General features: G+C 34.7%; 6 protein-coding genes and 1 pseudogene across 9 annotated transcripts; 5 read left to right on the top strand and 2 right to left on the bottom strand.

The window, feature by feature from the left end:
• Positions 1–6207: 6207 nt before the first annotated feature.
• Positions 6208–7164, bottom strand: LOC120135059 (ethylene-responsive transcription factor 2-like). 3 transcript variants are annotated; one of them, XM_039151421.1, is made up of 2 exons: positions 7067–7141; positions 6208–7033 (listed from the first exon to the last, which is right to left on the bottom strand). In XM_039151421.1, exons 1-2 carry the CDS (start codon positions 7116–7118, stop codon positions 6351–6353), a joined length of 735 nt encoding a protein of 244 aa, XP_039007352.1. In that variant the 5' UTR covers positions 7119–7141; the 3' UTR covers positions 6208–6350. The 3 variants fall into 3 exon arrangements, with proteins under 3 accessions (XP_039007352.1, XP_039007353.1, XP_039007351.1); XM_039151422.1 differs by having other exon boundaries at positions 6208–7030; positions 7064–7133; XM_039151420.1 differs by having other exon boundaries at positions 6208–7164.
• A 4257-nt stretch (positions 7165–11421) lies between these two features.
• On the top strand, positions 11422–13695 carry LOC120135192 (O-fucosyltransferase 30-like). Its single transcript, XM_039151508.1, has 2 exons — positions 11422–11904; positions 12302–13695. The coding sequence occupies exons 1-2, from the start codon at positions 11465–11467 to the stop codon at positions 13374–13376; spliced, it is 1515 nt and encodes a 504-aa protein (XP_039007439.1). The 5' UTR covers positions 11422–11464; the 3' UTR covers positions 13377–13695.
• Positions 13696–14459: 764 nt separating this feature from the next.
• Positions 14460–14925, top strand: LOC120135156 (annotated as a pseudogene).
• Positions 14926–17679: 2754 nt separating this feature from the next.
• On the top strand, positions 17680–21243 carry LOC120135195 (vesicle-associated protein 1-2-like). The gene is made up of 8 exons (XM_039151511.1): positions 17680–18701; positions 18822–18892; positions 19012–19093; positions 19196–19311; positions 19433–19594; positions 20139–20183; positions 20575–20652; positions 20972–21243. The coding sequence occupies exons 1-8, from the start codon at positions 18650–18652 to the stop codon at positions 21080–21082; spliced, it is 717 nt and encodes a 238-aa protein (XP_039007442.1). The 5' UTR covers positions 17680–18649; the 3' UTR covers positions 21083–21243.
• A 1690-nt stretch (positions 21244–22933) lies between these two features.
• On the top strand, positions 22934–24586 carry LOC120135193 (autophagy-related protein 8f). Of its 2 annotated transcripts, none has more exons than XM_039151510.1 (6): positions 22934–23022; positions 23306–23347; positions 23508–23563; positions 23712–23764; positions 24091–24209; positions 24306–24586. In XM_039151510.1, the coding sequence occupies exons 2-6, from the start codon at positions 23311–23313 to the stop codon at positions 24407–24409; spliced, it is 369 nt and encodes a 122-aa protein (XP_039007441.1). In that variant the 5' UTR covers positions 22934–23022; positions 23306–23310; the 3' UTR covers positions 24410–24586. The 2 variants fall into 2 exon arrangements, with proteins under 2 accessions (XP_039007441.1, XP_039007440.1); XM_039151509.1 differs by having other exon boundaries at positions 23011–23065.
• Positions 24587–25285: 699 nt separating this feature from the next.
• On the bottom strand, positions 25286–31644 carry LOC120135157 (oxysterol-binding protein-related protein 2A-like). The gene is made up of 9 exons (XM_039151487.1): positions 31193–31644; positions 29048–29410; positions 27796–27881; positions 27003–27429; positions 26534–26689; positions 25858–26025; positions 25605–25745; positions 25392–25481; positions 25286–25336 (listed from the first exon to the last, which is right to left on the bottom strand). Exons 1-9 carry the CDS (start codon positions 31601–31603, stop codon positions 25286–25288), a joined length of 1893 nt encoding a protein of 630 aa, XP_039007418.1. The 5' UTR covers positions 31604–31644.
• A 21105-nt stretch (positions 31645–52749) lies between these two features.
• LOC120135159 (protein HLB1-like) lies at positions 52750–53415 on the top strand. Its single transcript, XM_039151488.1, has 3 exons — positions 52750–52782; positions 52928–53047; positions 53185–53415. The coding sequence occupies exons 1-3, from the start codon at positions 52780–52782 to the stop codon at positions 53413–53415; spliced, it is 354 nt and encodes a 117-aa protein (XP_039007419.1). The 5' UTR covers positions 52750–52779.
• Positions 53416–65147: the final 11732 nt, after the last annotated feature.

Genomic DNA, 65147 nt, shown 5'->3' on the forward strand with positions numbered 1-65147 from the left:
GTCAACTATGGAGACTGATTGCATCAATTATGCCGAAAGTGTCACAAGTGTCAGATTTATGGGGATAGAATGCACACCCTCCTCATCCGTTGCATGTGATGACAGCTCCGTGGCCGTTTTCTATGTGGGCATGGATGTTATTGGGCAAATTTTTCCAAAAGCGTCAAATGGTCATCGCTTCATTCTGGTAGCAATAGATTACTTCACCAAGTGGGTAGAAGCAGCTTCCTATGCAAGTGTTACCCAGTCAACGATATGTAGGTTCTTGAAGAAAGAAATCATCTGCCGATATGGCTTACCAGAGAGAATTATCTCTGACAATGCGTTGAACTTAAACAACAAGATGATGAAATCTGTATGTGAGCAATTCAAAATAAAGCATCATAATTCCACGGTTTATCGCCCAAAGATGAATGGGGGTGGAGTGGAGGCGGCTAATAAGAACATTAAGAGGCTTATAGAGAAGATGACTGAAACTTATAAAGATTGGCATGAGAAGTTGCCATTTGCTCTGTTTGCCTATCGGACTTCTGTACGAACGTCTACTGGGGCAACTCCGTTTTCTCTAGTTTATGGGATGGAAGCTGTCCTCCCTATTGAAGTGGAAATTCCCTCGCTCCGGGTTTTATCAGAAGTGAAGCTAAATGAGGCAGAATGGGTACAGGCCAGATATGACCAATTGAATCTGATTGAAGAAAAGAGATTGAAGGCTATTTGTCACGGTCAGATATACCAGAAGCGGATGATACGAGCACATGATAAGAAAGTCCGCCCTCGAGAAATCCACGAAGGAGATTTGGCGCTCAGGAGGATATTGCCCATTCAAAAAGATTTCCGAGGGAAATGGATGCCCAAGTGGGAAGGACCCTATGTTGTCAAGAAAGTTTTCTCTGGGGGAGCTCTGGTCTTAACTGAGATGGATGGGTCTGAATTACCTCATCCAGTGAATTCTGACGCAGTTAAGAAGTATTTTGCTTGAAGAAAAAAAAAAAGAAAAATGAGTGAAAATGAAAAATAAAAAAAAATAAAAAAAAAATGAAAAAATGGAAAAAAAAAAGAAGGGTTCAAGATGAAAACTCGAAAAGGGCGTCTTGAAACCAAAGGAGGTCTCGAGTCGAAAACCCGCAAAGGGCGACTTGAGTTTTAAATTCAGAGTTCGTGCATGATGGATAATCTGAATTGTTTTTGGAAGTAGGCAGAGCTGACATGGGTAACGACAATGGCAGTTGGGATTAAGACCAAAGATTAATGGGAGATTTGGGGTTCAGAAAGAGCTTCGCACTCTTAGGTGTCATCACAATTTTGGAGATCCTTCAGAAGCTACACTCGAGTCATTCTGACGGCCAGTTCAAAAGCATTTGTGTTATTGATATTGAAGACACCTATCCTTTGGTTCTTTTCCGATTAAAAGTTGTCATGTAGTTGCCTAAAAATTCTTCGCATTTATATGAATAAAGAGATATTTTCCCTTCTTAATTTCCCTTTACAAGCATCTGATTTTGAAAAAGTTAAAACAATAGCTTAACTTGTGGCACATGAGATCATTTTGTATCATTAGGCAAAAGGTTTTGGAAAATGCAGGTATTCTGAAGCTGACCTTGGTTTTAACATGTATGTTTGTATGATTATGGGAAGCAGAAACCTTGGGGTTCATAGAAAATTCCAGCAATTAATAGATGACCCAAAGATGTTGTCATTTACTAAGAAGATTGGTCGGGGTACCGGCAGGTTTCAAGAAAGAAAGAAGTCAAAGTCCTGTCGAGCCAAAAGATATGGTATTGAGAGTGTGGTCAAAGGCTCTGTACCCGAAACGAAATCGAGTTCCATTGAAATCAAAGAGATGATGTTCCTTCGAAGAAGAATGCATTAAATTGCACATTTGCATACATTTTAGGCATGAATAGGATCATGACATTGCATGATGACTTAAATATTTACAGGTTTCCCAACGATTGTTGAAGATTGTTCGAGTCTCATACTCTCTGAAGAAATAGGGAGCAAACACGATTGTTGAAGATCGTTCGAGTCATACTCTCTTAAGAAATAGGGAGCAGACACGATTGATGAAGATTGTTCGAGTCTTATACTCTCTGAAGGAATGGGGAGCAGACACGATTGTTGAAAATTGTTCGAGTCTTATACTCTCTGCATAAATAGGGAGCAGACACGACTGTTGAAGATTGTTGGAGTCTTATACTCTCTGCAGAAATAGGGAGCAGACACGATTGATGAAGATTGTTCAAGTCTTATACTCTCTGAAGGAATAGGGAGCAGACACGATTGATGAAGATTCTTCAAGTTCCATACTCCCTAGAGAAAGGGAGCGAACCCAGTTGAAGATGTTCGAGTTCCATACTCCTTAAAGAAAGAAGGAGCGAACCCGTTGAAGAGATGTTCGAGTTCCATACTCCCTAGAGAAATAGGGACGAACCCATTTGTTGAAGATTGTTCGAGTTATACTCTCTGAAGAAATAGGGGGCAGACGCGATCGTGAAGATTGTTCGAGTCCTATCTCTCTGAAGAATAGGGGGCAGACAAGTTGTGAAGACGATCCAAGTCTCACTATCTGAAGGAAAAAGTGGAGCGGATTAATGTGTCAAAGTTATTATGACCAGACAAATTTGACCATCTTTTGATCTTTGCTCTACTCGTTGCACGATATTGAACAAAGAGGGGCAGCTGTAGATGCTCATTTTGTCCGGGACGTCTTATGTGTATCCTTATGATTAATTTTTGGTTATTACTAAGTTCGTAGGACGTGTAGTTAGGGTTATCATTAATGATATGTTGGATTTCATAGTGGTTACGTGTTCTATATTAGGGATGATACGAGTATATACATTGGGTACTATAAATATTATAGTATTTATATATATAAATAAGTAAGTAACTAATACTGATTAATGTTTATTTTGGTGTTTACAAATTCTAATTAAACTAAGATTACAACAGGCTGGACCAAACGAGCCAGTTCCCAACAACCCAGTTCTTCAGCCCAACTGAAGAAACCCTAACCCATTAGGGTTTCTCGTCACCAGCCTCTAGCGCCGCAGCAGGAAGGCCGTTGGATCTGGCTCCACGATCCAACGGTTCCCAGCCCTCTGTGATTCCCGAGCCGACTGCAGACTCACGTGAAGCCACCACCGCATTTCCAGACCGCGCACGACCAACCGAGCAATGGCTCAGCTACCCACAGCTGCCGCCCGTGATCTGCTCTCGCCAGTGCCCTGCAAACACACGAAACAAGAAGCAGAACAGAAGGCAAAAAAAACAGAAAGAAAAAATCAACTAGAAATAGCAGTGAAAACGAAACCAGAGAAAGGGGATTTTGGTTCAGAGGGGGGGTGATCAGTCATCATCCAAGCAAAAAAAAAACGCTCAACCCATCAGCTATCATCGAAGGAAAAAAGCACAAAACCAAAAAACACAATCACCAAACCAGTCATCACGAAGCAGAGAACCAACCATCAAAAGGACCACGAAAGAAGAAATCCAGAACCAGAGTCCAAAAACCCATTAGCATATCAGTCAACAAAAAACGAAGAAAACAAAAAAAACCTTCACTTCCTTAGTCGAAGAGCAGAACGTCGCCATCGCCCAAGCCCGAGCCACGTTGGGTCATCAAGGGTAAGATTCGCGTGACTCTTGGTTCCTGTTTCGAGTGGTGGGTATGTAGGGTTTTGTTTTCGTGTTTATTCGTGGGTCGTAGGTCTCTAAAAGGCTAGATCTAGTTGGGGTTTCTGAGTCAGGACATGGGGGTTCTCGTCGGAGTGTTTAAGTGGTGGAGGCATGGGTTCTGAGTAAACAGACGAGTGAGAAAGGGGGAACCCACGGGAGTCGTGTGGTGTGGCAGTGAGGTTAGTTTTGTTTTAGCCCTTTTGGTTTTGGGTTTGGTCGGCAAAGGGTCAGGTGACGTCTAGGCTCCTCATCGGAGCCCTTAGGCGGCGGAGGCCACGGCGGTTGGGGGCTTCGGTGAGGGTTGAAGAAGAAGAGGAAAGAGGTTGAGAGAAAACGGTGGGTGGGGGTGAGGTTTCAGCTGTTTAGAGATAGGATGAGAATGAGGATTAGGGTTAAAACTTACCTTTGTTCCATATATCCAAAACGCCAAAACGGCGTCGTTTGTGTAGTTCCAAACGGCAGCGCATTGAGTCTGGGAGTGATACGCCGCGTTTTAGGATAGTTGGGTTAATCTGGTACGAGATCCTTCAGTTTTGAAATGTTTTGTTTTGGCCCTTGAATGTAATATGTTTATTAGTAACTTGGTCTTTATTTTCCGAGCATTCTGTTTTAGTCCTAAATTTCTGTGTTTGTATTTTGGTCTGTGTATTGTAAATATGTTATGTTTTAGTCCTCAGCCTATGTTATTTCCCTTTTAGTTGTTTTCACATTTAGCTTGTAATTTCTTATTTGGTAATTCAATCCTAGTTGTTTGATTAATTTACTAATCAGTTTGTATTTTGGTTGCCTAGCTTTAGCGTTTGTCATTTTAGTCCTATATGGTGGCATTAAATTTAGAATTGGGTTTTAGCTGTAGATTTAATTTTGTCCATAAGTAATGACATTCATATTACTACTTTATGTATGGTATGTACATTTTTAGTATGTATGTTATGCAATTTTTATTTATTTTCAACCTTAAGTAAATGAGATAAATATTATATTTGCAGTTATTAAATGATTAGACATAAGAAAATATTTGTTGCATATTAACATAGTAGGTTTATTTGTTTAATATATAATTATATGTGCATTTTTAGATTAATATTTATTCGAATGAGTTGTTATTTAACTAGTTTATGTATGATATCTCATAAGCATGACTCGATCTAATCACATAATCGGAATTAAGAGTAATGCCCTTTTAATCTAAAATTATCAGAATGACTTTCCTTAACTTACAGGAAAGTTGTTTGACGATTTTAAATTAAAATGGTATCCCGTCAGTGACGCCTAATTAAATTTGGATATATCATTGTAAAATTTGGGAGCGAAAGAAAAGGAAATATTCGACTATTTAAACTTTTCGAGGAAAAGGTCATTAGAACTGAACTAAAGATTGGTCTCGATATTTTTAAATAATCGAATATTCTTTATCTTTCTAATGACTTGGTAATTTTAATTAAATCTGTTTTGTTCCTTTTCAATGTTTCAAGTTTGCATTTTTGTTGTCTAAAGGGATCATTAATCAAATTAAACTCAAACTTGTGAAATTCGTTGCAAAGACAATGATTAATCGACTAGGTACCAATTTAGGGCGTTGTGGGGGTGCTAATCCTTCCCCACACGTAACGACTCCCGAACTCAGATTTTGAACGCAGACCTCTACTTGTCGTTTTAATTAAAATTAATTTTTATTTAAAATGACAAAATGTTTTTGGGTGCCCGATCACACCCTAATCAAATATTGGTGGCGACTCCTCGAACCTTATTATTTTACCGTAACGGAATTTCCAATTTTTCGAAACGAGAGGTTTTCTAAAATTGCATCGTTTTTAAAATTCAATTGAAAAGAGAATAATTAAAAATGACGCGATTTCCAAAATCTCGCCCCCCCGCTCCGCGTAAAAATCGTTTCGACACAATCTAACTCGTCCATATATATATATACATAAAATTATTATTTTTTATACAAACTCATTTGTTTTCACACAGAAGGCTTTGCAAGATTTGAAATCAAAGTTGATTTGATTTTACTCTTCAACATTTACTTTGCATGCATGACCATTCATGGAGCACCCTAAACCCTAACGTGCATAGAGCAACCTTTACGGGCACATGCATGTATCAAGGCAGTTGTGCTGCACGGATGACAGTGGCGATATAAGCTTGCAAAAGGCACGGGAATTACGTTGAAGACGCATAATAATCCCCGTGTCTTCATCTCAAAAACATAAGGATTACACCGCGTCTTCACTGTGTTATGGCTCAAAGACGCTTAGAAATCCCAATGTTTTCGTCAGCTTGCTATGACTACATGACGTCTTCACGATTTATTGTACAAAATGCCCTACCTGAGAAATAATTTTCAAGAATACATTATTTGGGTAATTAAAAATTGAGATACATTATCTCAACTTTTACCATTTATCATTGGTTTTGCAAATTATATTTATTTAAAAATACTTTTATAATAATAATACCTTTTAATAAACTTAAATTATTTAGAAAATTAATTTAAATTATATTATATAAAAATAATCATATCTGAAAAAAAAAAATCCCTTTGTATTTACAAACCAAACAATCTCTTCAATCTTAAAGGTGTATTCCAAAACTAACATTTTTAATCAAGGAATGAACTTCATGTACATAAGCTCACTGCTGACGTTTGATCCAATGCCACATCACCATTAGCTCACCAATAGCTGTTCACCACGTGTAAAAGAGCTAACTTGACCCATGTCTAACCCGGCTTGAACCACAGCCGGAGCTGTTGCAACTGCCTTTCTCATCCTTTTCGGCGACGCTTTTCCCGACAAAGACGGCTCCGGCGATGCTCTCTTAGACGTTATTCGGATCGGATCAGGCTCACCAGAATTCACCCTCAACGGAAAATTCAACAAAGCTCTGGAGCCACGCATCCTGTAAGCCGCTTTATCATAAGCCAAAGCCGCATCCTCTGCCGTCTCGAAAGTACCTAACCAAACCCGAGCCCCGTTTTTAGCCGGGTCCCTAATCTCAGCTGCGAACTTCCCCCACGGCCTTTGCCTAACGCCCCTGTAATGCTTCCCTTTCGAAGGAACCACCGCGGGAGCCGCCGTATCAACTTTTTTCACCGTTGTGATCTCGGACGAGAATTCTTTAGGCTCCGGCTTAATCGTCGGAAAATTCGTGGAAGAATTATCGGACGGTGCCCAGCCGAAGGTGAGGGCATCTCGTAAGAGTCCGAAAACTAGCATGTCTTCGGAATCATCTTCTTTGAGAGGGAGATCACCCCAGGTTTCAGTGAAACAAGGATACAAACGGCTGAAGCTCGAGCTCCTGCAAAACACGAGGGGAACGGCCGGAAAATCGGCGGAAGCAGCGAGTCGAAGGTCTGATGACTCGTTGAGTAAGTATTGCTGAACTGAGTCCAGCATAACCAAATCGGAATTATTTGAATTTGAATACATCTCCATAGCCAAACAAAACAGTTTTAACTCTCTCTTTTTCTCTCTCTCCAAACTTTTCAAGTTTCCTCTTCAAAGATCAAAGGGAAATGGGTTTTATAGGGAAGATAGATGCATGAATCCGATCAACTTTATTTTCTTTCCCCTTTAAAGTTTGAATATTCTATTTTTTTTAAAAAACAATAACTTTAGGGAGTGTATTTCATCGAAGGCTCATTTAAGACACGTGCCTGAAGTGTTTGGATTTGTCGGGTACCTCCAAATTCGTACACGATGACGTCATCGTGTTGACAGCACCAAATAGTGGCGTGCCTTGTTGCCCACTTGTTCATTTTATTGGCAAATCGTTTTCTTTGGCCTTAATTTTAAAATATTTTCACATTTTCTTCCCTTTTTAATTACACATACATTGGCTCTGGGCACGTTCTAGAAGGAAACAATATAAATAAAGCTCTGGATAAGTTTAGCCTAAAGTCAACAGTTCATTAAAAATCTTGCTGTTTCGTCGTAATTGGAATTCTAGAACAATATTTTTAGATATAAAATTGTTCGACAGTTAATCAAGTTTATTCATCATACTTTAGTTACTTGTAATTATTATTATCTTATATATGATATCAACCCTAAGATTTGTCTTAAAATCTTTCGATTAAGATCAAGTGAATGATTAAAATCTTTTTATTTATTATCTTCCCTTCTTGTGGGAAGAGAAGACCCCAATCAAATATCAGTCAACCAACGTATCATCACCGACCATGATTTTTCAATCCAATCAGAAGAGATAAACAGTCAATGATCGATACAACTCGTCGATCACTATCAACAAATATAACTTACAAATATATTTTCATATAAAGAATATATTTACTTAAGCTTTCTCAAAGATCATCCTTTGCTACTCGACCGTGAATGCTCTTTTGAAAAGCTTCTCAACTAAAACACAATGTCAGGTCATCTGAAACAGTTGAATTTGTAATAAGAAGTTGAGGAAAAGATTGGTCAATTATACGACATTGACCGGGGAAAAGTCGTCTCTTCTGTTGCTGTACTCAATAGTTCGACGGCAGTGGAACTGGTCACATCGTGCCATGCACGTGCGAGTTTCAACCTTCCGGTTGTTAATTTATTTTTTAAGTCATACAAAAATAGAAGTTTTACATTACAGGGTATAATATTTAACATTTGAATGAAATCACTCCATGTACTATTGAAAAAACAATATTATTGTATCACCAGATAGACTTTGTAGTTGGTTTTTTAAATTAATCAAAAAGTAATATTATTATATCAACAAATAGACCCTGAAAAATAATAAAAAGTCAAATTTGAAGGTCGACTTATAAACAAAGATATTACATTTTCTCACGGTTGAAAAGTTAACAGCACGTGTGAACGATTATATAAATTAATATCTTGTGAAAATCTGCTTCTTTTGAAAGATTTAAAAAGTATTTTTTTTAACATTAAAACTTGCATGGCTTAATTTCAAAAAGGAAAAAAATATATAAAAGTTTATTTATTTATTTATTAGTCCATGCCAGCCCATAAAAGATGTTCACCCCTAAAACTAAGTGGAGGATATACATTGATTTAAGTGGGTGAGTTTATTAACGGAGATTTTTTTTATATAACTCGAATATAAGGCTTTTCTTAAGTTATATTAAGTTATTTATTACTTGAACGCTCACATATTTATTATTCATAATGCTTGAACTCTATCCCTAAAAATATAATAATAATTATTTTACCATTTATTCGTGTTTTTTTAAATTTATTTTCACATATAGAATTGTTCTTACAATGTACTGAAAAAAACAATGAAATTATAGGACGCTTTTGAGGAAGAGACCAAAATTATAAAACGTCTTCCGAATGATGATGACAACTTAGAAAATTCACGTTCTTACTATATTATATGTGAATATTAAAATATACCATATTATCTGATTATATTTTAAAAATATTAATGTTATCCACTAGTTTTTCTTAGAGAAGACAAACTGGCGGGTCGAGTGCGTATATCATATTTCTCATCCTCATACCCACTTAATATTTTTAAATTCACCACCCGCCCACCATTTATAATAGGTAAAAAAATTTAAATCCACACCCGCCCACGCGAGTACATTCTTAAATCCATTCTCACACCCACTACCCAACTGGAGATGTACTCGGCTAGACCCGCTTGACAGCAACCTTAAGTTATATATAAGCAACAAACATAAAACAAACACGTCAATTAAGAAACATAATAAAATAAACCAAGGGTTATATGAGTTAAGTGTTAACATAGATCTTAAAGTACATAAAACACCATAATAAAAGACAAAACTAAAGCCTAGAAACATAAATGATAAACACATAATATTTTTGTTATTTGACACACATAAATTACAAACCCTAAAATTATACCTAAATTTGTAATGATCTAAAATTGAATGAGTATTTAGTGGACGTACGGTGGCGGGGAGGGTAAGGTCTCAAACCCATCACCCGTCCACTACCCTCGACGGATATTACTTTCTAAATCTACACCCGTCCACTACCCACTAAAATTATATTCATCCCCACCCCAATATCCACAAAATTATACTCGTTTATCGTCCCTAAATTTTCCCAAGCATTATAAATTTTTTTAATCGAGAATATAAAAATCAACGACAACTCATAAAATATTTTTCACTGTCTCATTGAGATATTTTACTGTTTTAATTGGGGGCAAATTAATATTTATTTTCATTAATTAAATTTATTTAATGAAATTCTAACTTCTCACAATTTAACTTAGGGACACAATTATCTTAAAATGAAAATTAACGTAAAAATAAATAAAATTAAACATAGAAGAAAAAATATAGTTAACGATTTTATTCTATAAAAATAATTTATACATAAAATATAAGTAATTTTTTAATAAAAGAGGCAAAAAGGCATTGAAGGTCCTTGTACTTTTTTTTAAAAATCAATTTGACCCTCGTATTATTTTTCTCTCGATATGGTCCTCAAACTCAGAAAATAAATCCAATGTGGTTGTTTTACCAATGTTTTTTTTCGTTGACCGTTACAGTGCTAATGTGACAGTTCACGGTGTTGACTTGGCAATCCATGGTGGTTGATAACATGGAAAATGAGCTAAATTGGTAACTCAAATATAGCAGATGGATTGCCACACCAGCATTGTGAACTACCACGTCTAGGGCTGTAAATGAGCTGAGTTGAACTCGACTCAACTTGAAAACTCGTGGGCCTAAAATTTTAAAGCTGTACTCGAACTCAAAATCATGAAATGAAGCTTGTAAAAGCTCAAAAACGCTCGAAATGAAAAAGCTCGATTGAAGCCTCAAACTCAAACATAATCTTTAAATACAAGAAAATCTAATACTGCATTTTTTAAAAGCAACACATAAATGTTAATATTATTAATAATTTATTTTTTAAAAACATAAAATCTTAATATATTATATTTTCGAGATGCTCACGAGCTTTTCGAGTCGAGTATCAAGTAGCTCGTTTTAGCTAGTTAAGAACTTGAGTCGAGCTCGAGCTCGAATCGAGTATTTATCGAGCTTTGACCGAGTCAATCTTGAGTAGCTTGTGATATATCTCTTCTCATTTACAACCCTAACCACGTCAGCACCGTAACGACCAACGATAAAAAAACGTTGATCAAATGGTCACATTGGATTTACTTTTTAAGTTAAAGGGCCATGTTGAGAGAAAAAAATAATACCAGAGCCACATTGATTTTTTCAAAAGTACAAGGACTTCTGATATTTTTTCCCAATAAAAATGAACAATATGCAAGAACAAAGCATGATAAAATTTAAAGGATAAACATAAATAGTAATAAAATAAAATTATATACTCTAATTGTTAAGCTATTGATTTAGAATTTAAATTTTAAGCTGCTAACTTCTAATCTGTTTAATTTTGAAATTGGTATACTTGAGAAGAATTTAAACCAGAAAATGGTAGGTGAAGACTAATTTGTCTAATTTCAATACTAAGAAACATAAAAAATATTGAACTAAAAAATTGAAGGTCAGAATCTAATTTACATTTTCTCAAAACTAAGAGGAACATTAAAATAATTAATCCAAAAATATAAATGAGTAAATACTTAATTTATATTATTTCAGAAATTTGTTATATATATATTTTTAATTCTAGTGATCAGTTTAGAATGTTTCATAGCCGAGGATCTCAAAAAAAGGTTACTTATATTTGGAGGACCATTTTCATATTTACCCTAATATTTTTATGCACAGCAAGGCCCATAGAAGCCCAACAAGCAATTCCCGATAGAACAAAACCTGATCGGCCACCGCCAAAAAATTACCGGCAAAAAGAAAATCATGTTCTTCAACCTCAACAGAACGATCGCCAATCCCAAACAATGGAACAAAAAGAAGCGCAGATCTCCCTTATTTGTCCTTTCAATCTTTCTAATTTCTCTCCTTTTCTTCTTCTTCTTCTTCCCCAATTACACGATCTTCTCGACCTCTTCGAAAACCGCAAATATAGCCCTATCCCAAAAATACCCACATTGCGAAACTCGATTTCACGGGGAGAAGTTCTTGTGGTATGCTCCTCATAGTGGGTTTAGCAACCAGCTTTCTGAGTTAAAAAATGCGATTCTAATGGCGTCTATTTTGAACCGTACTTTAATCGTCCCTCCGATACTCGACCACCATGCCGTGGCTCTCGGTAGCTGCCCAAAGTTTAGGGTTCAGAGCCCTAAAGAGATCCGGATTTCCGTTTGGGATCATATCGTTGAGCTTCTTAGAAGTAGGAGGTAACTGGGTATTGCCCATTTTCTTTATTTATATTTGCGTTTCACTTAATTTCTCTTGTAAATTTTAGAACTTTTTTATGTTTGAATTTTGGGATTTTAGTTTATTTTTACGATTAATCCTCTTTTATTGGTTTTGTGGTGGCAAAATGTGGTTAAATTTGTAAAATTCAGAATACGGGGCTTTGATTTATTTTACTTATTTCTAATGAATGATGAACGTTTTAAGTCACTAGATTATTTCAGCTTATTACAAGAAAACAAGTATAGGTTCTTTTTTTTTCTTTTTTCTTTTTTTGCACATTTACTTCTGTAATTGTATGAAGTTTCAATCACTAGGTGAACTAAACATTGCTTTAACTCCATGTAGTTTTTAGCTAATGCTTACCTCTTGTTGCAGGTATGCTTCCATGGCCGATATCATCGATATTTCTTCATTGCTGTCATCTTCGCTCGTGCGAGCCATAGATTTCAGGGTTTTCGTGTCATTGTGGTGTGGTTTGAACATTGATTTGGTTTGCTCCAATGAGTCGAATGCGCTGCCATCTCTTGTTGATAGCTTAAAGCAATGTGGCTCTCTGCTATCTGGGATTGATGTTAATACAGATCGATGTTTATTTGCCGTCGATGAAGATTGTAGATCAACTGTTTGGACATACCAAAATGGAGTGGATGGGACGTTGGATTCATTCCAACCCGATGAACAACTCAAGAAGAAGAAGAAAATTCCGTATGTTAGAAGACGGAGAGATGTATATAAAGCCCTTGGACCTGGAAGTGAAGCCGACCCAGCCACTGTTCTTGCGTTTGGAAGCCTTTTTACTTCCCCATATAAAGGTACCGAGCTCTATATTGATATCCAAAAGGCACCGGGAGATCCAAGGATCGACTCTTTAATCAGCAAGATTGAGTTCCTTCCATTTGTCCCTGAAATTATAAACTCGGGAAAGCAGTTCGCTACTCAGACGATAAAGGCTCCTTTTCTCTGTGCACAGCTTAGGCTGCTTGACGGACAATTCAAGAACCACTGGAAAGCTACTTTTCTGGGTTTGAGACAAAAACTAGATTCGTTAAGGCAGGCGGGTTCTCAACCAATACATTTTTTTCTGATGACCGATCTCCCTCGAGGTAATTGGACCGGAAATTACTTGGGTGATTTGGCTAGGGATTCAGCGAATTTCAAGCTATATTTCCTGCAAGAAGAAGATCACTTGGTGATGAACACGGCAAAGAAACTAACACTAGCCGGACGTGGTCTTAGATTTGAATCTGTTCCTGGCAGTTTGGATGCAGCGGCTAAGGTGAAACATTGCTCTCCCGACATATTACCTGATGTACTCCTGTATATAGAGGAAACAGTTTGCAGTTGTGCTTCACTTGGTTTTGTCGGGACCGCTGGTTCAACAATAGCACAAAGTATCGAGGTTATGAGAAAATTCGGTTTATGTTCGAGTCCAGCTCGGGCTGCATTCTGACATTTATCCATTGGTAACCTACTTGATAGAATTTCACTGGTTTGCTTCATTTCCTTCTTGGAAGACATGTCTATACGTGCGCTTTTGAATTTGAAGCTTTCAGTCAGACAAACGGACGGACTAGTACACGGTGAAGCTGCTATTCGATGAGCTCCCGATCTCAGGCTAAGTTCGATTTCACTCATTGCTGCACTAGACCATTTAAGCTAAGTCAAGGTTGAGCTGTACTTGTTTGTCAAAAGAAAAGTTTTAGGTCCTCCCAGAAGCAAATATTGTTTTGATTGTTTTTCATCAAATTGACGAGATATGAACTGGGACACGGATGACATAAAAATGGATAACTTCGAAGTTTAGTCAGTTCATTTTTCATACCAAGTATTTGTGCCACTGTTCAGGGTCAAGTTATTCGCTCGGACCAACAAGTCTTAATTTGGTCTTTTGATAAACAACACTAATTGTCACTTAACTTTTATGTCGTTTTCACCTTGATTATCGAAATTGAAAAACTTCCATTAGAGTAAGGAAATTTATTACTTTGGTCACTCATCTTTTAGAGTGCTTCTACATTAGTTGCTGGAATTAAAAAATTATGATCGAAGCAGAGAAAACTCTCATCTCTGTCACTGAACCGTTGAAGCATTCAATCATTAACTACGGTCAACAGAAACGTTTCCATATAATTTTCTTTAATAAATTACTGTCAAATGCTAATTTTATCATGTGAACCAAACAATCTCAATGATTAAGAATTTTTTTTTGATGTCTCATATTCAAATACCATGTATATAAGAGTGTATGAGCATTTAGTATCGAATGGTTGAACGTCTTTAAATGGATATTACTTTATATTCATCTCTCAGCGATCTCAATGATTAAGAAATTATTATTATTTTTTGATGTCTCATATTCAAATACCACATATGTAAGAGTGTATGAGCGTTTAGTATCGAATGGTTGAACGTCTTTGAATAGATATTAGCTTATATTCATCCCTCCTTGGATATTTTTGAGAAAAAAACTAATGTTTTTTTCCTGTACTGTGTATTAATACAAAGTGTTGTGTATTAAGCTTTTATTTGTCATATGCTGCATGACCGTAAAGCTTTATCTCTCATCGAGGAAACTCCCGAGGACATCTTGAAAGCTCATAACGAATTTCGTGCTCAGGTTGGGGGTTCCTCCACTGGTCTGGAATGAAACACTAGCTAAATACGCTCAAGAATATGCCATGAAAAGGGTGAATGACTGTAAGATGGAGAATTCCATGGGACCCTACGGTGAAAACCTTGTTGGAGGCTATGAAGAGTCGACCATCGCCGATTCTTTCAGATTTTGGGCCACAGAGAAGCCCGACTACGATCCTGCTTCCGGTAAATGCAAAAGCGGCGGAGACGATTGCTTGCACTACACTCAAATTGTTGCCAGGAAGACGACCAGCGTCGGATGCGCTAGAGAAAAATGTAAAAACGGGTGGTATTATGTGATTTGCAGTTACTATCCTGTTGGAAACATTGAGGGTGAAAAAGCTTATTAGTTCTTCTTCCTCTTCCGGGCTTTAATTCCTTGGATTTAAAGGAACTGCCTGATGAGATGCATGCCATAATAGTTTTTCTCCGTAGTCCTATATTTTGACCTAGTTTTGACAGAATCATTTTCTTGAATTTTTTCACGAAGAAAGGTCCAAAAGAAAAGTTTGTCTATTCTTCGAATAAAAATGTGATTATGACACATACATGAACGGACCTAAATAATATTTATACGCAAAACACTTAAATTTTGAAATATTGTGATATATCACGAATTACACTTGACATTGGAAGGACATGGTTGAATGCTTGAATTGTATGGCAAAAAAAGGTTATGCTCAACTGGCCTTAGTTAGCTATTATTGATAACGGCTCTCATTTATTGTTATTCGGAGACTTAAACGTCGTCGTAGAAGACCTTCGATTCTTACGGTAGTGAGTAGAGGTGCACAAAAAATCCGAATATCCGATTTTACGCAAAAAATATCCGAAATTGGATTTGGGAAAAACATGCTTTTTTTTTAAACCGGATAAGATATTTAAAAATCGGATAGTATAACCGGTTTGGGAAAAATTAGACGATCGAATTTTTTACCGAATTAAAAACTGGGTTGAAAAAAACCGGATAAAAATCGGTTTTTATTCGAAAAAATCCGGTCTGGGGTTTTAAAAACTAGCCGTTAATATAACTGTTGGGGTTTTTGTGACCTTTTTTGACCTTTTTTTTCTTAAAAAAAAACCATTTTACCACCCTAAACATGTATAAATAGGTTGAGGATGTATTTGGTTGATTACAACTTTCTCAAATCTTATTACACAACACCTAAACATCTCTCAAATCTTATTTTTGTAATTTTTTGTTCATCACGGCTACAAACCGGCTTTTTTAAAAAATTGGGTTTTTTCAAACCGAAACCGGTTACACCGTCCGACCCTCCAAACCGGTTAGGATCCAAACCGGTTTTTTTTAAAATCCGATTTTTTGGCTAGGTGAAAAAAATGGATCGATTTTTATCCGATCCGGATCGATTTTTTATCCGACTTTGTGCATGTCGAGTAGTGAGATAAAAATTGTGTGATATAACATTTAATTTAATATTTTAACATTTATTGATTGAATTATGTTGTATGGATTTTTTTAATAATGAAATCAAAAGCAAACGATTAAAAATCAAATTATCATATATTAAAAATTTTGATTTGATAATATAAATTTTAAAACAATTTAAATTAGAATTTAAAATCAATAAATAATTCATAATAAAAAACGATGTTATACAAATTACATATAAATTTCATCTACTAACATATAATAAAATTGATCATTTCATAATAAATTATTGATTTCTAAATAAACTGTTGAGATGGCTCAAGCTAGCGAAGATATTACTACATCATTATAGATTAATTATAAACTTAATTAGAAATTTAAAATAAATGTGGTGATTATGAAGTGATAATAGTTATATTTTTTGAATTATATTTTATTATTATTTTTTAGTAAGAATAAAAATTGTATTCTTTTTATTGGCTTCAAAAATTTCATTTGTTTAATCACATTATTATTATATTATTCTAATAATTATATTTTAATTAATTAATTTATTAGTTATTTATTTATATTTTAAAAATTAGACACCAAACACATTTTCATTTTCACTATTTTCATTTCTAAAAATAAGTTTTCATTTCTTTTAACTAAACATATTTTTTAATTTCTAGAAAATTGAAAATGAAAACTATTTCTTGAAAATAAGAATAAAAATAAAAAAAAAAAACGGAGTTTTTTTCTAAAATCAAACGAACCCTAATATTTTGACTATTTATATTTTGGAGTGAAAAGTTCATAACATGATTTATGGAAAATCATACCGTAAGTTATTTTCTAGAAAATACAAATTAAATGAAATGAATTATATTGACATGCTTTCTGACTATCAAATACCAAAAATAAAAAAAATATTTTCCAAAAAAAAATCAATTATAGAGAAACAAAATGACCCTAATAGCGTTGATGGGAAGGAAAGTGAGGAAAGATAATAAAAGAATGGTGGGGAACGTGAGAAAAGAGGCAGTGATAGTGGCGGGGACCCGGGGGGGGGCGCAGTCGTTTTTGGCGGCGGGTGAACTCGGTGTCGGTTGGATATCTAATGGAACTTGGTCTTAAGCTTTCACCATTTTCATTTTCTTCTCTTTCCTTCTTAGTCGAGTCGAATTTTGCTTCCCTCTAGTCGTGCCCCACCATTTTTTCTTCTTCTAAGTTCTTGAGGTGATAATAATTGATGATGCAGGTTAGAAAAAGTTGATCTAAGTTGCTTATACAGTGAAGTGAAGATTACTGGCACAATCTTGTGTGTGTGTTAGGTGCCCTTATAATAAGCCTAATGCAGAGCACTGTGCCACCAAAAGATGCAACAACTGTGTCTTCCCGAATCGATCGTTGTCATGCCGTTTTTAATCGAGATAAGGTCGTCGGTTACTCGTACCTTGTAATAGCTGTCCTGGTTCTATATATCAATCAATGTCGTCTTGCAGGTACATATGAAACAAATCATGCATGTACGGATGTTGAACAAAATTTCTGTTTTAATGCAGGAATGTTCTTGATGTTCACTGGTCTGTACGTGGATTCGGAGAAGCTGTTGTATATCCAATTATTACATATGAAACAAATCATGCATGTATGTATGTGTCTAGGCATATCCAGTTATTACCATGTAGATTAAAGTCAAAGTGTATATACACACACATACATACATAAAGTCTTCAGCGATCAGCTCATCACCACTAAACCCAATATACCAAAAGTCTTCCCCCAAGTCTCTATCTACCTCAATAATTCCACTCTTCTCTATCTTCTTCTATCACAGACCAGAAAAAAGATTCCCAGAAAATGGAGGGTCTTATCCCTTTGGTTTACCGAACACTGAAGAACACCAAAAGCCGCAGGCAATACGAGTGTCTCTCGTCCAGCGTACCTCAACCTCACAACATTGCGGATCTTGACGTTCAGAGTCAGAGTCCGAGTGGTAGTCATTTCTATATGGAACCGAATAATAATTCTGTTGATGAGAGGAATATCGGCAGCTGCAGTCACCACCGACGGATGTCCATGGGAGATGTCTCTTCGTCCGCGGAAGGGATGAAAATTACCATGGATTCTCCGACACCGGCAGGGACGGAACTTACGAGGTTTAGGAGCCACAGGATGTTTTCATGTGTGACCGGTTGCTAAAAGATACGTACCATCCTTTGCTTTTGCAATCAAATGTTCATTGCAGGCACAATTAGAACATGAATTTGTTATTTGTATGTATGTATGTATGTATGTATGTATCATAAACAGATGATATCGTCATTAGAAGACAAGCCAACCCAAAGCCATAGTATGGTCCAAAACGAGGAAGCCATTGATATTTTGTATTCTCAATTAACTATCAATAAAGTTGGAGCCTTTCTTTTAAGGTCCATGGTCATTACTCAACAAGCAACTATAAACAATCTAAATATAAAACTGACACAAATTAACGATGGAGATATAAAAGCGATCAATCCAATAATTTTGGTGGGTTCAAGTGATATTAGCTAATAATAAGAAGAAGAAGAAGGAATTTTTTTTTGAAACAATGAGTTTATAAAAACCAATAATAAAGGGAGAGAATGGATTCCTTCTCGTTCGTTTTCATTTCTTTTTTCTCTGTTTTTTAGAGATTAAGCGAGTCCTCGATTAAATCCCATTGCTTCGAAATGAGCACGGGCGAACTTCTCAACGTCGACCCTGTAGAGCTCAAGTTTCCTTGTAAGTTTTTTTTTTTCATTCTGGGATTCTCTTTCCCTTTTCTCCCCGCTCTTTGATTTCTTTTTTTTTTCCTGGGATTTTAGTTTTGATTCGTTTTTGTTGGTTATGGTGTTTCAATAGTTGAGCCGAAGAAGCAGATCTCATGTTCTTTTCAATTGTCGAATAAAACTGATGATTATGTAGCTTTCAAGGTATCGTTCATCGATGTCGAATTGTAATGATCTGTTTGGTAGCTGAGAAAAATAGAAACAGGAAAGAATGAATGATTAACAACGATAAATCAATACTTCATTTGGATTTTGTTTTTCAGGTGAAAACAACAAATCCGAAAAAGTATTGTGTTCGTCCCAACACGGGGATCGTTTTGCCTAAATCAACCTGCGAGGTTATAGGTACAATGTACAAATTCAATGAATCAATTACATTTTTTTCCACATTTTTATCATTGTTTGTTTTCTGGGTAATCTTCAAAACAATCAATGATTCTTTTTTAGTTACCATGCAAGCGCAAAAGGAGGTCCCTGCTGATATGCAATGCAAGGACAAATTCCTCCTCCAAACTGTAAAAGCCCCTGATGGTGCAACTCCAAAGGATATTACCGCGGAAATGGTATGATATTATCATTCGAATACGAATTCAGACATTTACATTTGAATTCGAATAACATGATTTGCCTTTGAGGGTTAGGATGTATGGTTTTGATTGATTAAGGAAATGTTCGATTTTCTAGTTCAACAGAGAAGCTGGGAATGTGGTTGAGGAATGCAAGTTGAGAGTGGTCTATGTTTTTTCACCTCAAGATGCAGCTGCACATGATGGGTCTGAAGTAGGGTCTTCAATGAGAGGATCCGTCTCGGACAATGGCCAGGCGAACGCTACTGAGTTCGTTATGGTACCGAAACCGAGATCTTGCTGTGACTATTTTTGTTATTGCCTCTGTTGTTTGCACAATGTTTTTCTGGAACGCTAATAGTTTGCATTTGGTGAATGCAGGCTGCAAGAACATTTACAGAAGAAGTTCAAGATAATCAAAGGATATTACCGCGGAAATGGTATGATATTATCATTCGAATACGAATTCAGACATTTACATTCGAATTCGAATAACATGATTTGCCTTTGAGGGTTAGGATGTATGGTTTTGATTGATTAAGGAAATGTTCGATTTTCTAGTTCAACAGAGAAGCTGGGAATGTGGTTGAGGAATGCAAGTTGAGAGTGGTCTATGTTTTTTCACCTCAAGATGCAGCTGCACATGATGGGTCTGAAGTAGGGTCTTCAATGAGAGGATCCGTCTCGGACAATGGCCAGGCGAACGCTACTGAGTTCGTTATGGTACCGAAACCGAGATCTTGCTGTGACTATTTTTGTTATTGCCTCTGTTGTTTGCACAATGTTTTTCTGGAACCCTAATAGTTTGCATTTGGTGAATGCAGGCTGCAAGAACATTTACAGAAGAAGTTCAAGATAAATCTCCTGAGGTATATTCTGAATTCCGCATCTTCTGCGTCACCCTATACTGCTGCATATGTGTGATTTGTTATTCATTTATTTCGGCATTCGGATCCATGTTGCTTCAACTCTTTACTTTCTTGAAATGCTCGTGTCCGAAACCTATATTCGATATCAATATGAAAATATGATCCTCTAGTAGCCTCCAAATACATGGAAGAACTTCAAAAGAATTGAACTTATCTGCAATGGAAACATACCCATAATCCAGAAATCACACCCGAGTCAATGTAGCATAGTTCGTCGGATATTTGCATCGCTTTCAACGCTTCTAGATCGTAGCTGGAAGCTCTTTTATTGTATGTAATGTTAATATATTGAAGGTATAATAATCCTCAATAACACTTACTATAATTGCAGGCAAAGGCTCTTATAACAAAGCTGACTGAAGAGAAAAATAAAGCAATTCAACAGAATAACAAGCTTCGCAAAGAGCTGGTATGAATCGTAGTTATAGGTCTTTTTCTATGCTCCCACCTGCAGTTTTCTTTCATTACGGATGATCAAGTTAGTAAATTCATCGACCCTTTATTTTCCGCATACCGTCTGTCCATAATCGCTGCTAGCTATCGAAAACTTCAAGTCGACATCGATCTCTCCTGTTTTCCTTTAACATCTCAGACCCCAGCACGACCCCTACTTGTCTCTCCATACACATGTGCTTTCAATATACTTGTCTCCGACCGGTTTTTTACGTTCTCTTGATCCATTTTGAGCCTTGCAAAATTCCTCACATGTAAAACTTACAAATGTTTAGGAACTGTTGAAGCGCCAAACCGGCAAAGGTGGCGGCGGTTTGTCATTCATGCTTGTGTTCTTGATCGGCTTGGTCGGATTAATCACGGGATATATCATGAAGAGACCGTGAACGGCGACTGATCTAGTCGGCTCATCTGCCTGATTTTCCCTTCATCTGGAGAAGTGCAGTAAAACGGAAGAAAAACAGAGGGTCTTCTGCTGGTACTTGCATTAGGTAACCTTATGGAATTAGCAAAAACTTGTTAAGGCTAAGGTCCTTTGGGTTTGGTAGCTGCAAATCCATTAATTTGTTGCATTCTTTCTGTAATTATCATTTTTTTTTGGTTCATTTCAGGTTCTGGTAATACCAGAAATGATTATTTAATGAATAATGACTATATACCTTTCGAATTAGCCCTTTTCCTAAAGCATGCATTAGGCTATTCGACTTGTATATTAAAGTATTTAAAATATCAGAATTTATAAAATAATAAATTATAAATATAAAAAATAAAATAAAATTTAAAATACTCATATACTCATTTTATTTTATTTTTTTTGATTAAATATGGGTAAATATAAGGTAATATCTATTCGAAAATAACTCAATCTTTTGACATTAAATTTTCATACCCTTAATATTTTTAGTGCTCGAACCTGAGCCTCAAGGATCACGAAAACCACTTGGTTCATGCATATTCGAATATAGATTACGTATTTTTTTAAAGGGTAAATTATACTAGTTACCATTAAACTCTAGGTGGTGCATTGTTTATAGCAATGAATTGTAAATTTCTTCTATTACAGCACTGAAATTTGGTTTTAATTTTAATTATATCACAATGCCCTTAAAATTCAAACAATGTGATGACATGGATAAAACAACATAGTTTTAGTGCAACTATTGATATCTAAAATCATATTGTTTTAGGTACTGAACTTTAGGATATATTTTTTTGTTACTAAAATTTTAAAATGTTTGCTTTCTGTCATTGTAATTTTTCAATAGCTGTTGATAGTTAATCATGTCTCGTCATCGATTGTTTTCTGTGGCAAGATCAATATTTCTCATGTGATTGATTTTCTACGAAACTTACTAAAAGTTGACAAAATTAAACAAAAAAACTATCATTTTAGGGATTTTGGGGCTTTCTTAGATTTGAGTGATTTTTGGCGTTTACTTGAAAATTCAAACTATGAGAAACATTATTTTGTGAAGACTACCAACCTATCTCAAAATTAACCTCATCAAACGACCATTAGAAGATATCAGGATATCAACACGTCAAAATTTCAAAAAGATTTTCGTCGATTTTGAGTGAGTTTCATGGAAGATCAATCATAAGAGAAGAAAGATGAGTGAGATGCAAACGTTTTGATATCGATTTTGCCACAGAAGATACCAATGTCCAGTAGTGATTGGTTCTTGACGACGGTCAAAAAATTCAATAACAAAAAGTGTAATGCTTAAAAGTTTAGTAATAAAATCGATACATCTTAAAGTTTAATTTCTAAAAGGATGTTATTTTAAGCATCAATAATCGTCATCAAATTTTTTTATTTTATTTATGTTATTAAAATGATAAAAAGATGTATATAGTCATCATGTCATTAAAAATTTAATGTTATAATAAAAAAAATTAAAAATTTATTAATAAAATTTAATGATATCCGATGTAATTTACCTGTCCGGAAGAAGAGTCAGGAATATTCTTATAATTTATCCCACCCCACTCTTTGTTTGACAAAGTCCCATGATCATTGCCACATTGGAAGCCGTCCGATTAACATACTTTTCAACCTTATCCAAAAGAACATCGACACATGAAAATGATCTGTCCGTCTTACCGTAATCAACAAGCATTAACCAACAAGAACCAATAATATCAGCCCACGTGTATATCATACCATTTGCAATTACATATACGCCCTTCCAAGAGCTATTTATAAAACCATTCATCAATCATTAGTTTTAGAATAAAAAAGCAAGCTCGGCTGAAAGAGTATATTTTTTCTTGTCAACCAAGCCACGATCAAGCCTTGAAGATTTCTTTTGATCAAGAGAAAAAGGTAAAAGCTTTATCCTTTTTGGCTTTGGGTTCATCTTCACAAGGTTTGCCTTTCTGGGTTCTCCTTGTATTTGCAATCTGTTTCATGTATGTTTGATTGATCTTTTATTTTATTTTCTGGGTAATTAGAAAGGATAGTTTCAGTTGAAATTTGGGGCTTTTCTTTTTGGTTATATGATTATGTTTTCCTCAATTGTGCAAAAGGAGAAAACACTGCGATCAAGGATAAAATTTGGGCCTTTAATTTTACAATTTTTCATTTTCATTTTGGCTTTTAATTTCAGGAGGAATGGCAAAGAGTTACTTCAAGCAAGAGCATGATCTGGGTATGTACTGAAACCTTTTATTTGTTATGAACATGTATATATATCTTTAATTTCTCTGTAATTTATGGTGAACCAGTCTGAATTATGCTATTTATGGGAAATCAATTATTTATATTTTGTGGGAGCTAATGATTTTTCTCATGTTTGGTTCTGGCTTCAGAGAAGAGGAGGGCAGAGGCTGCTAGGATTAGGGAGAAATACCCGGATAGGATCCCGGTAACGCTTCGGCTTTTATTTCCGATCTTGATATCTGTCGTTACTGTTCATCTAATATGTTCTGCCTCTTTTCATCAGACTGTATATCTGTTTGTGATTAGAAGTGTTCCAAGCTTGACTTGTTTATTATCCCTCTTTTATTTTTAAGGTGATCGTGGAGAAAGCGGAGAGGAGTGATATCCCGAACATTGACAAGAAGAAGTAAGGGTTACCGATATCTTATTTGTGGCTTTAGATTATCTTGATTCATCGTCTCATCCTGTTAAAAGACGTCGTCTGGTGTTAGTTTCTTTGAATTATCCATCTCTATCATATTGCACCTCCGATCAACATCCCTAGCTGCTAGGAAGAAGCATTATAAAGAGTGAAGTGTATGATGATGATTGTTGAATCTCATGTTGATGTGGATGCTATTCCACCATTTTTTACTGTCTTGGACATACGAGACCGTTCGAATTGCTTATTTATTTCCGGGGGTGCTCTTCAGTAGAGATTATCTTCATGTAATATGATTCTGAAATTTACAGGTATCTTGTCCCAGCTGATTTGACCGTCGGACAATTCGTATATGTTATCCGTAAAAGGATCAAACTGAGTGCTGAAAAAGCTATATTCATATTTGTGGACAATGTTCTCCCTCCAACTGGTAATCCCTTGCACTTACATCCATTGCTGCTCGATTCTTTACCTTTGCTATCTGATTCAAAGGGGGCTAAACTCCTTTTTTTTTTTTGTTTCGCAGGTGCCATTATGTCTGCCATATACGAAGAGAAGAAGGATGAAGATGGATTTCTTTATGTTACTTACAGCGGGGAGAACACATTCGGGGATCGGATTTCTCAGTAGCCTTTGGTAAATTCGTTCCCGAAGTTGCTTTTAACTTTTCCTCATTTCTCCAGTCCCGTGTATTACCTCTAGCATCACCATTTCCATTGCCTCTGGGACGGTAATTTCTTTATCGCTGGTATTATTTAAAGAACTGGTGACAATACGGTGTATATAAATTTTATGATTTCCACTCAATGTGAATAAGTTGCTTTCAATCGTATATATCACTTGAATTCGATTGCTCCTGTTGCAGAAAGAAAACTATAAAATATTATGTAGAAAAAAGAAAATAAGGCCTTTTATCTTCTTTTTTTGTTCAATTGTTTCATTTGATTTATTCATAGAATGGAAATACAAATGATTATGAAATTAAATTTTGGAGTGAAGGAGCTATAGGATAAATGAGCTATCGAGACATTACATTACACAGAGGACTCCCACTCTTCAGACTCTCACCTGTGCCCCTACCATATCTACTCACTTAAAGGTTAATATTCTTAACTTGGCGATCAGGAATCAAAGCAACTTACGTGTTTATCGACTCGATTTGCTCCGTAATTCATTGTCCGGAATGTTTGCCAATTCTAGATGATCAGGAAATTTATGCATGGTCAGATCTACATGACAAAACCAAGCCATTTTAACAAACTAGAATATGGTGAATGAATTTACTAACCTTGAAGTGAAGGCAGGCATTATACGGAGGGATCAACAAGTTCTTCGAATTCACTGAATATATTCGGGCAGTCATCCCATTTTCCCTGTTCTCTTGCTTCCCAGTAACCGCCCACGTAATGGAAGGATCCATTTTCATCGTCTTTCTGGAACCATCTAGGCTTCCACCCGTTTTCTTGTAGTTTTCTCGACTGTGCAGGACCAGAGACAGCATGAATATCAAGCAATAATATAAGCAAGACGGAAAAGACAACATGCAAGGAGGCTTTTCTGGAAGGAAAAACCCATTTACAATGACAACAAATAAATGCATGTGCATAGAAACATCACCGTTGATGTAATACATGCTGACATCCCATTTTCCAAATAATGTTGCGACTTTTCTACTCGAAAGGTCTTCAACAAACCCGTGGACCTATTTAAATGAAGGTCACAGGATAAGAAATTACTACATAAAATAACTCCCAAGACACAGAAGATAGACTACAATGGATATGAAGCAATCAAGGGGGATAAAACGATTATATTGACAACTAACCTGGTGAGGGTTCCGGTCAAGAATAGATTGCTCTTTGAATTTGAGTTGGCATGAATACTGGCGATTCCCTTGAATGTGCATCAAGCCATGGTGATCGCAATATATTTTACCAAGGATAAGGTTATAAATACTAGTTGTTACCTGCAGAGAATGAGGTCCAAATAAATCATACCACACAAATAGAAAGGGGAAGCTAGTATACTAAAACGCCTAAATAGCAAATCCAGTAAACACACAGCCCAGTAGTGCACACCTTGCTCCACTGAAATACTTCACCATCATCAAACTCTACGGTCAGAACTCCAACAGGGTTGAGCTGAATTGAACGCCCCCAAAACTTTGTGCGGAGGTTACTGTCACCCCAGAATTTCCATCCTCGGCCTTCACAATGACAGGCAATAAGGGTTGGGTGATGACTAACCTGTTTGAACCTGAAAGGTAAGTCATATGTTCTATGGAACTGCAGTACAATATTTGGACTCTCACATCCAGATAAATAGATGCAACAACATAGGAAGGTAAGTACTCCTAAGGCCTACAAACTAGTATAATTCAAGTTTGCCTCCTAAGTTCTTCACTGTCTTAAGAATGTCCACACTTTTCCATAAATAGTTCAAATTATTGTTGAGGACACTACCATGGCATTAATTTCCAACATCTTGATTATCCATAATGGAGAAGGTGATGACAGTCTCTCCCCCTCTCCCCTCTCCCCTCCTTGTTTATTTATTTCTAAATATATGCGTGCGTGTTATTTGGGTATGCAAAAGTATAGCATCTAGTTGATCTTGTTCCAACTGCTGAAAATCAAAAGCACTTGAAGTAATAAAAATTAATACAAAATTTCATAGCTTGTCAGTTTCAACTTCAATATAAAGCTGCACATTTCTTAATATGAAGTTTAGTCATTGATGATCCTGACTGCTGACCTTCTCGGAGAAGAAACGAAGTCCTTTGTCAGGATAGTCTGCTTCATAAGTTTCCCCTAGCAATGGATTGAAGGGCTTACAATGTCGGCCTTCAGAGGAAGCATACCCGGAGACAGCAAATGCAGCAACATTAAGAATTCTCTGGATACTGTTACCCTGAGAATGTACAGAAAACCCAGATATTTGAAAAATGCAAGAGCATGCTATGTTTACAGAATTTTCAAAAGAATTGCTAAACGTCCACAAAAACTTTTGGGACAAGAGATTTCTGAGGGATTGAGATTTCCCAAATTTCACTCTAGATATTATTTCTTATCAGTTAAGAGTGCACCGATTTCTCAAATTTTAGATGTACTCCCATGTTGTAAATGGTCTGAAATCTTTATTTAAATTTGCAATAACCGGAGAAAATAGTGCATTTAGCAAGATAAGCACAAAATATTAAAGATGAAATGTATGTATAACTTACTTCTTTTCCATACTTGTATGCTCGGTCCAAAAGATAAGAATATTCTAGGTCCTCAAAACATTTCTGAAGGGATGATATTGGTTCATTGAAGTAAACAGGGAGACATACTCGTGTGAGATCCTTTCCCACATTGTCTTTTATCATAGACCAAAGGCTAACCCCTTTCTCTTTTTCGACTGGATCAGGAAGCATTTTCCGTCTCTCAATTTGAGGATATTTGGAATCACAATCTCCTTCATCAGCATGCATCTTTTCCACATTACCATATTGATTTTCAATTTCTTTCAGATTATCTGCATGATCGATTGCAGCTTCAGTAAAATACTCTTTGGTATCAAAGAACAAGGGTCCATCTTCATGAGAAACTTCCTCGAACTCTTGCTTCTCTACATCATCAGATGATTCTGTAGTTCTGCATTCTGAGAACCCAAACAAATGTCAGGCCATAAGAGAGCAGGACAAGAATTAGTAACCAGAAACATTGGTTAACGTTATCACAACATTTCTGAACAAACATGCATATCTAAAACACAATGAAATCAGTTTATCCGTAAAGTGATAACGTTATCAAATAAAGCGAGAATGATGATGGCAAATAAGAGGACAGGAAATTTACGTTGGAACTTTGGATGTTCAGAACATATTTCTTACTCAAGAATGCATATCTAAAACACAATGAAATCAGTTTATCTGTAAAGTGCTAACACAATATAATTTTAACAATTAAATAGGTGCCAGACATTCATGCATAAAGTAAGATGGAGACAGGGTTACAGACGGTAATGTACCACTATTTCCATGCCCCAAATTGGAATATTCATGCTTCGTCAACTGATATTCTCCATGAAATCCAGAGGTTTCAGATTCAATATTAGCTGCCTGAACATGCAAAAAACATTAAAAAAAAAAATAATGTACCATAAACAATATAGCTTAGCAAAATATTGCATAGGATAAGTCAATTACGGTGTGGTAAACCATTTAGAAGATGAGGTTACTAAAACCAAGAATAAGACAACATTTTAAAAGATGAGATAATTAAAACACATTGTTTAGCAATCCCACCGGCCACCAATATGATTATTATTATTTTATTGATCAACTAGAGTTTCTATTTTACCACAGTCAATAAGGATTTAAGGTAAGCTACCACAATCATTTTACCAAAGGAAGGTTAAACGTACAATGAAAATGTGTTATTATGATGTTACAAAATGCAATAAACCAATAATACATGTACAAAGGATATCACATGAGAAAAAAAGTGGAATAAAAAAATGCAGAACTCAATAAGTTTTAAAACATAAAAATTATATTACATTATACTGCTTAAGTTTCGATAAAACATTCTACAATGAGAAACAATTGTAAACACATAACCAGTTTTAATTAATCACCACTAATTACCCTTCATTAACAGTCATCACTTGTATAACCTAGAGAACGACTAATGCACCAACAGAATACATTTGTTTTACTAACTTGTATAACCTAGAGAACGACTAATGCACCAACAGAATACATTTGTTTTACTATTGAACAAAAGCTTTGTTATTCATTTCCACTAGACATCATAACACTCAAGGATAGTTTTCATCACATCACACATTCATTTCCACCAGCCATCAGAACAATCAAAGATAGCTTTCATCATATTACATATGAAGATTATTGATACTAACTTTAGTAGGCCTCTATACTCTCATTTGTGAACAGTATCTGTTCATCCCAGCAAATATTATTCAATTCGAATTCTAGGCTCCACCAGTTGAGCTAATTACCAACACGAGCCTGCCAGAGGCTTGACACCCTCTTAGTACAAAACACTATGGGATTAAAAAAATACACTTTTATCATTTAACTTATTAAGTTGAACTTGATACTCATCCAAGTCTAACAAAATTGATCTTCACTCTAATTTAGAAAGGAAGAAATTTAATTTAGCTCACCAAACTATTCAGATTCCAAATTATTAAAAGGTGTAAATAACTAAAGATCAAGCACTTTCATTCAAAGACATGTACTAATTACTAAGCTCACATTACCTCTAATTGCCTTAATGTGTCGAGCAAATTAGATCTTTCTTCATAAAGAACTTTAAGCTGCCCTTGTACCTCCGAGAACTCTGAGAGCATTATCTTCTCACAATCCTTCACAAGGTTATCACTGATGCCCTCCTCATGCAACCGTTTCTTGAGTCTATCAGTTGACATAGACAAATCATGGGGTACAAGGTTGAGATTATAATTTAATGGTCTCAGCGGAAGGATGCTCCTGGTTGATATCAAAGCTTGTATCCAAGCAACCCGATCTTTCTTTGAATCAGTTCTCAAATGAAGGGTCTTTGTAGCAGTAAAAATGTAAAACCGTCTATCATCAGATTTGCTCTCCCGGAATGATGAAATCTGCTACAAGAATTCAATTAACAACACCATGAGTAATGCAAGAGTTCCATTACTGTCATATAATCACATAGATCACCAAAACTTTTATGCCTCATTTCATGATCACATCAAATAAATTCACAGAAGAAATTCATGAATGATACAATTATAAAAATCATTTTCCAGAGATAAAAATGGAATAAATGCTATCAATTCAAGACGATGCACGTTGAAAAGAACAATATTAAAGCCTTGAACCACTCGTTGAGGTAGCATTATTGCTCAAATTTTTCTAAAACCGCCTGAAGAAAAACAAATATCTGTGAAGCCCTAACCTCAGCAGAAGCCAAACCGCATTTACCATCAAACACCAGATGATTGCACAAAATAACAAGACTTTTTTGGTCTCTAAGAGGAGAAATTGTTTTAGCAACAAATAAAATAAAAATCTCACATAAAACAAGAAACAAAACTAAAAAATTGATCACAGAAGCCGATGCTAATTTCTACCTCTTAAGCATTACAACTGCAAAGGGCCATTAAATGAAGCCGATGAAGCACCATTTGGATCTACTTTTGCATAGGAGAATATATATTTAAAAACAACAAGGGAAAGAAATACTGTTATATCCTTTCAGTTTTCGCGGGTTTCTAAACAGTATTCACCATAAAATTCCATACAATCTTAACGACGAAAGCCATCAACTAGCCTCAAGCACTCCACTTTGTCTTTTGTTTATTTCAATGCTTACGAACTAGAGAAGACCACGCAAAAACTAATAAAGAAAAAAAGCTGCCTCTATATTTCAAGACAAATAATACAAAACTCAAACAAAGGATGACTACAAACAAAACCCACATCTACATTTCAGAGAAACACTCCTTAATATCCTCGTTTTTACTTATACATGGCCTCTGGTAATGTGATTTTGATTAAATCTATGAGAATCATTTGAAGTCTGTAATTTCTGTCACCATCACCTTAAGGGAAGAGGCCGAAACTACATCAGCTGGCAAGAAAAGGGAATATACATGATAAAACGTGAGAATCGAAAGGAAAAGAAGGGCAAAGAGATCAGAAGCAAAAGACAGAAAGAAATGGGGAAAAAGGGGGGGGAAAGGGAGGGAAAAACATCAGACTTCAAGTAGTTCGAATCGACGTTGATGGCTTTAAAAACGTTCATCCATCTATTGAATACCAATTTAAACGATGATGTGACCGACCAGAGCTTAATTCCTAGACCTAAAGCATGCGCTATCACAGCCCACCTGCTGATGTGACCCACTATACATAAACAGCCAGTTAAAAAGAGTAAATATTATATTAAAAAATATAAATTTTCTACTTTTTCCTATTTTCCCCCAAAATTAAACATGAAAATTAAATATCAGAAAGCAGATACTCAAATAAGGCGAGAGAAAACGGAAGTTTACAGATTTAAGTTCCTTTTTACAGATCAAACAGTAAATTACGTGCTGAATAATGCAAGAAACTTACGGTTCTTGCACTTCAATTTTCCGCTTTTTCACTGCTTTAGCTCAGATATCAATGCCTATTTTTCCACTGATGACTTTGTTTTGTTTATCAGATGAAAAAGATTCAGGGTTAGTAAAATTAGTGTAAAACATACTTCGCAACTCTCCGTTCATTTTTTGAATCAAAATACATTAAGAATTATTTCTAGAAAAAATATAATGCCGCGAAATTGATCGCTCAGATCATCTGGCTGTTCGATTTTCGTTTCATTTTCTTTTTAGTTTGGATGGACCTTTTGAATTTTGATTTTAATTTTCTGATATGTATACCTTCAAATGAACAATGCCGACGGTTTTCTGGTTCCTCCGTCTACCGCTACAACTGTCGGTCCTCGAAAGCCGATTGGTCGATATATCACCGATCCAACTGACTTCATCGGGGGAGGGGATGTTTAGACTCTCCGACCGGCGAATTTTCGAGTAAGACAGCATTCCATTACGAAGCAAAAACCACCTGGATCTCCATCCTTTCCCATAATTAGTCCACTTGTAGAGAATTCCAGCGACAGTACCTTCGGACCCTCCCGTCGTCAACCTCGCCGCATTGCCAGTTTCAGATCCGGATAAAGCCTCCGCCGGCATGCTCCGAGATCGAGTCAACGAAATCTCCGGTGACTGGTCGCCGATGCCTGGACTCTCCAATGATATACAACATAGCGGATGCATCTCCTTCATCCGCATTGTTCTTTTCTCCTCCGATCTCGATCACAACTGAATCAACTGCTGCAACAAACGAAAACGGCTATAAGAAACGAATCAAAACATCAATTATTAGCATGAAAATCAAAGAAAAAGCATTTAAATTGAAGTAAATTTTGTTTTAGGGTTCAAACAAGAGACCTTTTTGGGAGTATTCGTGGTCGATAAAGCTTAGTTGAGAGTTTAAGCTTTGTTTTTCAGCTCTGAATCTAAGAGATCCATAAAGGAAAAAATATATAGAACCCATTTATATAATACTATTTTTTTATTAAGAAACTAGTTTTAAATTTTCCAAAAAGAAAATGGCATGTTTGTAATTAAGTTGAGAATAGTTTTTTATCGGGAGTAGAAAGAAAAATAAGGGTAATTCTATGAAAATTTAGATAAATATAACTTTTTAATATATATATATATATATATCTCAAATTTTTATTTATATTTTTTTTAAACACATATTACAAAAATTTAAAGTTGCCTTTGGATATTTTGGGTATTGACAATTTTGTTAAGTTATTTTATAATATGATTTTAAAAAATAAGTTTACAATTATAGTTGATTTTAGGTATAACACAGAAAAAAAACTTATAAGTTTTAATTAAATAATTGTTTTATTTTATCTTTTAGCATTTTAATTCATAATATTTCAATTTATGATAAAAAGAATCTATAAATGAAAATCAACAAATAATTAACATTTTGAAATAAAAATTTTCAAAATTGAAATAAAAACATTTAGGGGGTGTTTGGATGGAGGAATGTGGGATTTCATGGGAATGGAATCCACATTCCCCCGTTTGGTTAGCTCGGGAATCTCATTCCCGGTAATGTAAGATTACCAATAGTAGATTTTTTGGGGGTATATTACCGGGAATGACATTACCTCACTTTCCTTAGGTATTGTTGGAATACCGACGTTTTGGACTAAAATCCCTAAAAAAAAATTCTTTCAAAAATATCATTCTTCTGTCATTGAATAATAAAAATTCTACGAAAGTTAAATTACAAATTTATCCTTAAATTATTTTAGATTTACAAAAAAAATATATATATTTAAAATTTTATATGAAGTTCATGGGTTAAAATAAAATTTTACCTTTCATTAAACCTTTTTATATTTTTAATTTTGTAAAAAAAATTATATAAATTTTATAAAGAAAATATATAAATATTTTTTAACTGGTTAAAAAAACAAATATATAATAAGGACAATTTAGTCAAATATACATTCCAATAATCTTTTATTACTTTAACCAAACACGGTAATCTTACATTCCTGCTAAGTCAACCAAACACAAAATACAACATTCTTAGTAATCTTATTCCCTGGTAATTTTACATTCCCATTGGTAATCTTACATTCCCATTAATAATTTTATATTCCGTGAACCAAAATACAACTATATTAGTTTTGTAACGTTTGCACGTAGACTTAACCAAAATACAACTCCTTTGGTAGGGACTAGGGATGGGCATGAGATCCGAACTCGACAGCTTCTGACTCATAGACCCGATCGAGTTGGGTCGGGTCGATTTTTTAAAATATGATTTTCGGGTCGAGTCAGTTCAAGTTTAGGGTGAAAATACCCGACCTGGTCGACCCGACCCGCAAAAAAATATAATTTTACCTTATATATTTATGAATAATTATAATAATACCCCTCTATATATTAGTTTTTTTCAACTAAGTCATTGTTTTTATTGAATAAAAATAATATTTTTATTATTTGGGGTCGAGTTTTTAAGTTATATATCAGGTCAAGGTCGGGTCGGGTGAAATCTTATTTTGGTCGAGTCGAATCTCGGGTGGATGATTCCTTGTTCTCGGGTCGGGTCGGATGGACCAAAAATCTGACCCAACCCGACCCATGCCCGTTCCTATTGGTGACTGTGGAGTTCTATCTCTATAGAGTTTTCAATTCAAGTCATTTCATTCTCTACAACTTAAACTCGTTTTTCGTATGTTTTCGCTTGATTTTCTTAGCTTAAATTTGTTAAAGTATTAAATTGATGTTTAATTAAAATGTAAAATTAACTCAAAAATTAATATTTTCTTCTATTATGCCGTGTTGTTAATATAATAAGAGTTAATATTCGAATGATCATTTCGTGATAGATAGATAATATTAATGATCATAACGTAACATTTGAAAGTTGAGTTATAAAATTACGAGATTACTAAAACATAAGTTACTTTAGAAAATGATAACTGTTAGATACATTAATAATTTAATATGTATTTCTAAGTTTTGTAGATAGAGTGAAAAGTTACAATTTTTTAATTGATATTAACACGATAAAAAATAAATAAAAGAAATAAATTGTAGAATATTTATTTTTTGTTATAATATTAAAAAATAGGGTAAACTACGTATTTAATATCTAAACTATTAATTCTAGTTTGTTTCAGTATCTAAACTTTCATTTTTTTAAAACCATACATAACATTTATTTTTTATTTCATTTTACTGCACGTCGTTAAAAACTTAACTAGTTTAGTACCTAAACTGTTAGTTTTGACCCGTTTTAGTACCTAAACTTTTAATCTTTTCAAAACTTAACGTTAAATTTTGAACAGAGTACTAAAATGAAACAAAAACTAAAGTTTTTAAGGGCATGTACTAAAATGAAATAAAAACTAAACTTTAGATATATTTTTGAAAAAAAAAATTAAAAGTTTAAGTGCTAAAACGGATTAAAACTGATAGTTTAAATACTAAACTCATAATTTACCCAAAAAATTATTTTTAATATGTCAAATAATAATCTTAAAAATAAAACAAAAAGATATAGTTAATAGAAATGATCATACACACTTGGAGGAGACGTGATAAAATATGTTACAAAGATTGAAAAATAATATAGACAAAATATAGGGTAAAGTACAAAGGATGTTTTATTATTAAGTAATTCTACTATTAAAAGTTACACAATGATCCTCAATTATAGTGTGTTTTGTTGAGTTATTGGACTTTTAAAAGTTATAAAATGGTCATTCAACTATTCATATGTTCCAAATTTTTCGTTAAAAATTAATGATAGTTTGAGCTATACGTTAACCTGTTAACTGAGATTTTGTGATAAGATTTTATTATATCACAGTCATCAGGTTAATATTTAGCCCATATTATCACAAATATTTGTTAAAAATTGATGAGTTTAGAATATATAAATAATTAACTAATTATTTTGTAACTTTTAATAGTTAACGATTCAACAAAACAATGACTAATGATTGTTGTGTATTTTGCCTCCAAGAAAAGGAAACTAACAACTATATGTATTGAACTAAACTAATTGAACAAGTTGAAGCCCCCCAACATAAATTATAAATTAGGAAATGTATAGAAATAATTAAAATATAAAATTTACAATATTTAAACTCAAAAATAATTTGAATATATCGAAAAATAAATAAAATAGAGTAAATAAATGATTTCACAGGAGGGGGGCCTCACTAGGAATAAACGATGCTGAGAATGCATTTATCCCTTTTGACTATTCATTGGAGTGATCCAAAATTTGAGGGAGTTTTCCCAATTAATTCTTAGGGATTAAATTAAATAAATGAAGAATCAATTGGATCTTGAAAGTGACAATTCAATGCCTACAATTAATTATTTTAAAACAAACTTTTGAGTTACTCACCAACCAGGGATGTTTATAGAGCGAGTTGATTGCGAGTTGGATAGTACTCGACTCGTGGTCGTTCAAAAAATTTACTGTTCTACTCGACTCATTGCTCGTTAAGCGTTTTTTAAAAAATTTTACCCGACTCATGCTCGTTAAGAAAACTTTTTACTAGTTAAGTTCGTTACTCATTAAACTCGATGCTCATTGCTCCCCTCGTTATTTGTTAAGATCACCAAATTTTTTATCTTATTCTCTTAACTATAGGTAAAATTTACTAATACTATATAGAACTTAATACAAACATAAATTAATAAATTTAACTAAAACTTTATCAAAAGAGGGTGTAGAGTAATTTTAAAGTTTAAACTCTAAAGTAACAATTTACAAAACACTAAAAATAATAAATAAGGTTTGATTTTTGAGTGTATGAAATAATTTTTTAAGATAACTACTAAAAATTTATATAAAAATTTTAACAAGTTGCTCGCGAACTTATCGAGTTGAGTTAGATTTTGCTCTACTTACTCATTAAGGACTCGAGTTGAATCAACCCAAATCAAGTTTTTATCGAACTTTGACGAGTCGAACTTAAGCTGTTCACCAGTTGCCCAACTCATTAATTACCCCTATCACCAACTCAGTATGATCTAATTAAGGGGAAATTTCTGATTGTTTTTGTTCAAAAAATCTTTTTTTGAAAATTTAGAATTTTTATCTATAATTTTAAATTTCATTCATTTTTGATCTATCAAATTTAATATTTGTATAAAATATATTATTATTTATAAGGATTTAATTCGTATACTTTTTAAAATTTCTGAAATTTTCACTTTAATTGACATTGTTTTATGTTAATAAATTAGCTAATTAAACTAATGAAATATGTCATATTTGGTATGAAGGAAATAAATGATTGGTCTAATAATTAATTAGGTTGCAATTTGATCACTTCTATTTTCATATATTTTCTAATCATTGGGAAAGACAATGTATAACTAACGGACTTAATTCAAGTGGTAAGCAGTTTGATATTGTTTATGCAATGTTTCAGGTTTGAGTCTTTGTGTATCTAAAAATTTCCGTTGGGAGACTCACCCACCAAAATCAAATGTGCGATCCGGGTCGGTCTAGATTAATCAGGACAATACCATATAACAAGAGGACAAAAAGAAAAAAAAAACAATGTATATAATTTTCTATGATTGGGTTTGTATATTTAGGAATTTAAAAACAAATGATTGTAGCTATATAAGAAACTTCCAAGTAATCATGTATTAATTTCGTGTGACATTTTTAATTAATCTTCACATGAAAATTTATTTGGCATGTGTTCAATTGGACCATAATCTGTATCGTTTTTCACTGATATGGTCTATTAGTATATTTTGGTGTATTGTTTCGGATTAATAGTTATTTTTCAAATATTTGTCATATATAAATACAAATGTAAATGTAATTATATAAAAAAAATGATTTAAAATATTACTCTTGTATCAATCAATATGGATATGTACTGTAACAAAAATATATATGGATATGTACAAGATATTGATCGAAATATCCCAAAATTTTAACCATAATGATAATTAAATTATTCGATATTGGTTTAATACCAACATGATATTAACTATTATGTTACATATTTCAATTTTATAAAAAGATATTGATATTATTATTCATAACTTGTTGTCACATTTATGTCTAATTTCATTTATTACTATTTTTATTATGAGATGGGATCGAATTACATAGAGTAAAATTAAAAAAAATTACACCATTTTAGGATATTTGGATGAAGAAAAATCACAGTCCAATATAACAGTAGGAAATGAGAAGATATTAAGTGGAGAGTAAAAAACTATTATATTAGTAATTTCAAAATTGGAGAGTCAAAACTATATTGAAAACATGTTAAAATGGTTTATTATGGTTGAAAAGGTCTTAGGTTAAGTTTAAATTTTAAAATATTTTTTAATAGAAGTAGTTAGTATTAGTAAAAAGTGGAAATATTCAAAATCATAATAATGGTTTAGAGTTATCATCGTAAACTAAATACATAATTTATACATTTTTCTATAATATTGAAACTAGTCACTTTAAATCATATAAGGATTATACATGAAAAAGGTTAAAAACCCAACCAAAAAACTCGAACAAAAAATAGATTCGAGCAAATCTGACTGCATCGACAAATGAACTACAAAAGAGAATTAAGTTATTGAAAGATCACCAAGAACCACAAGTTAGAGTCATTCATCGTGAGAAACTATTCATGAACGCCAAAGTGCACATCCATATTTAATTCGAGGGTCATAGCAAGGAAGGTCAAGAAGATTATAAATAAACGCAATCTTGATCAGTTGTGGTATCGTCAAGTCCAACCCTGAGAAAACATAAATAAAAGAACAGTCAAACGACCGAGAAATAAAATGAAAATGTGTCACAAATACAGAAAAATGTGTAACCAAGGTAGAATTATTCTTATTAAAAAACTAAAAAAGAAACAAAGAAAAAAGAGAATCATCGGTCAGTAACCAACATCAAAATCGGTATCGGCGTTAGCTAAACAAAATCAAAGAAGAAAAAGTTATTATGATCTATAAAAAAAGACAAAAACTTAAAGGAAAAAAAAGGAGGGAGACGGGGAGAGCCGTTGGATTAACCTATATTGATACATAAATGTTTTTTAATTAATCTAAGGTGATTATAAAGTATAATCTGTTCTAAATACTCTCAACCATTTGATAAATGAATGTTCAATCACCCTTGCAGTCGTTGATGCTTAATATGGTGACTTCTACGGTCAACAACGATTCCTTTAACCAGTAAGGTAAGTTGCTTCGTGCTTGATATATCAAATTTTAAAACAATTAAATCTTGATAAAAATAATTCATTAATATAAATTATAAATCTAAGAAAATATATATGAACGATTTTCAACACATTAAGATTTTTTAAAAATAAATATAAGTGAATTCATCAAGTGACTTTAGTGGTAAAAGAGAATATTGTTTTCCTTAGAAGTATTGTGTTTGAACTGTACCGTTGCATGATGTGAATTTTATCAATTAATTAAGAAAGTTTTAAACAAATAGCATAAAGTGGCTAGATCATCACAGAGGCATATATAGAAATATGGCTATGACAACTTAAGAGGTAGCTTGGTTAACAGGACTGCTTGAAGAATTAGGAATACAAACTTCAGACTCTTTGTGATGCATGTTTGTATTAGGGCACGCTAACTCCCTAGTTGATGTGTGCCCACCCAATCTAGAGGGCATAACATTGTCCCAATCGTAAGTCGCTTCTAATAAGCAAGCAAAACAGCTCAACTTTTACACATTTTGAAACTTTGTCACAATTATTAAGGCACACCATCAATATCTAAAACCCCACTTTGAATCTTGTTTTGATGTATAAAAAAGTGCATGGACTTATCTCTTCTTTTATCTTATCCTTTTGAAAAGATGCATATAATTTAAGGGTTTGATTTAATTGAAAGGCACATTTTCCTTAACTCTTCATGTGTTCAATTATCCTTATGTTTGTTTTATAATTTACAAAAATTTATTTTTGAGGTTTGTAGCTGAATGTTTAATAATATCGTTTCTAAAATTCGAATTTATAGATTTTTCGTTAACAATAAATTTATGTTATTATTGTATCTCAGTAGTTAAAGGGATGATTGTTGTTCTTAAAGGTTCCCGAGTTCAAGTACTAGTGACTGCAGGGTATTTGAAAGTTCATTGTTAAATAATTAAGAGTCTTTAAAACAAATACTACCACTTATAATCACTCTAAAAATATCCATAAATTCAAATCTATTTATTTTATATAAAAAATTATTAAGGATTTAAACTTTTTGTGGTGGATCCACGCGCATGATAATTAGAAATAGTTTTTTTTTATATAATATTTTCTTTAATTACTGAGGTCGTTAATGAGTTTATTTGATCTTATAATTTTATAATGTTTTGATAGACTAAAATTAATAACAATATTAGTTGTCACAATTAAAGTAATGATGTTGGTTTATAAAAGACTTTGTTTATGCAAATGTAGCAGTTAATTTTATTAAAAGGAGAAAATATTTAATGTTACAATGAAGTTTATAAACTAAATAAATAATAAGAATATTTTTCTATAACTAATAACACAACATAAGTAGCCACTCAAGATTATAAAAGGATAATACAAGGAAAATATTAAAACTCATCTAAAAAAACTCGAACAAAAGGTAGATATAAATAAATCTGAATGCATCAGCAAACGAACCACAACGGATGATTAAACTACTGAAATACCATTAACAATCGCACATCAAAATCGAGCGCCGTAAGAAAATTATATAGATGCAAAACATTTATCAAAGTCTAATCCGATGGTCCAAAGCATGAACGATCGGTAGAATAATAAATAAGTGTCATCTTGATCGAAATCGTGACGACGTCAAATTCAACCTTAAAATATTAAACAGAAAAATGACCAAATAATTAATAAAGAAAACATCAAAAGACAAATGAAAATGTGCTTTAAAAATGGAGAAAAACATGATATAAAGATGTATTTATTGAAAAAAAAATATGATATAAAATATAAAAAAAATTAATGAATACAAACCATCAATAATCGATTAGAAGGGCAAGCGACAAATGGGTTTTACCATTTTAAGACTGAGACATTATTTAAGTTATATCAAACTGTTTATTACTTGAATAAATCTCGTTGATATATTTCACTATTTTGATGGTACTAACAAACAATACCATTAATTTGAACTACTAATAACATTATAAAAATAAAGACATTAAGATTTTACTTAGTAGAGTAAAATAAAATTAAAAAGATAAAGTAGCTGAAAAAAAATTCTTATATTAGTGTTTGGAGAAATTATTTATGGACTCGACTTACCACGTCATCCATGACCCTAGTAAATGACAACCACATATTTTAAAGTAACTTCCAAATAATCATTCACTTTTTATTTACATGTATGAAATAAGTGAAGGTTCACCTTGCAAAAAATAATATGTATAAATATTATTGATTAAAACTACAGATGACGTAATGAACTAATTCCGTATAATAATTTATCGTGTGTTTGGTACGCTGAAATTAAAAAAATGATTTTTTAGAAGAAAAAGATGTCGATAAATTCTTGGTGCGTATATATATTGGTTTACGTGAGCATCTCGATATATGACCTTTTGATTTGTACGTACATCTTAATGAGGGGCAAAAAGCGAGGATTTCGTCATTCCCAAGTTATATGGGAATATGGTGTTCTCTTACATATAATAATATATATATTTATTAATTACATATAATAATATATAATTCCAACATATTAAGCTTATTATGCACTATCTCTTCTTCCTTGTCTACCAAGTCATTCAAAAAGCTGAGATTACATATTTTAAATATGTTTTCACACTAAATTTAATTAAGTTAGCGATTACCTAATATAAAATTTCGGTTGATATAATATTAATATTTTAAAACCTCAGTTAGAATATTTTAAAATTTGAGATTAATTTAAGATTTAGGTAATCGTTTAAATATATTTAATATAATTAACCCTAAAACTATAATCCTAACAAATAATAGAACATGGATTTAGATTAATCAACTAATAGATTGAGTATAATCATAACTATTATTGATCTAATGCGACAATATATTAGGTTCTCTAAATTAAATATTAATAATTAAGGTAAACCAATCGAATGGAGTATACCCTAGAAATAATATAACCCTAAAAGGCAGCGTTGTACCTTTAATTGTAGGGAACGTTGCCGTTCTGTTAAGTAGGGTAAAAGTCACGACTCTCCCGATATTTGAATGGCATGAAGATATGTATTTAATGCATCGATAATCTAATTTTATTTGTTATTAAAGAATTAAATGATAATAATAATAATAGTATTATTTTTATATACACCATATATTTATTTGTAATTTTATGTAACAAATCAGAAAAATGTACGTGAATCGTGAATAGATATTTAAAGGTGGAAAAGTAGAGTCAATCGATGGATTTCTTGGGGGGGGGGGCTGCAAGCCTGCGGCTACGCCCTTCATTTCATAAACTTTTTATGGCAATTTTAAATAATACCCTAAAAGCAAATGGCCATGTTTCTCAACCATTGAGGATTGAGGATTGAGGATTGAAGGTGAATTGAAAAAGGCAAAGAAAGCAACAAGTTGCAATCAAATCCATGTTTCTCAAGTACTAAACATTGAACAGTGTTGATGAATGGCGATAGCCAGATACCCGGGGTTGGGAAACAACTCATTGGAGCACTAACAACCGGGCCCCAATCCAGGCACCCGATGTCTTCGTATAAGCATGGGGGGCATTACTTGGATGCTTCATCTCTGTAATATAATTTAGATCTCATAATTCATCGAATCAAGCAGTAAAATGTGCCTCACCAGCACAACATGTGCCTGCCCATACCGTATGATCATCGATTCCAGGCGATTTCGATCTTGTTTAACTCCAACGACTGCCCTTTTCTCACGAGCATAAGCAACCGAGAAGAAGTCTAGTCGGCACAATCTTGATCACAAAGGAGACTTCGACAGCCGATATATGTGGCCTATTCGTGGGAATTGGAGTGCACATTTTTAATGTTAAAGATAGATTAAACTTGATTGCCTTGTGTGGAAATGGTGTATTGTCACGTCAATTTACAAGCATACCTTATTTTTTCACAATTAATTATTGACGTTTTTATATATATGTATATTATAGTAAAATTCGATTCACTCTTTTTTATTTGGGTAGAAAATAACAGTTGGTAGTTTTGTGGGGGAGATAAAAGAGTACAGATTGGAATCAAAAGAGAGAGAAAACCCCTTTTTATCAACTTTGTATGGTCGTATATATATTAACTTTTAGTGTTAGTATCAAACATAGAGTGACGATGGCTATTGATAGGCTCATAAGATAAATAGATTTAATTGTCAGATAATAAATTTAGCTCTTGCAAATTATATGAGCCTGCTAGTGATCACGTCAATGATCTATTAATTGTCTAGGGATGTCAAATTTCAAAGGTTTTGAGGAATTTTTAAAAATATGGGTTTTCGAAGGATATAGAGTTATAATGGAAGTGAAATTCTAGAGGCTTCAAGAATTTAGAAGACATCAACGCTTGATAGGTGGTGGAATGATAGGAGGGTATTGCTTCTGGTAAATCCGAAGGAGGTGTGTATATATATATATATATATATATATCGAAACCTCTTGAAACTTTTATCGCAAATCCAGATTTCATTGACGTTGATGTATTTTCTTCTAAATCCAAACGACTAAAAGGTCGAGGAGAAAATAATATATCTCGATTTCATGCTTAACAAACGGTAGTAACTGCTTATTGAACCAAAAAAAAGTTTGAAGTTTTGATTTGAGTTTCACCTATTCATAGGAAAATCAAACTAAAGGAAATAAATAAGAAAGAAAGGGGACCGTTTTGTTACTAGTCACTCTACAAATGGCAACCGACAGTAGTTACGTAACGATGGAGAAGTATGCCGTTGGTGGAGAAGAATACGGTTAAGATTTTATGTTTATTTCAGAAATAAAAAACTTCAATACACTAAGTTTTGGTCCTGGTGTCAAAGATGTAACGCTCAAATATCCTACAATCGCTAGTACTCGAACCCATAACTTTAAGGACAACAATTTTTCCTTTAATCACTGAGATAACTTGATTCGTGCCAAATTTCATCCTTTTGCATATATATTTTCACCATTTTCCTCAATTATGTATCATTATAGCTAAAATTTCGAAATGTCATATGTTAATATGTCTTGGAAAACATTGGTTAATCTTATGTTTTTCTTCTTTCTTGTATGATTGACAGATATATTCAGGAGTCAACCAAGTGAAACAAAGCCCCGACACAAAGGTGAGGATTATTGCATTATTATTGGGTACGTGTTTAGTTTTGAGAGGGAAAGCATGCAAATGTGTAGTATTATACGTACCATTTTCATGGGGAGGGTTTTGTAATTTGCAATAATGTTGATGTACTAACCTACACTATTTTTTTTTGTTAAATATCAGGAATCATTCATTCGTGTGTGTAATATATATATCACTCATTCCACGTGGAATTCTGTCACTTCCTTTTATTTGAGTTGAAAAATGTTTTTAAAAATTATTTATTCGAATTTATTACAAATCAGTTCGTACATAAATCTTATCCAATTTATAATATTTAAATCCATAATATTCAGATGGAACAGTAAAAATATTTAATTTTTTATAATTTACTTACTGTCGTTAATTAGGAGTTAACTCAAGCAGTCAACTTATTTTTAAACTTGCAAAGAGTGATTCTTTAATGAAATAATGAAGCAGACATTTTGCTAACTTCACGATGAAAAGTGTGTCCTATAACCCTCTAATAAACAATAAAAAATTAAATTAGACGAATGGACCTTTTTTTTTACTTCAACCCTAAAATTCACCCGTGGAAATGAGACAAATCGTACGATAGATCGTGCCAACTATGAAACATTGATCGAACGATATATATATATAGTGAAGGATGTCAGGTTTTGTTGTTATAGTTCTCCTTTTTCTTGCTTTTAGGGTTGCTTGGTTAGACCATGGGGTAATCTCTGTGTTGATGGCAGTGATGATGTAAAATCTAAGGCAGACATGTAACTCGGATCTCCATATCCAATTTGGTTCAGTGGTCCTAATCCTCGACAAATGTTTTTGGGTATAGCGATAAAAATTATTATTTTTAAAATATATATTTTACTTTTATTTTACCCTTTCAGAGTTATTTTTACAAGAACAATCTTCGCATATTTAGACCTCTAAAAATCCTTTTCCTAATGGAGTAAAATTTCAGAAGAATATCTCTGGACTCAAAAGTTTGAGTCTTACACTTTGGGAAGTCGTAACTTTTCGACAAGATTTCTATTAGATTTACATGATTTATTAGAGTTAAATATACAACTATGTGATTGTATCTACTTAACCTATTAATCTGTGAGCAACTATAATAATCATTCGTCTAATAGCAACATTATGAGCCATTATAAAATCTTTCAACCAAGATCAAAAGAAAGATTTGAGATATCTTCTTCGTCAATCCGTCTTCTCCCTCCTTGTAGAAACAAAAAATTTTAACACTAGCCAAGGATTTGTTTTATCATCAATTGTGACATTATTTATAAAAAAAAAAGTGAACTACTTATAATCGTAAATACCAATAATAATAATAATACTATGATTCTAATTAATATAATGCCTGTTTTTTTTACCAAAGACAATGAAAGGAGCTAAAGCGTAAGATACTGTCTCAAGTTGAGTCACAATCATAGGGACAGGCTTGACCGGTCCAACGATCTCAGATTATAATGATGGGTATCCCCAAATTCAGCAGAACACCAGGTGATCTACCGCCAGAGCACCACTGGCTGGCTTTATTTCGATTATATATATATATATATATTCGTTTAACTTTATAAATAAAATTTAATTTTATTAAGTTATCATAAAAATATTAAAATTGTTTCATAAAGTATTTTCATTTATAAATTAACCCTTTACAAAAAAAAAATATTTCATCCTTATCCAATTTTAAATTTATAAATGAACAGAAAGAGTCTTTTTCAATATTAAAAAATAATTTAAAAATAAAGACATCTGACATAATACATTTTTTATTTCACAAATATCTTCAAAATTGATTTTTCATTATTATAAAACTGTAATCGCAGTGTTGATCCGTTAGCAATGTTGATTCGTGGGTTAATTGGGCTGATTTTAGTATTATTAGGGTCTGATGGTAGTAGTAGCTTTTATATTTGGGCTATTCATATGAGGTATTTTGAACAAGGATGGCTTTTGCATTCTGTATTATTGGGCTTTGCTTTTATCTTTTTCATTCATTAACGAATGGATTTGCATCGAAGGCTGCACAAACTAAGTCACTTCGGTAGTAAAAGATTTATTATTACTTTTGAGGTATTGGTTTCGAGCACCTAGTATATCAAGGAAGTGAGCGCTCAATATCAAATGGTAGAAAGTTATCTATATTTGGATTTAAAATTGAGTTTAAAAATATTAATGGGTTTAAGGTTAAAATTTATTAAGTCTTTATATTTCAAACGGTCTGGAGAACATAAACGAACATAAACAAACTAACATAAACGAAAGGATTATCAAACGTTCACGAACGTAAATGAATGAACGAACATTTTGTTCTTGTTAGTTCATTTAATTAAACGGGCATAAAATATCGTTCATGTTCGTTCGTTTAATAAACAACGAACATAAACAAGTTTTTCACCGAATGGTTCACGAACCATTCGTTGAACGTTCAGTTTGTTTACAAATTTATTGCTATAATATGTAAGTGGAAAAATAATCAAAGCGACATGAGTAAGACATGCACATTTGACGAGATTTACCTTTCCTACCTCCACGGACGAGATGAACAATAATCCATTATAGATGTAGAGAACATGAAGAATACAAGTACATGATATCACATGTATCCTAAAATCCGGTATAGATACCAAAACCCAGTGTATCCCAAAAACTCTTTCAATCCCTACAAAATTGTCTCTGTAACATAAACCCCAAAAGTTACAGAAATCCCATAAAGATTACATCTCTCCAAAATAATTTTATTTCACTAATTAGGTTAAGACATTATCTCTATTTATAAAGTCAAATAATTGGTCACCAATAATTATTAATCCATAAGAATTATTGCCTAAAACAATTACAATAAAATCTAACTAAATTATCAAATATAATTTGGGTCAAAATATAACAAATATTCCCCTTCACCTAAATTTTATCTAAAAATTGGTTTTCAAGTCTTCAATAACTTAAGTCTACAACAACTTCAATCTTCACGTAGGCCGCATATCCATTGAATTATCTTTGTCAAGTCTTCAACAACTTCAATTATTATGCAATATCCATTGAAGTATCACAGATTAATCAAGAATTACTTTATTGCATCTGAAAACTCATTGCAGCAAATTCATCTTGCATGTCTCCAAAATCGCTAACAAATTCCGAAACAACAAATTCCTTCAAAATTGCATAGCCCGAACCATAACTCCAATACCACTTGTTATAATATGTAAGCGGAAAAATAATCAAAATGATATCAACATAAAATAAGATATGCACATGAGACGATATTTAACGTGGTTCGACCTTGCCTACCACCACGGGTGAGATGAACAATAATCCACTATAGATATAGAGAACACAAAGAGTACAAATACATGATCACATGCATCCCAAAACTCGGTATAGATACAAAAACCCGATTATCCCAAAAATTCTCTCAATCCCTACAAAACTATCTTTATAACATAAACCCCAAAAGTTACGAAGATCCCATAAAGATTATTTATCTCCAAAATAATTATCTTTTACTAATTTTTTTAAAAGAGGGTACTTTGTTTTAAGAGGAAGAAAGTACACCACCTCAAGGATCTCATTAAAAAACCTCTCTAATCCTAAATGGAGGAAAAAGAGTGCACCTTGAGGTGGTAGGAACATAGAACACATAAACTCTTATAACATACACACCAAACCGCGACCCTACAATAATCCCCAAACCAATACATAAAAAAACCTCAACAACACCCATAACATGAAACAAATAACCAACACTGGAACATGGAGAAGCATACGAACTGGGACAGACGCAACGAGCAACGAATTAATGGAGATGCACTAAAAATAGTCGTTGGCAACCACCCGTACAAAGATTGATCTAAGCCTATAAAAATAGTTATTAAATCCGAAAGCTCAATCTGCTCCAAACTTTACAACACCATCACTTTCGAAACAACCCCGTTCCTAACCCACACAAACCAGTTCCTCGTCCACTGCACCATTAAGCACCTGGAGCGCACTACTAGCATTCACAAGCTGGAAATTAGGACCAATACAATTTAAAATGGATGCATCTTGGATATTTTATTTGGCAACATCCCGCCCTTCCACCTCACATTCTACTAACCCCATACAAGATATCTCCAATACACAAGCTTTAACGTTCATCTGGCAGAGCGATGCATTTGAATTAACCATATTAAAATCAGCCACGAGACATGCTGACCATAAACAAATAAAAAGTAGCCATGAAGCTCGAAAAGAAGCTTGCAGTCACCTGCCAAACTCCTAATTTCCACAAGAAGAGCAGCACGCGAGGACCAACATGTCAGAGCACCATCTCCGACAACCTCCTTATTTCCCAAAACAAAGCTAGCCCGATAGCTCAATCACCTGAACTTGAATCACCGCCTTTCGAAGTAGAGAAAAACATTGCCCTCTACCTACCCACAAAAAAACATTGTCACCGCATCATTTTCTAGCTCCGTCCTACCAGTAGAAATCTCCCTCGCAGAAAAACCTCGATCAGCCACACCCCTTCTATTAACTGGACACAACTATCGCCTCCTCCTAGCAACAGACACGATCAAACCAGCAGATCACCAAAACAAGAGACAAAAACCACCCACCAATGCACATGCCACTGGACAACCACCACCAACAAGAAAACATATAACTGAAGAATTCCCAGAAAACAAATTGGTAACTGATAAAACTAGAGCCACAGAATACAGATTAACAAAAAATCAACCTACTAAAAACCTAACACTAAAATACTAAATAACAAACTACTCCAGCTCCTCATAAAACCACGAAAAACCTTAAGACCAAAGCCATAACCCTCCACAACCCCTAACAGTCACTCACCAAACTCAAACGAATCTGGAGACACTAAATCCTAGAGCACAGCACTCGCGAAACCAATATCATTGACGAATTCGACCCTAGAGCCAACTCAACTTCTATTCATAAGAAAGTACACACACAGAACTCACATATTAACCCACTATCTGCCAAAAGCCTACCCAAAGAATAGATATTGGTAGAATATCCCTAAACAACGAAACAGATACCGAAGAAACCTTAAACATTCTCACTCATACATAATTTTGCAATCGAGCAATAGACTAGTTCGCTATGGCATTCACACAAACAGCGATGAAGCAATATAAACATTCACAAACTGACTTCCGAAACTGATAGAAACCCACATAGTATTTCCAAACTTTGAAACAAATATCATAAGCAAACCAAATCTTAAGCACGAAACAACAATCACTAGGAAACAGGAATATACTCACTTCTAGAGGAGAAATAATCATAGACTAGTTCGCTATGGCATTCACACAAACAGCGATGAAGCAATATAAACATTCACAAACTGACTTCCGAAACTGATAGAAACCCACATAGTATTTCAAACTTTGAAACAAATATCATAAGCAAACCAAATCTTAAGCACGAAACAACAATCACTAGGAAACAGGAATATACTCACTTCTAGAGGAGAAATAATCAATCTCACCAAGCTATAAGAGAACACCTGATCAGACGAGAAGCAACTTAGGGGACGAAAGCCAACGAACCTTCATCCCCACAAATACCCGAGCTTGTCCGATCAACCCATGATCTAAGAACATAACAAAAGAATCAACGTCACTGTGTTGGGCTTTTGAGATCTTGAGAGAAGCGGTCGCAGGAGAGCGTGAAGCAGCAAGGACGGAGGTTGTGGAGGCGGCACCGCCTCGCGAAAGAGGCGGCCACTGCCTCACTGGAAATCTCTCTCTCTCTCGAAAGGTTGAGTTAGTTAGGAGATCTTGTTAGAATGTATATGATTCTCTTTCACTAATTAAATTAAGACGTTATCTCTATTTATAAAATCAAATACTTGATCACCAAGAATTCTTAATTCATAAGGATTATTGCCTAAAACAATTACAATAAAATCCAATTTAATTACTAATTATAATTTAGGTCAAAATATAACACTTATCTATAAATATATATTATATTGTATTTACACTAAATTAATAAATAAAAACTTGAAGAAGGCTTCATATTTCAGCGGGGGTTATGTTCGAACCCTACATAAATAACCCGAAATCAAACAACATTACATAATTTTAAAACAACTAAGGTAACATCAACAATTCAATTCACTGCTGGTGCTGCTACCGGAGCATGGCATGAGGGTCTCATAGTAACCCAAGCTAACCGCTATGAGCCCGAATTGAGAGTTGTTCTGCAAGTGGTGCATCAGCCTATTAGCGTTTTCTTCGGATTCCATGTCAACACAAAGGAGACCGCCAAACTCGTAGCCCTTATTGGCCATGGAATTCAATAGCTGGTGTTGAGGGTGGTCCTCAAGGCCAGGATAGATGACCCGGAGACCAAATTCCTTCATTTGAATAGCGTATTCCATGGCTCTACGGCAATGCTCCTTCATCCTCAGGCTTAAATGAGGAATCCTTTCGAAGAGCTCAAAGGCGACCTTGGCGTTCATGGTCGGGCCTAGAAGCATCAAAGCACCTTGATGAAGGTCCATCATGGAGTTCACCAGGCTTGCAGGACCGCAAACAGCACCTGCAATTTTTGGGCTAAATCCAAGCCCAATTTCTCTTATTTTTGGGTCAAGGCTTCCTACAAGCCAAGGAACTTACCTAAGGCCCATCTCGGGTTAGCCCAACCTCCTAATCCGGGATCCAGGGTGTTACATCAGTGGTTAGGGGAGTGACGTTCTGTAACACCCTCAACCCGTATCCGACCCGAATACGAGTTTGAGGTGTCACATTGACTTTTCAAACTTTGACTCTTGACAAAATTCAAAGAAAATTTAAAACTTTCATTAAAATAAAACTGTGTATTTATATAAATTGACCAAAATAACCAAAATCGATTAGAGCATATTCAACTCAATCAATTAGTACAAGCCAACTATGTTCAGATTAACCAAACACATTTAAATCATTTATTTTCTGATCTGAAACTTTGTAAGGAAAATGCTGACCTGTCTTGCTCCTCTAAACTTCTCTTCTTGCTTTCCAGAACCTACGTGTGAAACACTCACACGCTAAGTCTATGACTTAGTGAGGCATTAAACACATTAAAGTAACTTTAACTACTTAATCATGCATGAACATATCATATCATGCTATCACACAAAACAATATAGCATTTCATGTAATCAAATGTACACATATACACATCATCATATCAATCATATAATACAATTCATATCACAAAAGCATATACTTTACACGTAATATCTATGTTTATTTTTATCTCTTTGTTAGCCCATGTACATCTGTGAGAACTGTAGATATGTGAGTCTATTGAGGTTGTGCACTATGTTGTCACCACAGCTCGTATGGGGTCCCACTAGGGGCTATGAGATTTGTCCCGAATGACCTATGTACTGTATTTGTCCCGAAGGACCACTCTTAAGAACCATACATATTTCAATGGATCACATATGTGTCTCATAAGACCCTGTAAATGTTCCAAAGAATACATATATGTCCTGAAGGACCACGTAGAACCCTCGACTCTTGGCATGCCAACTATACCTCTAGCTCTCTTTACACATAACATGGGCATTAGCAATCTATCATGTCACATATTCACATGAACACTTTCATATCACGTCATATAAGCTCATAGCTTATTTCACATATACATGTAGTCACATAGCTTCTTTTCATATTCTCATAAGATTACATAGCTTATATCTTATACTTTGTTTTCTCATGTTCACATATATCCTGTCATATGGATGGCTCATATATATACATCATATAGCACATACTTCTCAAATCATTACATTCAAAAGCATGTTAACACATATAATCATGCATACATACAATTTATGTCATGCATATACATATAATCATATATTCATGCATTCAACATAGGAAATAGACTTGTCACAAGTCTTGTTTCCATTTAACACCATAAACAAATTAATATGCACTTACCTGAGCCTCACTAAGTTCCAATCCACTTTTGTGATTTTTCCTTTCTTTCGATCAAATCTTAACTTGGTGATCGTTCTGGAACTTGTTCGTGTTCGATATCTACATAATCACATATTGATACATATCAATATCCAATTGATATACTATAATCTATCATTTCTTAGACTAAAAAAATGTCTATTTCAATTTCCCCTTGAAGTGCATCGATGCGTTCTTTAACATGTGCATCGATGCACTACCCATGCATCGATACACAAATTACCTTCGATGTTTTCATTTTAAGGGGATGCATCGATGCACTCCTTATGCATCGATGCACCAATTGCATTCGATGTTTCTTCTTTAAAGAGTGCATCGATGCACATTGAATATGCATCGATACACATTGCCCAAAATTTGTATTCTAGCACGAAAATCATCAACTCTTCCCTTAATTCTTCTATTTTAAGCCTCTAATATGTCATTAAACTCAACTACCATTACTTAAACCAACTTATATCCATGTAAATCATCTTTAACCTCAAAATCCTATATTCCTTATGAAATTCAAGAATCATACTCAATTTCTAACATGTTCCAAATTCCATTCAATTGCTTCTAACTTCTTAATTAGACCATTGACAAGTCAAATTCATCCTTGGAACTTCAAAAACCTTTTTATAATAAAAGTTCATTTATAAACCCTTAATAGAAATTCCTTTCTAATTCTCTCTCTTTGGTGTTTTAAACTTATATAAGTTTTCCTTAAGCTTATATAACCCCAAAGACTCAAATCCAACTTAAAACTTTCAAGAAATCAACAGCTAAATCAAACTTACCTTTGCTCTTGGCTTCCACGTGAAGAAGAAGAAGAAAGGAGAAGAGAACTCTGGAGAATTCTCTCCCTTTCCACGTGTATTTATCCTACCAATCCCATTTTTAATTCATTTCTTGGTCAATTGACCCTTTTGCCCTTTATTTCCTTTAATAATTACTAAATAACCTTCATCATATATATCCAATAATCATTGCACTATTTCATTCTTCTACTTTAGTCACCAAATTCTGAAACTTTACAATTTGGTCACTAACCCGGTATTGCGGATGTTACACGTTCTCCATAAAAAACCTGAGTTTGAATTACTGCGTCTGCAAGATGTGTGCGCGTTGTTAATGACTAAAATAAATTATGAACATATATTATCTTATAATCACATACTATTCAAAAAAAATCATACGGTGTATTTTAGCATGAGACAGAAAGATGCCACTGAAGAGAAAGTTTCATGTCATTTTCACAACTAATGCATGAATACTGAGTGAGATTCAAAAGATTGTGGGCAATTTGTCACACCCCGAACCAAAGTTTCTTTATGGCATCTAAAATTACCCTAATCTAAAGATAGATTTGTGGGAACAAACAAAGGGGTTGACAATCAATGGATGAATCGAGAGAGATCCAAAAGGTTATTTGTAAATTGTCACACCCAGAACTAAAATTATTGGCTAATGAACTTTGCAGCATAAATTTACAAGAAAGTTGACGATATACTTTCTTTTCTCCTTGCTTTGAAGATTCAGAGTTTTGCAATTTGAATTCCCGTTTTTGTGGATACGTTTTTAGTTGATGTTTTTAAAATGTACAGGTATACAGCAGTGCCTTGGAGCTTGTTCGTTCGATGGTCGGTATTTAGTCTTTGAACTATATTTTTTAGGCTTATTCCCTTTTAAATTGTTTGAATCTTGTTAATTCACAAAGAAATGTAATGGAAAGTGATATCGTGCTCAACTTATAAGAAGCGTGATTAATTAAAAAATCTTCGACAGCTACCATTGCCCCATCTTAAAGATGGGTATCTGACTGCACCACCAGTAGGAAACACAACTGCAGCTCATTATGATTGGAGGATAACAGAGTTCGTTTTGGATCATGAAGCATTTCAACTGGTAAAAAGCCTGATTGGTCTTATTCATTGTCCATGGTAGATAAATATCAGGTTCAATTTCCTTTTTTTGCCCGAGAATGGGGATTGATTTCCATTTCCTTCCTCCACATCGCTATCTTCTATTTTCCGATCGAGCAGGTCGTCAAAGTCGAGGAGAAACAAGTTTCCCGAAGCCTCCCCGTAAGAATTGCGGATGAAGCAACTGAAGAGAAAACAAGTATCAGAGTTGATATTCCAGATATTGTGTCTGTATCAGCATGTGCTGATCTGACTCTACCACCAGGTGCAGGCCTCTGCATTGATACCATCCATGGTCCAGTCTTCCTGGTAAGTCTCATGCTTTATATTTTCATTCTAAAAAGTTCTTAAATCTTATTGTCGAAACGATTTTTAAGTGTAAGCGAGATTTTGGAAAACTGCGTCAATTTTAATTATTCTCTTTACGATTGATTTTTAATTAAAAACAATGCGATTTAAAAAACCTCTCGTTCGAAAAATTTAGGATTTCTTTTACGATAAAAACGGTTCGAGGAGTCGCCACCAATCTTTGATTAAGGTGTGATTGGACACCCAAAAATGTTTTGCAATTTTAAATAAAAAATTAATTTTAATTAAAATAACAAATTTAGGTATGCGTTACCAAAATTCGAGTTCGGGAGTCGGTTACGTGTGAGGAATGATTAGCACCCCACAACGCTCTAAATCGGTACCTAGTCGATTAATTAGTGTCTTTGCAATGAAATTTACAAGTTCGATTTTAATTTGATTTATGATCCCCAACAAAACAATAACATACAAATTTTACCATACTTAAAAGCACAAAAATTGATTAAGTTAAAATTACCAACCATTAGAAAGATAAAGGATATTCGATTATTTATAAATATCGAGACCATATCTTAAATAGTTATAACAACCTTTTCTCGATAAATTTAAATAGTCGAACATTTCTTTATCTTCCATTCCCAAATTTTAAAGTAATAAATCAATTTCTTAGGTGTCATTGATGGGATACACTGTTAATTTAAAAGCTTTAGAAGCGGACCTCTAATAGTTAAGACATCCCACTTAAACGAATTTAAATTAAAAGGATATTACCCTTAGTCAAATTATGTAATAATGTCGAGTTATGCTCATGAGGATACCATGCATATTATGCAAAAGGATGTCATGCAAAGATCAATTAAAAAAAGATATTACATAGCCTAAAATAAAGTAGGTGATATGATACATACACATGCATACAACGACATTGACATACATTAGAATTATACAATAAAACATACTATTAATAACTCGATTTCATATTCAAAATAACCATGAAGGACCAAAATAAAATAAAATAAAGATAGGCATGCAAAAATGTAAATCTAACAATAAACTAAATGAACATGCCATAGGTCCAAAGTGTAAAGAAAATAAACAGTAGGCCTTTTCCATAAAAATTTCATTTCTAGGCACCTAAAACCTAATATAACCCAAGTGCTACATAGGACCAAAATGCAAGTTCCCAAAATTACATATCAAATGTAAAAATATAAGCAAAATAGCCCAACACAACACTGGACTGAATGAAACACGGAGAAAATTAAGAGACAACATTAATATACCAACAAAGCTCGATTTAGGGATCAAGACGATACGATTCAAAGCTGCGAGGACCTATATAGCTATTACCCCAACTTCTAAAACGCGGTTCATCTCCCCCAGACAACAACACGCTGCCGTTTTGACCCTCTGGAACGACCCGTTTTGGTATACAAATATATGGGATACTAGGGTAAATTTCCTAACCCTAATTCATTCTTCCTCTCAACCTAAACCAGGTAAACTCTCCCCCCGCCATTTTCCTTATCTCTCCCTTTCTCTCTCACCCTTCCCATTTGTAACAGAACCCCCAAGCCTCCATGGCTCCCGTCGCCGATTTGCTCTCATAACTCGACCATGACAGCCACCGCGGCTGCCGCCTCTCTTATTTCAACTCACCCCAAAACCAACGCAAATATATGGGATACTAGGGTAATTTCCTAACCCTAATTCATTCTTCCTCTCAACCTAAACCAGGTAAACTCTCCCCCGCCATTTTCCATCTCCCTTTCTCTCTCCCCTTCCCATTTGTAACAGAACCCCCAAGCCTCCATGGCTCCCGTCGCCGATTTGCTCTCATAACTCGACCATGGCAGCCACCGCGGCTGCCGCCTCTCTTATTTCAACTCACCCCAAAACCAACGACCTAAACACCAAACAGAAAACCCACTGCTAACCTAGATGAATAAACTGTTTAACAACCACATCACCACCATCTACAGCCTCCGACGAAGAGCCGAACCCTTACTAGACTCACGACCCCAAAAACCTAAGATCTATCACCAGACTCAACCCCTCGAAACCCACACAGAAACAACAGAGGAAATGGTGGCACCCACAGTAACCCAACGGGGCTCAGGTTTCAAACGGCCACGATGGTTCCTCTCTTCAACTCTGGAAGGTAAGGATTTTTAGCCTAGTCCCTCTTCTCTCCATTTTTTGTTGCTGTGTGTACTCTTTAGAAAACAGGGATACTCCCTACTTGCCCTCGGTTTGACTCTAATTTTAGGTACTCGGATTTTCTTTTCCTTTTTTTTGTTTTGCTATTTTTTTCTTTGATTACCCGTTCTTGTTCATGGGCGTTAGATCTCTCCCTCTCTTTTTTCGTCTTCTGATAGCTAGTAATCATTTTGTCATCACCCCATGATCCCTGTGTTCTGTGCTCCTCGTTAATTGCTTGGTCTTGAATTGTGTGGTCGTTGTTTTTGATGCTGCAGAGCATGGGTGGCATAACCATGTCTCGGTCTTCACGGGCGTGGTCTGCTGTCGTGGAGCAGGGTGCAAGAGCTGTTGCTCGTGGGAACGGTGAAGCATGAGTTGCTGCTCCGTTGGGAACGGTGAAGCACGGGTAACAAAAGAGGTGTCTTCACGTGGGCTGTTGGTGGAGGCATGGAAGATGCTTGGGGAATAGCACATCATGGGTGCTGGGTATGCTGAACAGCGTCAGGTTTTGTAATCTGGATCCGGGTTGTAACCGGGTTGGGCTTGTAATTAAATTGGTTTGTAATTGGGCTTTAGGCATTTAATCTGGATTTGAATTTGGTCTTTAATTTATATCTTGAATTCCAAAGTGAAATGAATATGGTTACGATCCAATTAAGCACCTAAAATTTCCAAATGCAAGCTTCCACGATTTACCACTTGAATTAGTTCATTATTGAGCACAAAATCTCCAAATAAATTTCCGATCATCTTCATATGAATTCAAATGACCCGGATAAAATTAGGGTATTACATCTGCCCCTCTTTGCTCGTTGTTGTGAACACAAAAACGTGGCAAAGACAAAAATAATGACCTAATTTTGTCTAATTGCAACGTCATTTCCCTTTCTTCAGTCTTCTTCTTGACCTTCGCTTCCATCTCACGTACACAAGCCCTTTTAATGGATTGTTCTGCTTCTTCGTACCCGAGAATCTTCGATTTCCTCCCACATCAAATGATCTGAAGGTTTGCTCCAACATTATTATGAAAAAGGCTAAAAATGGCTCGGATGCCTTATTATCCTTGTGAAAACATCCTGCCCGAAGGTCTTATGGATGGCTTGAAGGACTTATCATCCTGCTCTAAAGGCTTACGGATGACCCGAAGGATTTAAGCACCATGCTCAAAAGACTTACTGATGGCCTGAAGGACTTACAAATCGTGAAATTTTGAAACTCGCATTCTTTGTTTTCAAAAATTTCATCTTCTTAAAACATAATTTTTTCATTTTCAAATTCTTGTGAAAACATCCTACCCGAAGGTCTTATGGATGGTCCGAAGGACTTATCATCCTACTCTAAAGGCTTACGGATGACCCGAAGGATTTAAGCATCATGCTCAAAAGACTTATTGATGGCCCGAAGGACTTACAAATCGTGAAATTTTGAAAATCGCATTCTTTGTTTTCAAACATTTCATCTTCTTAAAACATCATTTTTTTTCATTTTCAAATTCTTGTGAGAACATCCTACCTGAAGGTTTTATGGATGGCCCGAATGACTTATCATCTTGCTCTAAAGGCTTACAGATGACCCGAAGGATTTAAGCATTATGCTCGAAAGACTTACTGATGGCCCGAAGGACTTATAAATTATGAAAATTTGAAAATCGCATTCTTCGTTTTCAAAAATTCCATCTTCTTAAAACACCATTTTTCATTTTCAAATTAATGTGAAAACATCCTACCCGAAGGTCTTATGGATGGCCCGAAGGACTTATCATCTTGCTCTAAAGACTTACAGATGACCCGAAGGACTTATCATCTTGATCTAAAGACTTACAGATGACCCGAATGATTTAAGCATCATGCTCGAAAGACTTACTGATGGCCCGAAGGACTTATAAATTGTGAAATTTTGAAAATCACATTCTTTGTTTTCAAAAATTTTATCTTCTTAAAACATCATTTTTCATTTTCAAATTAATGTGAAAACATCCTACCCAAAGGTCTTATGGATGGTCTGAAGGACTTATCATCTTGCTCTAAAGACTTACAGATGACCCGAATGATTTAAGCATCATGCTCGAAAGACTTACTGATGGCCCGAAGGACTTACAAATCGTGAAATTTTGAAAATCGTATTCTTTGTTTTCAAAAATTCCATCTTCTTAAAACATCATTTTTCATTTTTAATTCATTTGAAAACATCCTACCCGAAGGTCTTATGGATGGCCCGAATGACTTATCATCCTACTCTAAAGGCTTACGGATGACCCGAAAGATTTAAGCATCATGCTCGAAAGACTTACTGATGGCCCGAAGGACTTACAAATCGTGAAATTTTGAAAATCGTATTCTTTGTTTTCAAAAATTCCATCTTCTTAAAACATCATTTTTCATTTTTAAATTCATTTGAAAACATCCTACCCGAAGGTCTTATGGATGGCCCGAAGGACTTATCATCCTACTCTAAAGGCTTACGGATGACCCGAAGGATTTAAGCATCATGCTCGAAAGACTTACTGATGGCCCGAAGGACTTATAAATTGTGAAATTTTGAAAATCGCATTCTTTGTTTTCAAAAATTCCATCTTCTTAAAACATCATTTTTCATTTTTAAATTCATTTGAAAATATCCTACCCGAAGGTCTTATGGATGGCCCGAAGGACTTATCATCCTACTCTAAAGGCTTACGGATGACCCGAAGGATTTAAGCATCATGCTCAAAAGACTTACTGATGGCTCGAAAGACTTACAAATCGTGAAATTTTGAAAATCGCATTCTTCGTTTTCAAAAATTCCAACATCATTTTTTCATTTTCAAATTCTTGTGAAAACATCCTACCTAAAGGTTTTATGGATGGTTTGCTTCACTGCTCTTAAGATGGACTTGCTCCAATCTCAAGTGTGCATGTCCTTCCAATCGATCGATTCACTTCTTTATACACAAAAATATTTGTTTTTCTTCTATATCTGATGGTCATCACTTCAGAGTAATGCTTCTTCTATGGATTAAACCTCTCATTTCTTCAGGGTATACATCTCTAAATGTAACTCCTTGCATTTGAGGTTGGAAATTTTCCTTTCAACTTGTTGGGATTTTGACATCCTGTATCTTCTCTTTTCACTGGAAGACCTGTCAAAACCATGTGTTTATTCATGAAACACTAATGCAACTAAATGTATCAGTGTACTGCATTTTCTTTTATGCAGATAATGTTTTTATGAATGCATAAATGTTGAATCAATCTTCGTTTGGCTCCAGAGTGGTGAGCTTGATCTTCTTCTATTTGATCATTCTTTCAAGGGTTTACTTCATATGCTCGCGTAGTAACTCATAGTTTCTAACTTGCATCTTTGATGAGCCCTCTGATCTTCTTGTCGTCTTTGTTTTCTTTCTTCATTCTGGAGAAAGTGTTTTCTCTCTCAACATCTTGCTATAGTTAGAAATACGACTTTGTTGCCCCATTTCCATCCTTGGCTCAATTATGCTTTCAGAGTTGTTCTTCCAGGACTCTGCCATTGATCAATGCTCAGTTGATTTGTTTTACAAGGTAAGCTCTGCTCAAATTCACGATCTTCCCTTGACATTTCAAGTTGTGAGACTCATTCTCAATAACTTCTTGGTCTGAATCTTGTCATCTCAACATGTTGTGGGTTCAGTCGTGCCCCAACATGGTATGGGCCTTCAAAATGCCCCATCACCTCAAATTTTAAGGCTCATTTTTCATGCCTCCTTGATCTGAATCTCGTCATCTCAACATGATGTGGGTTCAGTCGTGCCCCAAAGTGGGTACTCATGAATCTCTTTATGCCTAAAATATCCTAACTTGGATGTTCTCATTCTGCTTCTTTCATGACTTTGTCCCTTTTCTCTATCTTGAGTGCCAATTCTTGGAGCTGCAGACACTGCTGTTGATTTTTCCTTGTAAGAAAGTCATTTTGGTTATGAAACTCTTTCATAAGATCACTACAGTCATCCACCATCTTCATCAACTTCTTGCTCTTAGCTCTAGTGGATTCTAGCTCGGCTTCATTCTCCCGCTTATGGCGTTGATATGAAATTTCCATGTTGGCTATAGACCTATTTAACGTCTGGATTTCAGCTTGATATCTACCCAAATCACTGATAGCTGTATTGCGTCTCCTTTCTACGATATGTAAATCATGAGAAAACTTCTCTGCTCGAACTTCGTACACCTTGCAGTTCTTTCTCCACTGTTCAGCGTCATTCTTCAGTTTAACGACCCCTGTTATCCATTCCTCTGGGACATTCCCCATACTAGCAAATTTAAAAGCTTGACTGATCCTTTTAACATAATCCTGTATGGCTTCCATCTCTCTATTCAATTTATCATTTTCACTCTTTAAATGGCGAATCTGAGCTTCGTACCATGCCAAACAATCTTTCTCCTGGATGTCCTCACTGATACCCTTACCTTTGGTCTCTTTTGGCTCAAACTCAACAGGAAAATCTGTTATCAAGCTATGTTTATCTTTCAATTTGAACTCCAATACTCCATGATCTAAAAGATGTTGGACTCGATGTTTGAAGGTAGAGCAATTCTCGATAGAATGTCCTTGAACTCCAGCATGATAATCACAACGAACATTGACGTCATACCGTAGATATGGAGGCTGCAAAGGTTTCACATAATGTGGGGACATTTCTCGGGCTTCTAATAGTGCATCATACAACTCCTTATATGATATTGGGGTATAATCAAAACGAGGGCCACTCTCGACTTGGATTGAGCTGGAGTTTCAAGTTTTATCTCCCCTGATGTGGGGAGTAGACTATCAAACACCAACAAGTTCTGATTGCATGGCTTCTTTTCAATCTTCTGAACTTCTACAGTTTCTACTATTTCTTTGGTGTTTCCAAACAGCTTGTTGATACGAACAATGATTGTGCGTGGCTTCTCATACTGACTAGAATCAGCAGGCTGTAAAGCAGTCTCCTGCACATTTGACACCTCAAGATCGAGCTCTTTTTTTTCTATTGTAGAAGTCCCACTTCCTTTGGCCAAAGCATCTATTCTATCCATCATCTTCGACATCTGCTCTTTCAATTCTCTTATCTCCCTTTGCCCCTCGTCAGCCATGCGATCTTTGGGCGCAGATCTCTCCACTATTCGCGAAGCTTTCTCAGGATGCCACTTCTTGACCGTGTTATAGCTTGCTTGATCACGAAACCCTTTGTCCGTCATGAAAACCTTTTACTATGATGAACACTCACAAATCAACACCTTTTGATTATATCATGATCATGCAATGCAGACAAAGAGAAAAACAACATAACAAACAAGTTAGTACAAATGAGATATCAAAATGACAAAAAGTAACAATAGCAAGATAAAATAAATAAACTAATAAGCTAATGTAAAATAAGAATGAAAATGCAAATGCACAAGGTGTTAATTCCAAAAGTGACCACTATAGAACAACCTTCATTTAGACAACAAGAATTCATTACACCCTACAGTCAAAATACAATTGTGATTCTTCATTTCTTCATTTCTTCGAGCTATACTTCTAAGTTGTCAGTGTACTTTATCACACTTAATGATGTCGAATGTTGAATCTTGAGATCTCTATTTTAATTCAATGCAAAGTGGCCTTTATGTCTTTGTGGAAGGTGTTCTCGTCCTTGGTATGATTGCATCTATCTCCTGAGGGGACATCTTTGGTTTCTGCTCCTTTGAAGGTAGTCTTCAATCAACTTGAAACTTCTTAAATCAACATGAAACTTCTTCATTCATCGGATGAGTTGTTTGAACATCTTTAGATCTCCCTATTTTGACTACATGGTCAAGAATTTATTGTCTCATTATGAACAACCTTCTTATTAGTCAATCACTTATGAATTAACACCTTTGGATGAAGTTTCAAATGCGATAAATTCAAAATAAAATAGACATAAAACCAAAATAGGTTAGTACACAAAATATAAACAACAAAATGATGAGTATCATAATAAATAAAACCTACCCTCACATGGTGGCTACCCAATCATGCTTAGTAAATTCTACCCAACATGATATTTACCCCCAAGCTTTTGTCATTCACAAAAATCCTAACCGCATGATATCTAATTCGCATGCTTGTTAAAGAAAATAAACCTAACCGCATGATCTCTAGTTCGCATTTATTTAAAAAGCGAAATTAAACTAAAGAATGCTCAAATAAGCTTCTCCTTGTGTACTCTCCTCACATGATCATATGGTCTGGGTAAGGCCGTATCTGGGTTCTAAGTTTACTACATGTCGGGTTCGGTTCTAAAGTAAGAGGTCCTCAAATTGTCCTTTGTCGGTGCCCCATTGGGCTACCGAACCCTCAATCCTGGCCCATCACAGGCTTTCGGATCGAGTTCAATTCGAGGGGACACACTCCTTATGTCATTACAGAGGTGAAAACCTCACGAGGATCATAAGGCGTGAGCCTAAAGAACGTTTCACTATCCCGCACGGAGGCGAAAACCACACGAGGGAGTGGTTACTTACTCCTACTTAAATAGGACGGAGCGCGGTTTATCTCATGTTATGAGAATGCAGTTGTGCAGTGTGTGAGGAAAAGCGAAAACAAAGTAAACAACACTGAACAGAAAACTCAAGACCCTAAACAGTTATTTAATCTAAAAACATTAGCAAATAGATCAGTACAACTATTTAGTGGTTAAGCAAATTATGAACAACAATATTAAAACCCAAACAAGGGATCAAAAACCAAATTAAAAAGAAATTATGACTTTCACTTGCAAAGACAATTAATTAATCAACTATAGGCCTGACTCTCTAAAAAAGGTCCCCAGCAGAGTCGCCAAGCTGTCGAAACGATTTTTAAGTGTAAGCGAGATTTTGGAAAACCGCGTCAATTTTAATTATTCTCTTTACGATTGATTTTTAATTAAAAACAATGCGATTTAAAAAACCTCTCGTTTCGAAAAATTTGGGATTTCTTTTACAATAAAAACGGTTCGAGGAGTCACCACCAATCTTTGATTAGGGTGTGATTGGACACCCAAAAATGTTTTGCCATTTTAAATAAAAAATTAATTTTAATTAAAATAACAAATTTAGGTATGCGTTACCAAAATTCAAGTTCGAGAGTCGGTTACGTGTGGGGAAGGATTATCACCCCCACAACGCCCTAAATCGGTACCTAGTCGATTAATTAGTGTCTTTGCAATGAAATTTACAAGTTCGATTTTAATTTGATTTATGATCCCCAACAAAACAATAACATACAAATTTTACCATACTTAAAAGCACAAAAATTGATTAAGTTAAAATTACCCAACCATTAGAAAGATAAAGGATATTTGATTATTTATAAAATATCGAGACCATATCTTAAATAGTTATAACAACCTTTTCTCGATAAATTTAAATAGCCGAACATTTCTTTATCTTCCATTCCCAAATTTTAAAGTAATAAATCAATTTCTTAGGTGTCATTGATGGGATACACTGTTAATTTAAAAGCGTTAGAAGCGGACCTCTAATAGTTAAGACAACCCACTTAAACGAATTTAAATTAAAAGGGTATTACCCTTAGTCAAATTATGTAATAATGTCGAGTTATGTTCATGAGGATAACATGCATATTATGCAAAAGGATGTCATGCAAAGATCAATTAAATAAAAGAATATATTGCATATCCTAAAATAAAGTATGGTGATATAGTACATACATGCATACAACGACATTGAAATACATTAGAATTATATAATAAAACATACTATTAATAACTCGATTTCATATTCAAAATTACCATGAAGGACCAAAATAAAATAAAATAAAGATAGACATGCAAAAATGTAAATCTAACAATAAACTAAACGAACATGCCATAGGTCCAAAGTGTAAAGAAAATAAACAACAGGCTTTTTCCATAAAAATTTCATTTCTAGGCACCTCAAACCTAGTATAACCCAAGTGCTACATAGGACCAAAATGCAAGTTCCCAAAATTACATATCAAATATAAAAACAGTAAGAAAATAGCCCCAACACAACACCGGACTGAAATGAAACACGGAGAAAATTAAGAGACAACATTAATATAACAGTAAAGCTCGATTTAGGGATCAAGACGATACGGTTCAAAGCTGCGAGGACCTATATAGCTATTACCCCAACTTCTAAAATGCGGTTCATATCCCCCAAGACAACAACACGCTGCTGTTTTGACCCTCTGGAACGACGCCGTTTTGGCATATATGAATATATGGGATACTAGGGTAAATTTTCTAACCCTAATTCATTCTTCCTCTCAACCTAAACCAGGTAAACTCTCCTCTGCCATTTTCCTTATCTCCCCTTTCTCTCTCACCCTTCCCATTTGCAACAGAACCCCCAAGCCTCCATTGCTCCCGTCGCCGATTTGCTCTCATAACCCGACCATGGCAGCCACCGCGGCTGCTGCCTCTCTTATTTCAACTCACCCCAAAACCAACGACCTAAACACCAAACAGAAAACCCACTGCTAACCTAGACGAATAAACCGTTTAACAACCACATCACCACCGTCTACAGCCTCCGGCGAAGGGCCGAACCCTTACCAGACTCACGACCCCAAAAACCTAAGATCTAGCACGAGACTCAACCCCTCGAAACCCACACAGAAATAGCAGAGGAAACGGTGGCTTACCCACAGTAACCCAACGGGGCTCGGGTTTCAAACGGCCGCGACGGTTCTTTTCTTCAACTCCGGAAGATAAGGGTTTTTAGCCTAGTCCCTCTTCTCTCCATTTTTATTGCTGTGTGTGCTCTTTAGAAAACAGGGATACTCCCTACTTGCTCTCGGTTTGACTCTAATTTTAGGTACTCGACTTTTCTTTTCCTTTTTTTTTGTTTTGCTGCTTTTTTCTCTGATTACCCGTTCTCGTTCATGGGCGTTAGATCTCTCCCTCATTTTCATTTTTTTCGTCTTCTGATAACTAGTAATCGTTTTGTCATCACCCCATGATCCATGTGTTCTGTGCTCCTCGTTAATTGCTTGGTCTTGAATTGTGTGGTCGTTGTTTTTGATGCTGCAGAGCATGGGTGGCAGATCCATGTCTCGGTCTTCATGGGCGTGGTCTGCTGTCGAGGAGCAGGGTGCATGAGCTGTTGCTCGTGGGAACGGTGAAGCATGAGTTGCTGCTCCGTTGGGAACGGTGAAGCACATGTAACAAAAGAGGTGTCTTCACGTGGGCTGTTGGTGGAGGCATGGAAGAAGCTTGGGGAATAGCACATCATGGGCGTCGGGTATGCTGAACAGGGTCGGGTCTTGTAATCTGGATCCGAGTTGTAACCGGGTTGGGCTTGTAATTAAATTGATTTGTAATTGGGATTTAGGCATTTAATCTGGATTTGAATTTGAATTTGATCTTTAATTTATATCTTGAATTCCAAAGTGAAACGAACATGGTTACGATCCAATTAAGCACCTAAAATTTCCAAATGCAAGCTTCCACGATTTACCACTTGAATTAGTTCGTTATTGAGCACAAAATCTCCAAATAAATTTCCGATCATCTTCAAATGAATTCAAATGGCCCGGACAAAATTAGGGTATTACAGTTATTAAAGGAACGATATCTTTCG

Source organism: Hibiscus syriacus, unplaced genomic scaffold, assembly GCF_006381635.1.
Source record: "Hibiscus syriacus cultivar Baekdansim isolate YM2019G1 unplaced genomic scaffold, ASM638163v2 tig00110602_pilon, whole genome shotgun sequence".
Lineage (NCBI taxonomy): Eukaryota > Viridiplantae > Streptophyta > Magnoliopsida > Malvales > Malvaceae > Hibiscus > Hibiscus syriacus.

Excerpts from the sequence above, each read along its gene's own strand:
- LOC120135192 (XM_039151508.1), top strand. The coding sequence starts at position 11,465 with ATGTTCTTCAACCTCAACAGAACGATCGCCAATCCCAAACAATGGAAC. Across the intron at positions 11,905-12,301 it reads GAGCTTCTTAGAAGTAGGAG|GTATGCTTCCATGGCCGATA; the intron begins GTAACTGGGTAT and ends CTCTTGTTGCAG.
- LOC120135059 (XM_039151420.1), bottom strand. The coding sequence starts at position 7,118 with ATGGAGATGTATTCAAATTCAAATAATTCCGATTTGGTTATGCTGGAC.
- LOC120135157 (XM_039151487.1), bottom strand. The coding sequence starts at position 31,603 with ATGCGGATGAAGGAGATGCATCCGCTATGTTGTATATCATTGGAGAGT. Across the intron at positions 27,430-27,795 it reads TCCAATTTGGGGCATGGAAA|GTTCTCAGAATGCAGAACTA; the intron begins TAGTGGTACATT and ends ACATTTGTTTGG. Across the intron at positions 25,337-25,391 it reads TGTATTACATCAACGGTGAT|AAAAGCCTCCTTGCATGTTG; the intron begins GTTTCTATGCAC and ends TTTTCCTTCCAG.
- LOC120135195 (XM_039151511.1), top strand. The coding sequence starts at position 18,650 with ATGAGCACGGGCGAACTTCTCAACGTCGACCCTGTAGAGCTCAAGTTT. Across the intron at positions 18,702-18,821 it reads TGTAGAGCTCAAGTTTCCTT|TTGAGCCGAAGAAGCAGATC; the intron begins GTAAGTTTTTTT and ends GTGTTTCAATAG. Across the intron at positions 19,094-19,195 it reads ATCAACCTGCGAGGTTATAG|TTACCATGCAAGCGCAAAAG; the intron begins GTACAATGTACA and ends ATTCTTTTTTAG.
- LOC120135159 (XM_039151488.1), top strand. Across the intron at positions 53,048-53,184 it reads ATCATGAAGCATTTCAACTG|GTCGTCAAAGTCGAGGAGAA; the intron begins GTAAAAAGCCTG and ends CCGATCGAGCAG.
- LOC120135193 (XM_039151510.1), top strand. The coding sequence starts at position 23,311 with ATGGCAAAGAGTTACTTCAAGCAAGAGCATGATCTGG. Across the intron at positions 23,348-23,507 it reads CAAGCAAGAGCATGATCTGG|AGAAGAGGAGGGCAGAGGCT; the intron begins GTATGTACTGAA and ends TTCTGGCTTCAG. Across the intron at positions 23,564-23,711 it reads AATACCCGGATAGGATCCCG|GTGATCGTGGAGAAAGCGGA; the intron begins GTAACGCTTCGG and ends TTTATTTTTAAG.